Consider the following 57,802-nt stretch of genomic DNA (forward strand, 5'->3'; position numbering starts at 1 on the left):
ACTTAACTTAAACTTTACAGGATTTATTTTTAAATAAATCTGCCTTGTGAGACCTATAAATAAGTGTAGACTTATATTTTCGCTGGACTTATTTTGCAAGCTAGCTTGCAGGTTGGCCAGCTTATTAGTCAACTAGTTGGGTTAGGTTTTCACAGTTCGTTTATTTAGTGGGCTGGCCCTAATCCAACCCATAATAGTATTATCTTGGTTTTTTTAATTAAAATTAATAATAGTCTCAACTTATAATAATAATTTCATTACTTAAAGACAAATTTGTGTACTCATGTTTTTAATTCCAATTAAGGATCATGATCTATTATTGAGATTTCAATAATTTAGAATCCCTATTTATAATTAATGATCTTATGGGATCCTTAATTGTTGGTTTCCCTAAAAATTATATATGATTTCCATGATTATACTAAACATATTTTTAAACCACATCTTCAATTTCATTTTCATCTTTGTTTTGCTCTTCACAAGTATATGGGTCAAAATAAGTAATAAAGTGTGAGTACATTATCATTTCCATAGAAATTTGTGTTAAAAATATGGTCAAATAAAAGACATTGTGAATTCAATTAAGTTGAGCAAATACAAATTGTGATTGGTGTAATGAGTGAAAAAGTATGAAAACAAAGAAAAAAATGATTCAAGTGAAAGTAATTAGGTTTATGATTATTTATCTCCTTTTATACTTCAATAATACTCAATCAATTCCCAATCTATTTTTCTCTTAATGGTAAATTGTACTAGTCATGGATATTAAATTACCCACAAGTGCTCTCTCAAGTCTTCAAGTAGGTGTTTAGTTAAATTAATCCCTTAATCTCTTAATTAACTAATTAAATTTTAATTTTCCTTGCAAATCCTATATGACTATGTGAGGTTAATGAGTGCATCTCTACCTCATTAACAAAATCATCCATTTAACTTACAAACTTTAAGTTCTCACACAATTTAATTCAAGTTCTACACTTAACCAGCTTTCTCTTAAGTATTAATCAAGTGAATCTAACAATCTAACTGATGGCTAATTAACTAGAAGTACTATATATGGAGTAAAATCAAAATAATTATATTATATCATTAATCACAAATACAAAGAGGGAATGAGTATTTAATCCATACAAATAATTCAAAATAATCATAAAAACAATGGTTTAACCATAAATGTTTATAAAACCCATGAAAAAATACAAATATATCAGGAAAAACGTTGAATAAAAGGAAAGGAAGGAGAGTGGAAAAGAAAAACCAAGATATGAAGCAAAGATGTTTTTCAATCTTCAAATTCAAGCTCAATCTCCATCAAAATTTATGTCCTAGTACATCTAAAGCTCTCAAATACTCTCAAGAAGACCATAATGGTGGCCAAAGTCGAGAGAATAAAATCAAAATAAAAGAGAGAGAAGTAGATCAAAACAGCAAATTGGTTGAGTCAAAGTGAAAACATGTGAAGCAATCTAAGGCATTGGAGTATACCCCAATGTTATCAAATAAACAAAATGTATATTACTTAATATTATTGTATTCTACATGATTTACCATGACTCCATTAAAAAATATACTAAAAAGTCTAAATATTTTACACATCCATTTAAACTGTCAAAATGTTTACTAGATGAACTGGGACTTGTAAATTAATTTGTAAAATTTAAATAACCATTAGAAAAATCATGTAAATTCACCCTTAAATCTATCATGTTGACTTTTTTTGACCAACTAACATGTTGACTTTAAAATTGTAATATTGATTGTTAATGTTAAAGTATAAATTTAAGATTAAGATGTTTAATTTGTAAATGTGTAAAGTTTAACTCATAATCCTACAAAGTTAATATGTAAATATTAACATGATAACATTGTAAGATGTTGACTTATAAATATAAGAAGTGTGAGTTGTAAATCTTAAAGATTTACTTGTAATTTTGTTATGTTTGATTTGTAGACATTAAAATGTGAATAATTTAATATTTTTTGCAAAAATCTTTTTGACCGATGGTTAGTCAACAGAAGTCAAATGCGTGTGAGTGTAAGAACATTTGTATCATTTTACATAATAAATTAATTATAAATAAATTTCATGAAATCTTTGAGCATTTTCACAAATTTATAAGATTTACTTGTAAATAAGATTTTTACATTTGAGAATCATTTGTAAGTTACCCTTTTAATAAATATGAATTATCTTTATAATTTTTTTAAAAAACTTTTAATCTACGGGGTCGTCCTCTCCTGCACAGTCGCACTTCCTCGTTGCCTCCCTTTCTCCATCTCGCGCTCTCTCCCTCGTCGACGTCGTGCTTCAGCTCTAGCACTCCGTCGCTGCCGTTGCTTCTCGCAGACTCAATTTCGTTGCCGTCACAGCTTCGGCTCTCACAGACTCACGCTCAGTCTCTCTATCTGCTCTACCTCTCGTCTGGGGAGTAAGAAACATCTTTCCATTTTCTCCTTCTTTACTTTTCCATTTTCTGTTTTCTGTTCTGCTCATTACACAATCAGTATTAAATTTCTGGTTCCATTTTTTCCCTCCCTGTTTTCTTTTTCATTTTTCTTTTGCTGCTCTGCTCTTTACACATCTTCTCTGCTTATTACGTAAGAAATGATTGCTGAAACTGGGTTTCATTAACAAGCCACTGGTTTGGATTTGTGATTTTAGAGTTTATTGTTGAAACTGGGTTTCATTTTCAATTAGTTCCATATCAAATCCATAATTTGTTGAAACTAGGTTCCATTTTCCGTCTTTCGTTCTGATTGTTGATTTTATGCAATCAGATATCTTCTCAGTTCTCAACGTGAAGCTATGGCTACAACCTAAATCAAACTAACGATGATAAGGGGAAAAAAATAAGAAGCAAAACTCCACATTTAGTGGTGGTGTTATGGATTAATGGAGTGGATGTTGTAATGCTGTTGGTTTTTTATTATGGATTTTGTAGTATCATTATGGATGGTTTTGTGATGGATTGTGGAAGTAGAGTTATGGATGCCGTAGTAGTATTTTTGTTTTATATGTTGTTTTGTTTCTGTTTTGCGCAGTAGTACTAGTTTTTATTAGCTTTCTGGTGAATTATGGAATATAATGACTATTTTTGTTTGGGTCTTTAACAGTAGGGAAGGAAAAAAAAATGGACAGAAGAATATGGACACAATCAAGCTCTATTATCCTAAATCAGAGCCCATTAGTTGAATAGACAGACTGAACTGAACTGTTATAATTTATTTTGATCAAGTATTTCGGTTCGATTCATTTCAAATTTTTTGTGTAATTCGATCTATTGATTTTGGAGAAATTTGTCACTGAACTGATGGTCACCCTTAGTCTTGAAATTATCACTAGATTTTTAGTTTTTATTTCATCAGTAACGCATGTAATCTCCAGATGATTTTTATATATATATGTAAAGGTATTATATATATTTTTAATTTCTGATATCTAATAAAAAAAATTCAACCAAATCCAATTCCCTCAAGTGTATGATATTACTTGGACAGTTGGACTCTAGTGAATCTAACATATTTTTTGACATTTGGGTTGCTACTTTGTTAGTATTGTCCAAGGCCAAAGTTTGCCCTTAAGAATTATCTCAACAAAAATCTATCGGGTGAGCAAGGAGCAAAGGATTCATAGAAGGCAGACCAGGAGGAAGAAACAATTGACAAGAGCAGCAGCGTGATGACTGCTCAGCTATCTGTCTCATGGTTGTCCAAGGCTCCGACAGTACCTGAGAGATTTGTGCCAGGTGGACGCCGAATATGCCCATCCACTCTTACACCCTCAGCAACCCTCTCATCTCAATCTCCCACCATACAGGCATGTTTCAATCACCTCACCATTCCTAAAGATCTTGTATTTGTTTTCTTATGGAGTTACTTCTGGTTGTTGTACTGTTCATTGTTCGCCCATCCTTCAGTTTCCAGGAAAACTGAACATGGTGCCTCAAGAAGTATAATGGTTTTTTTTTTTTTTTTGGTTAGTGTAAAACTAGTGTGAAAAGAGTGTTGTTGATCTTTTATGGATGCATATTGAAGAAAAACTTTGACATCTTTTGGTACTCTCATAGTACAGGAGCAAAGCCATAGGATTTGGATTTATTTTACAGTAATGGTTGAGCTGGGGTCTAAACTTAGACAGTAATTGCTTATTTGTCAATATATAAATGAAAATATCACATTTTTTTAGTACTACGAAAGCATTTTGAGTATTTCCTAGTATTGCCATGAAACTCGCACCCAAAATTTATTTGCCATGCAGAAATATGGGGTTTGAACGATTGACTTACTCTAGTTTCCAAATTCAAGCTAGTCATTGAATGTTTATAATGATTTGGAACGTTGTAGATAATTGGTGTGAAAAGTTCTAGCTGGCAAGAAAATGGATTTGCCAATTCCAACACATTCCATGGTGATCAAGGGGAGAGCACTTGGACTGATCTTGACACTGATCTTTATTACTGGACAAAGGCAGTACGGCCAGTGCAGGTATGTATGTGGCTTTGTGCCAACCTGGTGAGATCCTAAATTCCTACTTAATATGCTGATTCTTCTTGGTTATTGGCAGTGGTTTCCCGGTCATATTGCAAAAGCTGAAAAAGAACTTAAGGAGCAGCTCAAATTGATGGATGTTGTGATAGAAGTGCGCGATGCTCGAATTCCCATGTCCACAAGTCATCCACAGGCAAGTATTATTTAGCTTTTTTTTTTTTTTGTAAATTATATGTTCTGCTTGTGTCTCAGTTCAATCGGTAATTGGTTGAGCCTTCTTCTCTTTTCCTGTTGTCTTTGCTTATTTGAAGCCTTAAAAGCTAAATTTTTCATCATGTGGCTTGGTTGAAGATATTCATGCTGCCATTTCAATTCTCCATTCTTGCTCCTGGCTTTTTTATTCTATTGTTTACTGTTGTTAATTATCATTGAGACTTCATTCCCCTAACTCTTGGTCTGATCACTACTTTTGTCTTGGCAGATGGATTTATGGCTTGGTAACAAGAAGAGAATTTTGGTTTTAAATAGAGAAGACATGATATCAACTGCAGACCGCAATGCTTGGGCGACATATTTTGCTAAGCAGGGCATAAAGGTTGTTTTCTCCAACGGACAACTTGGAATGGTATACACCATATATATATATATATATATATTCCATCTTTCCTTGGTTTGAAAGTTTCTGGTGTGGTTTGTTTAGCACAATGTGGAAATTACAGGGCACAATGAAGCTAGGCAGGTTAGCAAAGACATTGGCAGCTGATGTAAATGTCAAACGTAGAGCCAAAGGACTACTCTCTCGACCAGTACGCTGCTCCTACCAATTGAAAAACAATTCCAATTCCTTTTATCTTTTTTATTTTTCTATAGAGATTGATCTAATCACTTTATTTATCATATAATCTGGCAAGAGGAGTATATATTTGACCAAATAAGATGATCCAGTAAATGATTTCATTTCGTGAAATTCATATTTTCTGATTGATTTGAGCAGCTTCATCTCCATGTACATTGTTCCGTTTCTTATTATGTTGCCACTCAGTTTCCCTGGTCTTTGTATGGCTCTTTACAGTTCATGTCATTTTGTGATTCTGTTCATTTTTCTAGCCCAATTTTTATTTTACAAACTATTAGCGCAAATGATATTTTACTATATAATTGTATTTTGCAGTCATGGATGTGTTTTGTTAAAGGAAAATTCATTGTGGTTGACATTCTTACTTCTGAGATTAACAGGTACGAGCTGGAATAGTTGGATATCCTAATGTTGGAAAATCATCTTTAATTAACCGTTTGTTAAAGCGAAAAATGTGTCTAGCAGCTCCCAGACCAGGTGTCACTAGAGAATTGAGGTAACATTCTCCCCCCTTACATTCTCCCAAAAAAAAAAAAAAATTGATTCCATCAATTATTTTTTATCCAGAGGTTGCAAGTGTCAGATATTTTGAAACGATTTAAATGTTTGTGCATTTATTGTTGTTTTCCCATTAAAAATTTAAAAGCCTGAGGTGGCTGCAAAATATATTTGAATCGAAATAATTAGGAGGATAATTTGAATTAGAACTTATTGGGTGCAATTAGGATTCTAATTTGCATTATAGAACTCAGATTTATATTCCAAGGATGAAGGGGGTACAGCTTGTGCGGTTTGCTTTCTTCCCAGTAGAGGAAGGTGCTAGATATACCAAAAACCAAGTCATTTTCCAGCAATCTTATATCCCAAATTTTGAATGTTAACTGTTAGTCTGAAACAAGAAAAATATTGTGGATATTTCATCACACATACTTGGTACTGCATGAGTGCATGGTTTTATCATGCATCTTTCTTAATGAAAAAGGTGGGTACGTTTTGGAAAAGATCTTGAGTTGTTGGACTCTCCTGGGATACTTCCAATGCGAATCAGTGATCAGTCAGCTGCAATAAAACTTGCCATATGTGATGATATTGGGGAGAGATCCTATGATGTTGCTGATGTTGCTGCAATTCTTGTACAGATGCTCACAAGGCTTCCTCCAGTTGGTGCGTGTCATTTAATTTGGCCAAACAATAACCATCCTATCATTTTTCGTTGTCCATAGTAGTTTTACAACATTCATGCTTTAAATTTATAATATAAACTAATCAAGATTTGGGGTCTTCGAACTTGACTAAAATATTTCAACCTCTTTCATGATGACAACATGGAATTCTCAATCCTTTGAACAATCCAGGTGCAGATGCTCTCCGAAAACGGTACAGGATTGATGCAGATGGTCTCTCTGGTAAAATGTATGTCGAAATGGTTCTTGCAGCGTTGGATAGGGTTCTAGTATTTGATCTTTTGAATGCATCTTCGTCCTTGAAATAATTTTTTCTAATTCAGTATCATGTACTTTGCAGGCTTGTAGAAAAGCTTGCACTTAATGTATTTAACGGTGATGTTCATCAGGCAGCATTCCGCATTCTGGCAGATTTTCGTAAAGGCAAGTTTGGTTGGACTGCACTGGAGAGACCGCCAAGGTGACCGATGGATATTGTTTTCCTTTCAACGAAAAACAGAAATTTGTGAACCTCCAATTATAAGGAATGCCAGGAAGCTCAGGCACCAGAACTCAATCATTCATTGAGATACCAGTGAGTATTAAATGACATGGTTGAATGTAAAGCTTGCGACTTTCTGTAGTCATTATGCAATGGTCATTGAATTTGGAGATTGCGGCTCAGAAAACAGAAGATTCAGCTGTTATGGCTTCCTGCTATACGATTAATGTGGTCCAGAATTCACCCTATATCAGTTTTGTAATTATGTTTATAACCTTGCTTGTAACCATAGGAGGCAGGTGAGACCAAATGCCCAATGATGCTAATAGTAATTGTATGAAATCACTATTGTCTTGTGTATATCAAGTGATCCATTTTTGAATCTTAAAAATCTACGATACCGTTTTGATTCTGTCTGGTACAATGGAGGAATTGCAACAGCGTGTTTTTCCACAATTTCATCTTGCAATTGTGGAAGCAGTGGAATTGTCTTTGTTGGACCAGTTCTCTCAGATTGAACAAGCCTGCATTGGCTGCTCAATCTCTAGTGCCTCAGCAGTTTCATCTTCAATTTCACACTATTTTCCGAGAACAGCCCGTGTAGTTGAGGGATCACCATTCATGAGAGACACAAAAATGTCATGCATAACTAGTACATGTTTATGCGTCACTTCTGAATTAGTTTGATTTACGTATCTTTTATAGCTAGATGTAGCACTAAATACTCTATTGATATTTTTTATAAGTTATTTTTATCAACTTTATCAATATCAATGCGAAAAAAGGATAATATCTTAATTTTTAATTTATTTTTGAACAAATTTTTGAAATATGTATTGATGAAATTGTGATAGTAGGAGTGATTTGAGGTTTAAATATTATTTTATTAGGGTATGAGAATTTTAGAAAAGAATTTGGGAAAGTTAAATATGGTATTAATTTTGAATTTGTGTTAATATGAATCTGAGGCCCAAGCTTTCTAGCTCTTTAAATTAGAGTTTCTTTTTATTAATTTCAATGTGAAATTAATATTTAGTATTATGAAATAATTGTGTAGATTGTGTTGATAAAAAAAGTGATAAAAGAGGAGTTGTGAAAGGGAGTTTGTTATTCAAGATATAAGGTAATCATTATTAATATGTGGTAGTGTGTGTGGTTGATTATGTGTTTGATTTATTGTTTAAAAATTATAATTTGTTGAGAAATAATATATTTTTGTTCAAAAATAATTGCCAAGTGGGTTTGACTTGTAGTTGCTAGCTATAAGCATTATTGAAAGCATGGGATAAACTGCCTGGTTATGCTTTTGTCCAGTTGATGTAACGACAAGCATAATGCTTTTGTTTGGTTGCTTTAAAATATACATGACTTGTTGTGATGTTTTGAATTATTATGTTGTTGGACAAGGATTGAGACTGGAGGATCAGTAGGTGCCATGGCTCCCAAACTTTTTAATTTTTCTTAATAAAATATAAGGTTATTTATTTTTAGCTCTTAAATTGATACATTATAGAAGCCTTGAGACACTAGATGAAATTTTCATTTCAATTCTATAGTAATATTTTTTGCATGTATAGTCCAATTGTTATAATAGTTTGAAGATATAGTTGTTATAAGAATTACTTATTTTTAATAAGATAATGTTATAGTTTCTCTTAAAGCATTAATATAATTTGATTTTGCTTTCATTTTATATTTGATGAAAGAAATTATAATAATTATTATTAACAAACTTTATAAAGCATTGTAATACAAATCCCAAGATATATTGAATGAAGAATATATCAATTAAAAGAATTAAATATTAAATTCAATAAGCAAGTAGTAGAGTTTTTTTTATATATATTGAATAGAACTTTATATTCCAAGGATGTATTAAATTAGTCAATGCTTATAAGAAAGATGAAATATTCATCAATTTACTGATAGTTTATATTGAGAAAGAAATTTTTAAAAAATGTATCATAAATATGATAATTAATTATTTTTATATCATGAAAAATTAATAAGCAAAATTGAAAAAAATGAAGATATATATTTATTTTTGTTATATATATATATATATATATATATATATGTAAAATTGAATATAAATATATAGGTTGAAATATTTATGTTATGTTAGTGATATATATATATATATATAGATTTAATTTTTTTATTATATATGTTTTATCATTTCAGCCCCTTGATAAAACTTTCTGGCTTCACCCCAATTGTTGGGATTTTGTCTGGAGTTAACCGTATCACGTGGTAAGCCCTCATTGAACCCAATGAACGGCTATTAGCTTAGCCCAATCCACCTTTGACCGGGTGACTCAATTCCTTACACAAAGTATGGAGGGATATAAGGTGATGTCATGCATAAACTATTTTTGTTTGGCTGATTGAATATCATATGCTTGAAAAATCAATAATTATATGCCCACCTAGCAATCGTATGATTAATTGCCTCACATCCATTATTATATATTAACCTTGGTTACCAAGACTTTTAAGGTTCATATCCCATGGTTACTAATTTTTATAGGAACAAGTTTGGCTAGGGAAGCACCTGAGCCGTAATTTGGTGTATAAGACACTATTTTTTGATACTACTCTTCATTTTGATTATGCAACGTCTAATCTGCCAACCTAGGATAGATATATTTTGTGGAGCATGTAGACTGTAATTTTGAGATTGTTTGGACATGTATAAAGAAAATCATGAGAAGAACTAATGAGAAGAGTGTAATAGATAATTTTGAACCCTATTAAAAGGGATAGAGAAAGGAAAAAAAGAACACTTATGCAAATTATTGACTGAGACATCTTAATTAACAACATTCCTAAAAGCTTGTTAAATGATAATGTATAATGACATCTATGTAGCCGACTTCACCCAGTAGGATAATATTTATTATTGTTGTCATTGCTGCTGCTATTGTAAGCTCTAATTTTGGTGAATTGCATCTATATTGGTTAATTGCTGGTCATAAGACTTCTATTTGCCTCTCATGGCCATAGATTTGATATGATATGTTGACGAAATATTATACATGTTGACCATGAGACTCCTATCTACCTCTCATGGTCTTAGAAGATTATATGAATGTATAATTATGCAATGATGCATGTTTTGGGAATGTATACTTGTTTGTAGTATTTGTGAAGTAATATTGTCATCAAGTATACCCTCATGTGATAGTTTTTTTTTAGGTGATAATCAGTACTTGAAAAAGTGTTGTTTAGGCTTAAGTTGGGTATTGGTAGTAAAAATAAAGTTTGTAAAGTGTTGGTTACTTGATGAAGGACTTGTAATTGTGATAGGGGCGTACATTTAAGGCACTTTGTGGATAAATGCTTTAATGGTATTATGTTGTTTTGAAACTTGTCACCTTGGAAACCATACTTCTTATTTCATTTGTGATTTTAAAATGATTAACAGATTTTAAATGTTAGCTTTGAATTGGGATCTCAATGAATATTCTTTATAAAATGACATTTCTATTAGGTACAATATAAAGTAATTGTTTTCTTAATTACCATGGTAAAGTAAATTTATTATGTTTAATTCTTTTTATTATGATTAATTATTTGTGAAAAGTTTTTATTATAAGGAAAACTCTTTTTCTACCATGGTAATATTTTAAAAGGAACTGCTATTTTTTATTATCATGATAGATCTTTTTCTATATATCATAGTAAGCATTCAATGTTATTAAAATTGTTTATTAAACTATTAATATGTGAAAAATCGGTTTTAAAATTTGGAAAGTTACAAGTGGATTTTTGTAATGAGCACTTTTAAACCAAACTGAGTTTCCTAAAGTGAACCCATTGAAAAATACTTTTTGCTTTTCGATGTTGTATTAAAATGGACCCTATATCACGTGTATGAATAAATGCCTTCTGTCACACTAACTTGTATTTCAAATTTCAATATATAGATCTCTAAGGTGACTAGAATTTTTATTAAATGCAATTAATAGTATGATAGGCTGATCATTAATGAGGTGTCTGGCAGGACTTGTAAATAAGATAGTCTCTTGAGTAATACCATAAAACAACTTTAGGAAAATTCCTTCCAAATTCAGTATGTAAGTCAAGAGGCATAACAGGTTCTCTAGTCAAGACAACAAAAAATCATGTGGTCATAATTTTCTCACATAATTTCATGCTAATTGCAACCACATAGTTTTATATAGTCCACCACATAAGGGATCAAATTTTGAGCAACTATATAACTACCCCAATGTCCAATAAAGCATTTTAAAAATGCATTTTCAAAATCATAATTACATTGAATATACCAAGAGTAAACTGTATCTTTTTCATCTATAAAAGAAACATCGCTATCATCATTGACAAAAATCATGTTTTAAGACTTGTGGGGAGTAGGAAAAAGAAGAGACAAACCTGTAGAATTATTTGTTCGAGTAAGACTAAAATGCTTTGTGGCGCGCTCTTACTTGAATTAAAAGAGAATAGAAGGTACCATCAGAAACAAATGGTTTAATGATAAGAAAGTTATACTAGTACTTAACAAAAGGTCTCAACTCAATCCAAATTAGTATAAACTTCTATTAAATTCTCTCAACTTGACGTGAGACAGGTCCGTCACGTCAAATGCTCCATGCACTACACACACACACACATAAAATTGAAGGAATGTGTGCTAGTCTTACAATGTGTGAACTTGATTATAACCATCCGTTAGCAGAGGAGCTTCCATGTAAGAGATCTATAATGTAATTTAGCTACTGACTTATTGTTTATTCAAATTCCATAAAATTTGTCTTGTACTAGAAATCAAAATGTTTTGGCATTACACTTGATCAAAATTAAACTCAGGTTGGCATTCATTCCACATACTTGGAAGATTTGGAACTTGGCCTAGAAGTAGAGATAGGTCATGAAACCTATAATTCTATACAGCTGGCAAAACTATTGATGCAATTGAATTAATATTAGTGGGTGACATCTAAAACCATATGAGTGAATGAAATATATCTGGTTCTCTTCCTTCATGGCTGCACAAACATATATATATATATCCATGCACAAGCCCTTCCAATCTAACCTTGCTAATGAAAATGGTACTTGTGTGTGTCATGGTAGTATTATCTCTTATTCAACGACTCGTTCTGCTCAAAATCTTATCCTACATGGTCAATCATTAAACAGCCAGAAAGAATAAGACTTTTTAAGGATTTTAACTTGTAGAGATACTTCTTAGAAGAACCCTGAGAAACTTGCAGTCTTTTAAATTTACTAGAAGATTTTTCAGATCTCAAATGCTTTAGTGAACTAACATTAAAGATAGGGCAATCTTTGAGCACTACTAGTTTTTGAAGGTCTAGTAGTTTTGTAAAATCATGTTCTCAACCTCTCAAGCAACCATAAAAGCATAGGAAGTTTCAGGTAAAGGAAAACTCCATATTGTAACATTCAGGCCCTATTTAATTGTTAGAAAGAAGAGAAATGAAATAGAATAAGTTGATAAAAACAAAATAAACTAAAATAAGGTTGTAGATTGATAGAAAGGTGGAGAAAATAGAGAAAGAAGAGCCATTAGAGGATAGAATGAAGATTGACATGAATAAAGTTATCAATCCCTATTTCTACTTATCTATCACTTCATGGCTTTCGTCTTTCTATGATTCTTACCTCTCTATCAATCAATGTCCTTATTTTAGTTTATTTTATTTTCAATTAATGCATTTCATTTCATTGCATTCATTTCTAATATTGGCCTTAATATTGTCAATGGTATCGATTGTTTATCAATGGTGTTTTATTTCCTTGAATGCCTTAGAATCTCAGAGATATTTTCAATTAATGCATTTCATTTCATTAGCCCTTCAAAGCATGCAAATTGTTACCACATAGAAAGAGTGACTTGTGATGAACAAGGTTTTTTGGTTGCAGAGATGTTTCGAACCATAATATAATGCTTGAAAAATTGAGTTGAAGTATATTCTTGGATTTAATTCTCAATTCTTTTTTTAGTCATACATATTTTCATATCAAAATAAATGTATGAAATAACAATAACCGAGAAATTTAATGTATATTATTCTAAATGCAAGGTCTTTTGTTTATAGTTTTAATTCTTTTTTCATTAGATGTACTGTATCTTGATATTTCTTATCTAAACAAATTTCCTAACTAATTAATATTCTCCTCTTTGTCTAAAAAAAAAACCTCATCTAATTATAATGACCTTCATTAACAAAAATTTTAAAATTTTATTACCTTTACTTTTAATTTAACCCCTTAATCTCACAGTTTTAAAAACAGGATCAGACTAGTGGCCAGTTCAACTAGTTGGACTGAGAACAGATCACTAGTCTGGTTTGGATAACTCCAAAAAATGGCCCTTTTGAATTAGTCAAAAATTGACCAAATCGATCAAAAAAAAATGAAAAATAGCCAAATTGGTTCAAATGGTAGAACCAATAAAAAAAAGGGAGAATTACAATGAGGTCCCACACTTCAAACTTAAATACTCCTAAGTCCCATGAATAAGCCAAATTACTATGAAGTCTTATGGTCCTTAAGGGTAAATAATATTAAAACTAAAAAGACCCATTTGTCCTTGGCTAATTTAAAGGGGAAAAAACAAAGGAAGGAGGAAATAGAAACCTATTTTCGTGCGTGATAGGGGCCCTTATTTTGAATTTTGAGGCATGATTGAAACTTCTCACTTTGCCTAAAATCAATTACCGAAGTCCTTTTGATCAGGAAGCATCATCTTCTCCTCCATTTTCATCTTTCGTTTGCACCTTGGCTGAAATTGAAACCTTCCACGATTATTCCTGCACACATTTCACCATTCAAGGTCCTCGTTTCTTCTTCGATTGTGAATGCTAGTGTTGATTGCATGGATGAATCAGGTTTTCCTCTCCTGCTTTGTGATCTGTGTGTCGTAGAAGAGTGTAGGGGTGATTCGTTGCTGCTGGAAGTTTGATTCATGAGTTCTCTTCTCCCCTATTCCGTCGGCTTCTTTGTTTTCCTTCCCTTGTTTGTGAACGTTGATTAAGGTGAGAAGCATAAGCATTAAACTTTTCTTCTTGTTGATCTTGTATGTGTGGGTGTATGATTTAATTATCTATATTGCAAATTTTACCTCTTGTGCTCTTGTACGTGTTTGATTGGGATTTTGAGCTATGAAAATCTTGAAGTGTGAATGGTTGCAAGTTTTCTTTTCAACTGCACCTTTGGTTAAAAAAGATAAACTTGAAACTTTGAAAGTAGGATAGTACTTGTGAAAAATGTTGGAAGTCTTCCTGATGAAATATCTGAAGTAAATGCTATTGAACAATTTGAAATATCCAATGTGGATTCTCTTATTGTGGCTTGTAGTGACTTGTTATGAGATATTCTTTCCAGCACTTAATTTTGTTCAAAGTTTGATATTTTTGTTATTTTTTGATGACAAGTAGAGTTAGGACATTAACAAGTTCACTTAGGAAATTGATAACTAGTGTACAGGGCATTAACAAGTGAGTGGTTATTGGGTGATGACAAGTAAGGTTAGGACATTAAAAAGTTTAGTTAGAAAATTGATAAGTAGTGTACCGAGCATTGACAAGTGTGTGGTTATTTGCTGATGACAAGTAGGTTTAGGACATTAAGAAATTTACTTAAGAAATTGACAACTCATACATGCTGACCTGAAGCATGGAGTAGGACATTGGTCTGGACACATGAATGGCAACATGATAAATGTCAAAGCTTATAAAACATCACACAAACACATTACACACCAGTTGAACCACTATAACCATAATCATAGAACTGAATCATGAAATTGTTCATTCTCCATAAAGTAGCCTTGTTCAAGTTTGAAATGCTAAGAAAAACCAAAAAGGAGAAAGAAGCATGTTGATGAATTTACTTGGCTTCTTGCTGCAGAGCAGTTATTTTCTTTCAATCGTCTTCCAAAAACTTTTTGTGCAGAAGAGGTAATAGGATATTATAAGAAATGAAAGTTTGAAAGTATAATCCATATTACCTTAATAGTCATGTAGCTATATATCTTAATTGTACTCAGCATCCTTGTAAATGATTTTACATTATTCAAAGATTTTATCATCTGATAAGAAAACAAGAATTCATATCTTAAAGCTAATGTAGAGCCCCTTAAAATTACTTGTGTAATTAAGGGCACTATAGTTCTCCAGTAAAACCATCTCTCTATGAAAATATACTATTTCCCTCCCTATTATCACTAGTTCTTCATTAGAATCCTTAGCCCTGGAAACTTTATCTCGTAACTCCTGCATTATTTACAAGCACAAAGTATAGGTTAAATAGTGACTGAACCTTAGAAATTTTTTACTTGCCCTATATACAAAATGACACATGAGTTTTACACAAACAAACCCAGGGAATCGACAAGTAGCATTCAGAAAAGACTCATCCATTTTACCTGATGCACATCTGCAGTAGGGTGAAGACAATAATAACTTGACTGAAGAAATTGACAAGTAGTGTATAGGACATTGACAACTGAATGGTTATTTGTTAATGACAAGTAAGGTTAGGACATTAACAACTTGTCTTAGGAAATTGACAAGCATGCATATATAGTTGTATATGTAGGTGGTTAATGTGTGTCACACATGTGATTTTATTTTTCACTAATATTAAACTGTGTGAATTTTCAATTGATTGTAGATGAAGGGAGAAAGGAAGGCTAATATTTTTGGTTATGCAAAGTTTGTAGAAGAATTCTACAAGAAGAATAAGGGGAAATATAAATCAATTGGCAAAGGACAAGGAGATTTGACAAAAGCATGGGACAAGTGTCACCAGCAAGAAGGAGGAATACTCAAAGAAAGTAAAGGAAAAGAGAGGAGAGACAGCTGCAAAATATATTGTACCTTTTCACACTCGTTACTCTCCCAATCAGTTTTCAGAGGTTGCAAAATATGTTAGGGGAAAGGACAAATTAAGGAAAAGGTGTGAGAAGATTGGCTTTGACAAACTGCTGAGCATATGATGTAAGAAAATACACAGAGATATCTGTGGAGAGTTTATGCAAGCACTTGACCCTCCAACCCAAAAAATATGCATTAGAAGGAAAGTAAGAAAAATAAATGCAAAGGATGTACAAAATTTATTGGGTATAAAGAGTAAAGGCAAGGAGATAACTGAAGAAGTAGATATCAATGACAAATCATTCAATAAATTGAAGGAAACTTACTTCAGAATTCCCTACAAGAATATTTTAAAAATGATAACATCCGGAAAAGAGGATGTGTAGTTCGAGTTGTTGTTTCTAATGTATACTTTAGGAACTTTGCTATGTCCAACAGCAAGTGTAAGGGTTAGTAATCGTGTTTTGAAGATTATACAAGAAACATGTAAAGGAATTGGTAAATACGATTGGGCAACGTATATGTTGACTGAACTATGCAATGAAGTGGACATGTAGAAGTAACAACTCAATAAATGGAAGACAACTGGAAGGAAAAATGTTGGAGGATGCATCTATTTTCTCATGGTAAGTGTGTGGTTGTAATTTACAACTTGATAAAATATGGATCATTATATTTTTAAAGTAATGTGTAAAAGTTTATGTAGGTTTATTGCTTCCAGTATTTTTCTCTTGGCCAAGAATAAGCACCTAAGCTTGATAATGTCCTTGCATATTGGGATAAGGAGAAGGTTGTCAAAAGGATAAAGGTAGAGAAGAAGAGCATCCGGGGTATATTGCATGATCCCATGAGTACAGATGGTAGTTCTTCCACCAAGTTTTATCCAACATGTGCTTTTAGTCACCTAGTATGTATAACAAGGCATCTTGCATTCATTTACCAATTTTTCCATACTGACACATCATTTGTTTTGTAGGAAATAAGGAAGATGTATGTAAGAGTAGTCTTTACACTTAGTGAGGAGCCGGTAAACCTACAAATGAAGCTTATACAAGATTCAAAAAATGTTGACAAGACAGAAGGAGAGGGTGATGGAATAGAAGAAAAAGCACATAAGGATTCTGAAGAGGATGACGAAGAAGAGGAATAGAAAGTTGATGAGGATAATTCAGAAGAGGCTAATGAGGATGAAGAAGGTGAAGGAAAGGACAAAGAGGCTAATAAGAAAAGCTCCAAAGAAGGTAAAGAAGGAGATGAGCAAGGAGTTGAGGAGAATGTTGAACTGGGTAAAGAGAAAGATGATGAAAAATTTGAACGGGATGGGGATGAAGGAGAAGAGAAAGAAGCAGAAGAAGAAAGAGAGTAAACAACTTGTGTACATGAGAGCATGGATGAAGGAGGGGAAGAAGCGAAGTGGGAAGTGGGAGAGTTAAGTACACATGAAGATGAAGTAAAAAAAAGAAACTGCAGAAGGGATTAGACAGCTACAGATTGTAGAAGTAAGAGAATATAGGAGATCATAAAGGTACAAAAGACCTATCGTGAAGTCTCCTTGGGTCAGACCTAGTCAGAGGAGGAAAATAGATGAGAAGGAGCGTTTATTTCAGATGTGCACAACATCGTGTGATGAAGACGAGGAAAGGAGGTAAGTCATCACACTTGATCAAAAAACACACCACCTAAACTTTTTTGTTAATCAAATGGTTTTTCTTTTCTTCAACAGGACCTTTGTATAGATGTATGGATATTTCCTAAATCATACTGAGATTCAATGTCTTAGTGGAACCAGATAGATCAGCGATAGGGTATGAAATTTGTAGTCAATGAAATAATTTTGCCACTGTATGAATATTAACTTACTACTCTTGTGATTCTATTTTGCCAATTTCAGTTTATGACAATGGTTGTCAGGACATTGGTTGGAGATCAAAAAGAGAATAGAGGCAAAGTTAGGAGGCACATTTTTGGTTCAAAGTTTATGGAAAAAATGGTAAACAACCCTTGGCCTTGGACTATTGTTGACAACAGCAGAGAGATACTACCTGAGTATTTGGGATATAATATTGGAGATTGTGACTTCATCTTTGATCCTGCCCTATTTGTTGGCTATTGGTGGTGTTATGTGTTTGAGACCAAAACAAAGAACTTTTATGTCTTGGATTCATTGGTGAGTATTTCTTAGTATGAGCAAAGAAAGAAAGAGGATGAGAATATTAAAAAGGGCAAGAAGCCTACTGGGAAGAAGAGGAAAAAAACAGGACAAGCGGATGTGAACGAAAAGCTAGCACAAGCTTATGTATGTCTATACTTGTCAGTCACTTCATATTGACTTGTCATTTCCTTATGCATAGTTGTTCATAGACATTGTTAAATTTTATGTAGAGGGACTGCTTTCACCAAATGATCCTGGCTGTTAAACCAGATTTATTTAGCTATGACACGAAGCTAGATGTAATTTGGCCTAAAGTTTGAGTGCAGAAGGATACGTGAGTGTTATTTAGTTGATGGGTTTAGCTTATGTTTGAATGTGCTGTGGATTTTATTGAGTTGTCTGATTTAGTACTTTTATCATAAATTTTGATTGTAGTCATTTGTATGGTGTACACATCATTACATGGTTACAGTCGTGGGACAACACTTACTTGGATGACGATAATTATGTGATGCTAGAATACTTAGACGTACGAATGTCTTATGAACTACTTGGTTAAAACTTGCGAAACTGTAAACCCATGACTCTTTTATTCTTGCAGGATGACTTTCGACAAATAAAGGTCGAATTATTATGGTGGCTTGTCAATCATTGCAACAATGAGAAGGAACCTACTGTGATGTCTATGTTATCAAGACCCCACAAGGACAAGAAGAGAAGATAAAAGGGCTACTCAAGCTATGCATATCATTTAGGATAAAATCAGAGTAGAGCTAATTGTGAAATTGCACTTTGTAAATGTTCTTGCTCTGAAAATATACCGTGGCTGTACTTACCTAATTATACAGTGTCATCACCTTTGTAAAAGCTATAATTTTGGATATTACACTTTGTAAATGCTAATTTCAATGGTCATTTCCTTTTTTAATGCTTCTATCATGGTGTTCAGTGGTTGAAAATTTTAATTGGGACAATAATTGTTAACAACTGGGTAAGGGAGAATGACAACAAGGAAAGGGGGAATGACAAGTTAGGTAGGGAGAATGACAATTAGGTGAGGTGCATTCACAACTCACTATGTTCCAGGTATAACAATGCCTTTTTAATTGGGACAATAATCGTTAACAACTAGGCAAGGGGGACTGACAACAGGGAAAGAGGGAATGACAAGTTGGGTAAGGAGAATGACAATTAGGTGAGGTGCATTCACAACTCACTATGTTTCAGGTATAACAAGGCCTTTTTAATTGGGACAATAATTGTTAACAACTGGGCAAGGGGGAATGACAACAGGGAAAGGGGGAATGACAAGTTGGGTAGGGAGAATGACTACTAGGTGAGGTACATTCACAACTCACTATGTTCTAAGTATAACAAGGCCTTTTTAATTGGGATAATAATCGTTAACAACTGGGCAAAGGGGAATGATAACTGGGAAAGGGGGAATGACAAGTTGGGTAGGGAGAATGACAACAAGGTGAGGTGCATTCACAACTCACTATATTCCAGGTATAACAAGTTCTTTTTAATTGAGACAATTATCGTTAACAACTAGGTAAGGGGGAATGACAACTGGAAAAAGGGGAATGACAAGTTGGGTAGGGGGAATGACAACTGTCCATTCATTCATTATTAACAAGGCTTATACCAGTATTTACAACTTGAACATGTAGAGCAGCTATACAAGCATCATCATCCATGCATTTACATAATATTGACTACCCATTCCAAAAATACGCACATGGGCTACATGAATATAGTACACTTTCAGATGCATTTACAAAAAAATATCATATGCATTTACAAAAAAAATACCATATGTAGTTACAATAAAATATCAGTTGCATAATCAAAAAAATTGTATCTTCCCAACATTAATCAGCATGGATTAAGGTTCTTGCAGGTTCTAGAAGTATGACCAGCCTTACGACATCTTCCACAATGATAAAGTTTTTTTTTTTGAAATTGAGATTCACGTCTTTTCGTCTTAAGTCTTCGTGGAGGCCTTCTAGTCGTCGGTGGTTGTAAGAATGTTTGGGTTAACATATTTGTTACTATCAGTGCATCTGGTTGTGGAATATCATGTGTGGACATAAGCCTCATGCTGCGAGCATAAATTTTCTACTGTGATATCAACTTATAACATTTATTCACAGATGTGTACACATTTCCATGAACCAGCTTTATTGCTGTACATGCATGTGCACAAGGTATTCCACTTATTTGCCATGCCAAACAATTGCACTCATGTTTTGCAATATCTATAGTCAAATGAATTATTCCATTAGGAGAAAAGGTTTGTACTGAGATCTAATTTTCTCCATAAATTGTGCATGTAAATTTTCAACCCTTGCAACTTGCTCTATCATTTTTGCTTCCATATTAGGTCTTACCCCATCTTTCCAATTAATCATGGCCATTTTGGATGCTAGCATCTTGTTTGTCAATTTCTCTCGATGTTCGTGTATTAAAACATCAATATTGTGCTTTTGCTCCTTCATAATCCAAGCATTAAATGATTCAACAAGATTTGTTGTAATGTTATCCCATCGTTTATAAGGAAACTTACATTGTGCCTATCGATCTACATCCCCTTGAGCTTCAACCTATTGTGCCAATTGTGGATTGAACAATCTAAGGTTCCTCATAGCAATATTAAATTCTTCCTCATGCCTAGGATAAGCAACTGCATCAAGCAATTTTAGTGCAGCCTCCTTACTATTCCCTGATGTCCTCCTTTGACCTCTATTGATTTTTACATACTTAGCACTAAAATTTTCCTTCACATGACGGTAGCAATATGCATGTCTCTCGCCACCAAAAATAGCTTGCACAGCCCCAATAATGGCATTATGCCTATCAAAACCTAATGTTATTTCAATTGATCTTGTGATATCTTTGAAATTTCTAAGAAACCAAGACCAATCTTCAACTATTTCCCCACTCACAATAGCATATGCTAGCAGAAATAGGTCATTGTCCACGTCATAAGTAGAAGTTGCTAACAATGTTTCCTTGTATAGACCGTTTAGAAAGCATCCATCTATATAAAGTATGTGTCGACAACCTTTTAGAAAATTCAAAATACAGCATCCATATGCAATGAATAACCTCTCAAATTTGTTGCTATCGGAGGCTTCCTATTTTGCAACTATCGTTGCATCAGTTTCCCTTAATCTATCATAAATCCAAGGGATTATCATATAAGAATCTTATGGAAGACCATGTATATCTTGCAATGCTTTTCCTCTTTCCCTATATGCTTGACCGTATGTCAATCGCACATCATACTCTCTATACAAGTCTCTTCTAATTTCATTCATACTCTTGTCTATAGTAGACCTCAAAGTATCAGCAATGATCGGTGAAGTTGAATTTGCTCTTGTCCAGTATGAAACAATAAGCTTGTCCTGTGCATTGTGGATGTGCTCGCCATTGAATCTTGTTACCCTCAAAAAGTCACTATGCTTTCCTATTAAATATGCTGTAATATTCCATGGACATCCCTCAACCTTGCACTTAGCAATGACCTTTTTCGTATTGTTCTTCTTAAACTTGTATGAAAACTTGTGCCTAATACTATATTTGTACAAAGTTTGTCTAAAGGTCACTGTATTGGTAAACATTTGGCCTTTACTTACAAACAAGTCCTTCTATTTTGTTGAACTCATTTCGGGTATTGGTGTAGGCACTATTTGTACAGCACATTCTAATGGTAAGTCTTCAATCTTAGGACACAAACTACATGGAGATAAAGACCCTCTCTTTGAACCTCCCAATAAATTATCAATCCTATAAAAAATTACAATCCGAGTGCATTAGTAATACTACATTTTAATATTATATATGTTAACAAAAATAATTAACACAACTTACACATGCTGGCACTCAATTGGGTCATCCATTGAAGCTTGTTTAGTGTCATTTTCATTTTCAACTATATATACATGTCTACTTTCTTCATTGTACTTAATTAAATGTTCTACTCCATCATCATCAACAAGATCTATAAGTGTGCTTCTGTCAATGCTGAGTATGAAATTCATCACACTTCGAATGCTTTCACACCCCATAATTGTTGATAACATTTTTCTCAACTCTTCATAACTTGTCCCTTCCTTTATACTTCTTGTTCTTACACTCTCACCCACATATTGCATACTACCTTAGTTATCATATGCAATTTTTCCTCCAATATAAAAAAATATAATAGATGTTTCCCAAAAGTACTAGCCATCTTTCATGTCAACTTACACCATACACAACATATTGACAACTACCTATAGCATTTTGATTTCAGCAATTAATAACACACAAAAGATATTGTCAACCGATGCTGCACATAACATGTTGACAATTGCCCATGACATATTAACAACTTAAGCTTCATATATTAACAATATATTCAAGGTATTCTCAACCTGCACGTCACATAACATATTGACAATTACTTATAGCATATTGACAACAGATGCTTTAGCTATTAACAATATATCTTACTATCTCATGACAGACTCATCAGCTCAACTAGGTAGTACTAGATTCTAGAATAAACTATTACTAATGCAACCCCAATGACCACCCATGATAAATATATTGACTAAGAGAGAGAGAGAGAGACTACCCATGATTTATATACCCATAAGAAGAGAAAGAGAAAACCCTATTCTACCAATAAACCATAAAATACTAGATTAAATGATTAACAAGGAGTATATGCAAACTAATCTTATCATTTACTTATTTTTGTGAGGTTACAATATCAAATGCTTTGAAGCTCGAACCTGGGTGCAAGAATGTTTGAACGTAGGCCCTCTTCCTTCACAGACTCCTACATACCTCAAACTAAAGATCATTGCAAGAATGGGTTCATCTTTTAGCTATAAGTTGATCCTTACATATGCCATTCTGAAGACACTTGTGAGATGCATCTCAGCTGCTGTTGCCTCTATCATGCGTGAAAACCAAACTTCTTTCCTCTTTCCTTCTTTTCTTCCCTTTTAAATTAGCCAAGGGCAAATGGATCTTTTTAGTTTTAATATTATTTACCCCTAAGGACTATGGGACTTCATACTAACTTGGCTTATTCATGGGACCTAGCAGTATTTAAGTTTGATGTGTGGGACCTTATTGTAATTTTTCCTAAAAAAATAAAAAAACAAGATTAAAAAAACAAAATTCAAGTTCAAGATGAAAAATTAAAATTACTTTTTACTACACAACTAGGCCTAGAGTTGTAAATTTTTCTAACATACAACTCAGCTCACATGTTTTTGGTTAGCACCCCATGACTCTTATGTAACAATGCTACCTCCAACTTTTTCTTTCATTCTTCGATGTAGGACATAGGTAGAGCTGGGAATACGGGCGAGCCTGGCTCTTATGGGCTTAGCCCTTAAGGGCCTGAGCCCTAAAACCCGATTCCCTATTTTGAACCTCATTTCTCAAACCCGGCCCTTATGTGAAGGGCTCAGGGCCGAGCCCATAAACCCTTTTTCAAAAAAATAAAAATAATAAAAATAAAATTAAACATTATAAATTAATTAAAATATTTTGAAATTAAAAAAAATAAAATTCTCATAATTTTTTAAAAATTAAACAACATACATTTAGAAGTCTAGTAATAAAATTTAAATCTTGGTTAAAAAATAATTCATTTTTTATAAATACACAAATATAATAATTATAGAAAAATAAAAAATATCAGGAATTTTATACTATACACTGATATTTATTAAATTATATTAAATCAATTTTAGAATAAATTAAAATTAATAATAATATAATGTTTGTAGGATCAGGTGAGCAGGTCATTGACTTCAAATACATGTTCCACCAAAGAAAATAGTAATAATAATATAATAGGGCTTGAAGGGCTACCCGAGCTCGAGCCCTTTTTTACAGGGCTTATCAGGGTCAAACCCTCAAGCCCGATTATTTTAAACAAAATTATTTTTAAAGCCCGAACCATTATTTAAACAGGGCCTCCAAGCCCTGCCCTCCAGGCTCAGCCCTTATTCCCGACTTTAGATAGGAGTAATAACCAATTGTGTAAAGCATAAACAACGGCGGCTTTTTGCCCCTCTTTATTCTCGTCAATATTTATTAATTCATTTTAATCCTTAAACTATTTTATAATATAAACACAAATCTTTAATTTTTATACTTTTAATTATTTATCTATTTTTTATATGATATTTTAAATGTATTTTTAATAAGTCTCCTAAAAACACCTTATAGTTTATCATTTTTTATGTAATTGATATTTTTCAATGAACATTGAATAATTAAAAATACATTATAGTTTGCCCACTTAACTTTCAATTTCATTTATCTTACAATAATTTTTTAATTATTATCAATAAATAGTAGTTTTTTTTAAATATTAGATATTATTTATAATATAATATTTAATATATAAAATATTAAATATAATAATATTTATAAATGGTCTGATCACGGTTTGATCATTGAACCATGAACTATTACTTTAACTAGTTCGATCACTAGTCTAGATTTTAAAACTTTTTTCAATCTTCATAAACTAACTAATAGATCCTTGTAATTAAAAGTTACTGGAGGAAGTAAAACCCCCCCCCCCAAAAAAAAAAAAGAAACCAAACAATCCAATAAGTAAAATCATTCTCCAATCTCTTTCAACCAATTTCATAGATACTAAAGAAAAGTGAATGTTATAAAGCACAACGAAAGTGAAGGGAGAAAATTGCGATTGTTGTGGGTAATATAAGAACACAAGGATAGTGAATCTTGAATAAATTATGGCACAAAAAAGGCCACACTTATCGGATCATGAATAATTGAATATATTGGAACTTGGAATAGTTTAAAGTTTGCTTTTTCCTCAAGATCAGAATGAAGCGACATTAAATATATCTCATTTTCCTACGAAACATTTTTCTGCTTTTGCTTGCTGGTACAAGCAGTTTTTGTTGGGACCAATATAATAAAATAAAATTTTGACTTACTAAATATATTATAGACGAAACTAAACGACCTTTTCCTTACTGATATGCGTTTTTGCCGAAGGGATTGCGTGTATGTGAAGGAACAAGAAGTCTTGGCGATGGGAAATACAGCTGCACATGCAACCGACTTTTGGCAGTTCCACGTTACAGAGTTAGATGAGTAACGTAAACTCGGTTTCTTCTACTTGTTCTCTACTTAAGCCTCTTTTCTGAGTGTTGATCTTCAACTTCCTTAGAACGTAAAGGATACAAAAAGATCAACATATATGGCTTTTCATTGATGCAATTAATATTCTCACATGACTACTCTTTTTTGCTGTAATTCCAGAAGCTAGGATGATGAAGACCTGCAACAGTACGGTATGTTTCTCTTACTTTTCTTGCTTCAAATCCATTGCAGGATCGGTATCAAAATCATGATGACCTACCCCTTTCTTCTTTGTAGTATCTAAATTTCTGTAGTGATTAATTTGAACAACCTGCTTGATGTATGTAGGATGATAAAAGTATGTTATTTAATAGATTTGTTGATCAGGTGTTTTTAGTTAGTAGTGGTAGAAATTAGAAAATCTCACAGCCAAGAGCATCGCGTACTATACGTTAACGTTGAAGCAAGACTCGCGACTTGAACAACCATTTATCCCAACAACGAACCACGATGGGGTAAAAAAAGCCATCGATTGATAGATTCCTCTTCTTTAGCATTGCGAGATTCCACTCTTATAAGATCATGTTTTATTCGGCGAGGGTCAATATATCACAACTGTAGAGCAAAATATTCCACAATTAGCAGAAAAAAGAACCAGGGAGTCCCACATTGCATGGTCTCAATGACAAATTATCACATATAAGTGCTTCTCCCGATACACGAAGCAACTCGCCGAGCTGAGTTGTGTGAGCTTGTAACCCGAGCGGGGGGCTTTAAAGCAGTGGGACACTGCGATGGTAGGTCTACTGAGCTAGACAAGTAAAGAGTTCCCGTGAGGCTGCTCTTTACAGAGCAGCAGACGACACATCCGGCTGTTATCAGTGATTCTCTAATGGGATTACAGGCCGAGGCTCTTCAAGTCGTCAATGCCCGGTTAACCTAGCTGCATGAACCACTGTTTCTCCGCCGGGGATGGCCAAAAATGGACCTATTTCTCTTCAATAATTTTGTAAAATATTAAATTTTTCTATTTGTTTTATGATTTTCTTTGATCTATAATTTAGATCTTTTTTTTTTGCTGTCAAGGAACAAGCTGTTCAATTAATAGATTGTATTGGAATGGTGATTCATTAATCATTTGAATACTCTTACTTTTTATTGAATTTTATTCAACTCATTTATTTTTCTCAATCCAAATATAAATAAAAGATTTGATAATGATATTTTTTTTCTTTTTAAAAATAGAATCCTTTTAAGAATACTTTGGATTATTCATTGTGCTGTTTTCTTTTTGAGATATTTAGAAAAAAATAATATTTAAGGATATATATTACCTCCCCATTTCTCCTTTCAAACAAAGAAAAATGATTGAAGTTTTTTTATTTAAAATCATGTTAGGTCTAATTCCTATTACTTTGATTGGATTATTTGTAACTGCATAGTTGCAATACCGACGTGGTGATCAGTTGGACCTTTGATTAATAATTAACATTTTTTTATTGAGCTCTTCTTTCTTTATTTTAATCCTAATTCATAAGAGGTAAATAAGATTTTAGAATGTTGTTTCATTATTTCAGTATCATTCTCAATCTCATAAGAATGGAATCACGTCCTATAACATTTGAACCTACAACATTAGGTTTTGGATATCAAACTAAACTAGGAGCCCTTTTACAAAATTATTAGTGAAATGTGAAATTATAAAAAAATAAAATAAAATTAAGATGTAAAAAGTTTGATCTAGTGCAATTCACTGCAAGGTGAGCTGGGGAAAGAAAAATTATGTGTGTGTGTGTATATATATATATATATATATTTCATTTACTTTTTTATTTTTATATGAAAAGCTATTTTCATCGTTTTGATTCAAGTTCTATTAAGTATTCCTACCTCTCTTACATTTTGTAAAATTTTTATATTAAATATGCTTTAAGATAGTCCTTCAAGTTTGTTGACCTTTATTATTAAAAAAAATAACATTATTATCTATTATGGGGTGGTAAGTAGCTTTCATCACTTAAATAAATGGTTGGGAGTTTCAAACCTCATCTCTTGTACATGTAGTAAGTTAGTTGGAAAATGCCGACACTTTAGCTTCGAGGGAGATAATCTCTATTGTTGGGGGGGGGGGGGGAGAACCGATTTTAGTACTAATGATAAGCATTGAGAGTTTATCACCTTTTGTCCATATTTACAACTTTTTACCTTCATTTATTTTAAAAGATTATTTTAATGGATACAAAATCTAAGTAGTGACAATTTCTTAACTATTAGTTTTTCAAAAAAAAAAATATTTAAAAAACATTAGTTGAAAAATTGTAAATCCACACCTTGAAAATTATATTTAAAGGATCCACAAGTAATGAGCTCTCCGTGTTCATTAATATGATAAGCACTAAATTTGGTTCCATTGTTGGAGAGTCTACTCCATGTACTAATGAAAAAAAAGGTTTAATTATTTAAATAAAAAAATTAGTAGAAATTTTCAACTTACTTGCTGCAGCTAGCGGATGAGGCTTGTATTACATCAAGTCATGAACTCATTTTCAATCAGCCATTATGAATAGCCAAATGGACTTAATTTCATATTTGTAAAACTTCCAAAATCCAAACAAGTAAGCAGCGAACGTGTCGCCAGGCAAATCTGCGTCGTGTTCATGCAGCCCCTGCATGACAACCATGTCACCACGTGCCCTTCTCACTCTCCATCTTCCGCCACCACACCTTCTTCTTCCTCTTCTTATTTAAACCCCTTCGCCTCCTTCTCCCACACGCCACTTCTCATCTTTCGTTTCGTATCAGTTTCCCTCTCCGATCTCTATCGTTTCAATGGCCGAAATCCGCCATCATGATTCCCCTTATTACTTCGGCACTCAGTCCCCTTACTACGGCTCGCAGAGGCCCTACACCGCCGACTCTGGGACCTACCAGGCCGCCAAGGTCGCCACTGCTGTCACAGCCGGTGGCTCCCTTTTGATCCTCTCTGCTTTGATCCTTGCCGGAACGGTCATCGGCTTGACTATTGTGACTCCACTGTTCGTGATATTCAGTCCGGTGCTGGTGCCTGCTTTGATCTCTGTGATCCTCTTGGGCTTGGGCTTCACGGCCTCTGGTGGGTTCGGTGTGGCGGCCGTCACTGCGATAGCGTGGATCTACAAGTATGTCACCGGCCAGAATCCCGCAGGAAGTGACCAGCTGCAAACGGCGCGTAACAAGCTCATGAATAAAGCGCGTGACATTAAGGACTACGCGCAGCAGAGTGTCGCCGGAGGACAGACGTCGTAAAACCTGCACACGCGTGCACTGGATTTCTGCCACGTGCCTGAAGTAGAGAATTGGAAGTCATTACATCACATTTTGTGTGTTCTACATGTTTCTTTTTCTTCTTCCACTTCTCTTTGTTTAGTTTCTTTTCTTTTGTCTGTTTTCTGTGGGTCATGATCTTCTCATGTCTTTGGAGCTGAATCAAGGGGACCGAGGACTTTTTACTTTTTATAATCCAAGTTCTGATTTAATTCAATTTCCTCTTCATAATGCAGAAGCTTACATAAAGTACATGATCTTAGAGAAGCAGATATAATATTCCTAATGATATTATGGAAGAAGGAAAGTATAGGGAAGTATAAGTCCAAGAATGCCCAATAATAACGTATATATACGTGTGTCTATATCCATGTATGTATAGACATATGAGCTTGATGCTTTTACGAAGCTTGAAGTAGCATGACCTAGCCTCTTCTGCTGAGTGATATACTATAATGAATATAATCCTTCGTTCAGACCGATATTTGATGGAAAATGGAAGAATTATGGGAGAATAACCGAAACATTAGCTACATGTTTGTGTGAAATTTGGGCCGGGATCAAATAATTCTTGTTGTTGAGAATCATCTTAAAAAGATTAGCTTAAGTTAAAAAAGAATCATAAATTTATTGGGTGGGAGATTACTTTGAACTAAAACACTTAACTCAGTTTCCTGGTGGTCAAAACCTTTGCTCAGAACCTTCCCGAGCAGCTCCTTTTGTGAGATAAAGGGGTAGAGTTCTTGCACTTATAAACTTGCTAGTCTCCTGATGTGAGGCTCAAAACTCACAACGGAGTGCTAATATTGAGATTATATATTTTCAAATTAAAGAACATGAGATGTCCGTTGGTACTTAAAGTTGCATCTGACTGACACTGTGAAGTAATAAAATGCTGATAAAATTGATTCTAAAGTCTAATGCCACTTGAAAAACGGATAGGGTTGACTGGGACTCGAGAGAATTTAGTATGTAGCTAATAAAAATGAATGTGGCGGATTTACACTGAAGGACTGGTAGGGCACGTCTAAGTTCTGAGGACCTAATATTTGTAAGAGAACTAAATTGATTTTTATATAATTAATGAATAACATAATTATTTGGTTCACTTTACAGGTATCTCTTTTGGTGGAACCTAAAAGGAAAAGAACACTTCATCGCCAATTACTGTCTAAAATTTTCTTGATTTCCGCAGCTTTCTTGATAGGAAGTGCATTTGTAGTGACGGATTATAAAGAGGTACCCAAATGGTCCCTTCAAGAACAGATACTATATATATGTATATAGTTTCATACATATGAATTGCATTGCGTTTTGTATTTATTGGTCTCTTTTATGCAGAGGTTCGCAGGATGGCAATTTGTGGATATTTTGCTCGATGCAAAATGTGCAGATTGTAAGGTAAGATGATGATCAAATTTTGCCTTCTCTAGCAGTTATTAGATAAATATATAAACACAGTTAATTTATGTGCATCAGTTTGTTAATGTGGGGAAACAAGGATCAACTTGTATTTTCAGATATATGTTTGGGATATTGGTTTAATAGCAAATAAAATTTATCTTTTGTGTGGATTTTCAGGGTAATTGCAGACCCCGTGGAGCTGAGGCACTACCAAAAGGAATAACTGCCATCACTTCTGACTTGGAAATGAGACCATTGTGGGGTCCTCGCAATAAGCATAAGGTACTGAAACTTGGACTTTATTGAACTTGTCAAGCCAGTGCTTCAAGGGTCACTCGGACTTCATCGAACTTGTTGAGGTAGTGGTTCAAGGGTCAATAGTTAGTCATGATTATTTTTTTTTAACTCAAAATGATTTTGTTTTAGGCTCGGAAAAGCCAGAAAAATAAAATCTAACCCGTTGATCCGTCCAAAACTCTTGATCAGATCGGTCAGGAAACTGGTTCGCTAATTTATTAGTTTGACTTGCTAACTTGGGTTGGATTCTAATACCATGAATAAGTCGTGTCATGTCATTTTCAAAATCAATAAGAATTAATTAATAAGCTATGCTTGAATAGAAGTGAATTTTTCATAAGAACAGAACAACTCAATTTACTTAGTCTAAGTCTATTCTGTTTCCGTATGGATATAGTTCTGAATTATTTCAAGTAATTTTTGAAACTGTTGGATGCTTTCAGAGTTCAGAGTCAGTGACAAATTTACTGGCCATGGCAGTTGGTATAAAGCAGAAAGAAAACGTTAATAATGTCGTAAACAAGGTGAGAAAATGAAAATTCAGTTTGTCATACTTTTGATGACTCTCTCTCTCTCTCTCTCTCTCTCTCACACACACACACACTCTTTCTTGAAATTTCTTGCTTTTTCATTGCAGTTTACAACAAGTAATGATTTTGTGGTGATGCTTTTCCACTATGATGGCATTGTTGATCAATGGAGGGATCTGGAATGGTGTGATCATGCCATTCATGTTTCTGCTGTCAATCAAACTAAATGGTGAACTTGCTTCTCTTGTCCTTTATAACATTCATCAACTTTCTTCAGAAATAAAGAATATGGGACTTATATAGATACATCTGACTTCACGAAGTTAAAACCTCTAGTTAAGCTAGATCAATCCTCTTAACAATTGATCCAATCCCTCGGTTGTTTATTTTCTTTTTTTAATTGAAAAACTCCACCAAAATCTATCATTCTCAGCTAGAGGATTCAAATCAACAATTTCTGTCTCAAGTTTGTCTACAATTCAAAATTGAAATTTTGTTTATCAATTAACACAATTTTCATCAAGAGAAAAACAAATGTAGCTGTCAATGTGGATAATTAGTTACTTCTGAATAATAAGTTTATACTTTTGCTATAAATGAGTTAGGTGGTTCGCCAAGCGATTCTTGCACCCAGATATCATTTACGAGTATTCATACATCTTCTTGTGGGATGAAGACCTTGGAGTGGAACATTTTGATGTCCAAAAGTAGGCGTGTTTGTATTTTCTTTCACACTTTTCTTTTAGATAAATTTTCCTATACATCATGCAAAGTTTGATGAACGAATCACACTGTTCATGACTTATGGATAATATTTGCTATAAATTTTATTATATAAATTATCTGTTGGCATAATTTTTTGTGCATGCAGATATTTATCCATAGTCAATGAAGAAGGGCTTGAGATATCACAACCAGCACTGGATCCTGATGTATCAGAGGTTCACCATGATCTCACAGCAAGGAACAACAAGTTAAATGTTCACAGGTTTGTCAGAACATCTTTTTATTTGGACACAGTAACAAATGAAAACTCACTCAGTCAATGCCCATGAATGGTTTTGTTGAATATCTAATATGACTCACATGAGAACTTATTGGATTCAGAACTTTTTGACAAATGACAAACCTATCAGAACCTGTGAAATTTAATTCTGGTTAAAAGGATGGGGAGATTAATTGGTCATAGAAGCTCAGAAAAGCAAGTTCAAGAAAAGTTCTATTATGATTCTTACAACTAATAACTTTGAGCTCTGGTGAAATTTTTTAAGTTTGATATATAAGTGGAGATACATGTGTAATGTGGAACTATTAATTAAGGCTTTATTGAATTCAGCTTTCAGTCAAATTTTTGCATAGTAATCTATTCTTTTGACATTGAGTTATATTAACAGGAAAATCCACAAGACGCTAAGAGGTGGCAGAAAATGTGATCAAAACAGCACAGGGCCCCCATGCACAGGGTAAAAATTCTGCATTAATTCAAATGCTGTGTACTTCGCTGCTTCAAAACTTGTTTTTCTCTGCCGGTGCACATGATGCAGACGAATTTCATGTCTCGTGTAGATATACTCTTCTTCTTTTTCTTCTTTTCTCCCCTTTTATATACAGATTGAAGAAGAAATTTTATTAAGAAAGAACAATAATATAAATGGGATTAAACATGAAGCAAAGCTGCTCAATGCCTTGGCATATCTAAACAAGCTCTGAATTTTACTACAGCTTCAAACAAAATCTTTACCCATAGGGTTGAAAATTCCTCGCTAATTAAATATTTTCAAGTGGCATCATTAACTGGATATTGTCATTAAGTTTCATCCTCCACTCTGCATTTTTTTCCCGTTTCTTCAGTATTTTATTTGTATGAAGTAAGACTAAATTATATGAATTCTCATTCCAGGTTTGTGGAGATGATGGCTCCTGTGTTCTCAAAGGCATCTTGGCGTTGTGTATGGCATATGATTCAGGTTTGTCATATAAAATTTAGTTGAATTGAGTATAACTCAACCAAACATTTGAAGCTGATAGCTTCTTAAAATTTTTCCCAGCTTGATTTAAAACCAAGTAAATCACTTTCTAACAGAATATGCCATTGTAGACCTTACACTCAGAATTGAATTTCATTGTCAACCAAGGGCATGAAAAGTTGAAGTCTTTCCTCTATCAGGGTGGCTCATGTTACTGCTATAGCATTAATGTATTATCCCAAAATGAACTTGTTAAATGAATGAAGTTCCTTATCTCATGACTAATTCCAAATTAAACTTAAAAATATGATCAATAATGAATTCAGGCTCCATGATGTTTTGCCTTTATGCTAAGTAACAGGCATTCTTCCCTGCACCTTTTGACAGAACGATTTAGTTCACGCATGGGGTTTGGACTTTCAGCTAGGTTATTGTTCACAGGTAATTTTCATCTGGCCAGATAAGTTTCTTTTATATATTTTTATTTACTTTATTTTTATTGGGAAGCATTCCTTTCGCAGGGTGATAGGACTACAAACATTGGTATAGTTGATTCTCAGTATTTAGTACACTATGGCATACCAACACTTGGTGGCTTGACAGCAAACAAGGTTAGAAACTTGACCATCCAGGCATTTTGTTTTTGCTGGGGAAAATATAATTTTTAGTCCATGAACTTGTTTTCATTTATTAATTATCAATTCAGTTCTTTAACTTTGGCTCGAAATAACTTCGTCTTTATACTTTCTTGACTCAAAACAACTCAATTTCTATAATTTGTTGGCTCGGTATAATTTAGAAACTTAAAATTATATTATCCCTTCTTGTTAATACATTTAGGGATCATAAGAACTAACTAGTAACCTCCTCTTTTATCACCACCAAATTTATATTATCTTACCTTAACTCTCTCTCTCTCTCTCTCTCTTCCTCCTATGATGTTTCTACTGTTATCCTGTTTAATATAATCAACAGTTGGTTTAACTAATTATTGCAGACATCTACAACACATAGTCAAGGTGATCAAAATGCAAAAGTGTTGAATAAGGAAATGGTATTTAATAGAAGCGCAAGTTCTCTTTATTCAATTATTTAGTCTTTCAAACGGTAAATAATTGCCTGTGGGTTTGCAGGAGAAAATGCTGTCAAATCAAACTGATGCTAGGTCTGAGGTGAGCCTTCAATTCTATTCTCCAAGCAATGAATGACAAATTAAAATTTGGTCTTCCAGGGGTTTTGTTGCCAAATATCTAGATATGATCAGTCATTAGAATAAAATAACCCATGAGTAAACATCTGTTTTGGCAATCTCTGTAATTTGACATGATATAAGCTAAAACTAGAGATCACTGATCCATCTATGATCATGCCCTCTAGGGAAATAAATGGCTGTAGTATTATGCAGCGTTTCATTTATTGGTTATTTTGACAGGTAAGAAAGCAATCCTATGTTGAACTTGAGACGTTCAAGAATAGATGGAAAAAGGCAGTCCTGGAAGATTCTTGCTGGACTGATCCTTTTCGATCACCAACACAACAGAACTAACTACAGTAATATTTTCTGTCCTTTTTTCCAAAAAAATTACCATCAATATTATTTACTCTTCAGACTATAAGAGAGAATGCAAATTCTGCAGTTTGAGTTTTTTTTCTACTGGGCATGCAATGCATATCCTACCTTATCTTGTGTATTGTCAAAAGCTGTAAAGTGTACTATTCTTTTTTCTTACAACCAATAAATAATCACAAGGTCCCATCAATGCAAAACATAAATGAAATTCCCTCCCAGTTGTCAATGCTCTAAAATTTTTCCCCATTGGTAAATTACAATGCTTTAACCAGAAATGCTCAGAGAAGTCACCAAGACAGGCGAACAAGGAAGATCCCCGTGGATGAATATGTAATTTGTGACGCAGATGAAGATTTAAATCAACTTAATACTGCAACGGAAGGATGACAAGTAGAGTCCTAAAAGAGAAAATTAAAATTAATGATAATTAGAGAAATACAAATATTGGTTCAAATAGTTGCAGATATTGATTCCCTTTTTTGGACTTAATTGCCGTTCTCCCCACTTAAATCACTTTATGCTTAGCTTCAGAAGCTTTAAGCTAATGTAAAATACAGACAGTGAATCTATTTGTTTACAGGAAAAATATAATAAAATTTCTTTAAATTATATAAATGATAATTTAATTTTTTTTTTTTTAAAATATCATAATATTTTAAAATATCATAATATTCATAAAGTCTCTAGAGACTTTTTTTTTATTTTTTATTATTAAGGAATGAATGTAAATAACTAAATTACCCTTAATTTAAAATTTCAAATGCCTTTGAGTCCGATTAAGAGAGGTAGAGGAAGGCCTAAGAGAACACTTTGGAAGTTGTTGAACGTGATCTCTTAATTAATAATATTTCTAAAAGCTTAATAATGATAGAGCACAATGGCGTCTTGCAATCCATGTAACCGACCCCACCTAGTGGGATAAAGGCTTGTTGTTGTTGTTGTTTGTTAAAATTTCAAATGCAAACTTGTGAATTCTTTTTTCATTCTTGCAATTTTAAGAAAAAAATTATAAATTTTAAAATAAAACTTGTAAATAATAATTAATATTTGCAATACTTAACAAATATCAGGATATTAAATTCAAACTTGTAAAGTGTTAATGAATTTTTGCAATTTAAAAAAAATGTCATAAATCTTAAAATAAAACTTGTAAATGATAATTAATATTTAAACAAAGAGTAATCTAATCATTTATATTAATTTTTTAATGACAAAAAATCTTTAAAAACTTTATTAATATTATAATATTTTGAGATATTAAATTGTCAGGATATATTATCATTTTGCCTTAGTTTACATCATTCCACACACGTATCGACAGCAAACTTATAAATTCTCTACAAGCTGCAGCTTTTTCTTCTTTCCCCAGTTCTTCATTGACAAATGAAGCAAATAATATATGCTTTATTTAAATCTAAATGCAATAAAAGATAAAATCCTAATTTAAAACAAACAAAATCCCATATTCCCATATCCTTTTCTTTGCCAATTTAGCCGACCCTAATTCCTATTCCTTGTTCGAGACATCAAGCACCCGCAACACAAAGCTTGTTTATCTCGTTAGCCAGCTTTACAGCAACTCAATTTGAATAGAAGAATCCTTTTCATCAGTAAGAGTAATTAGCAACCAAAGTCCATCATCTCCAAAGGAATTTTAAGGCCAACGACTTGCCCAATGACGGAGAACCATGAAGCCAGATAATGTTCAATCTTCAGACCATTTGTGGTCAAAGACTTGTCACTAGAAAAAAGCAGCTTCATCCACTCACTTGTCCCACATGGATGTAATTTGCACCATGGCCTGTTCAGATATGGATGCTCCTACAGGATATATAACATTAAAACCATTAGGGGTATATTCCAAGGCTTATAAGCAAAACATGCAATTAAGCGTTAAGATAAACTATTCTCCTATTATAATATTGTTCTGAGCTTAACGGGAAACGTTTTTACTAACTTGCACCTCTCTAGAGTGATTCCTTGTGCGTTACTTTTATGAGCAGCAGGTCGGCTTGCAAAAGTATGATTTTGTGCCATTGATATTCATTTTAGTTATTTGTAATATAAACACATAAATAGGGAAAGATTTCTATGTGACTATAAACAAAAGGAAAAAACCCATTAAAATAAGTTCACTTTAATATACAAGGTACTGTTGGACATCCCACAAGTTTAGTTCATTAACTACATTCTCCTTTCACTTCTACTCATAAAATTCCTTTCATTAATAAATCAAAGGCAAAGAATGCAAGGACTCGAAATTCATATATAACTTGGCAGTCTCAATAAAAATAAATAAATAAGCAAGAACCAAAGCATAGATGCTTAACCAAAAAAGGAACTTACAAAAAGATAATGAAAACAATTCTTTTACTGCAAAAAGAGAGATAAGAGGCATATGGTTACTTACCTCTTGAGTTATGAACGTCCATTTTGATTCAGATAGCAACTTCACAGAGTGGCCAGGAAGGCCCTTTTCAATTTCACTCAACAGCAAAGGTTGTCCATCTATGTAATCCGAATATCAAAAAGTATCACACATTGTGAACATCATTTTCCCAGTTAAAAGAAAATTTAAATTACATTTTTATCTATAAATTTATAAAATTGTCCCTTTACGCAAAGTCGAGGAAATTCTACCTGAAGCTAGTTCAGAAGGTTCGGTGGGTAAAGATTCAGATAATAGGTTCCAAGTTCAGCACTCTTCTTGAACAAAATATAATTAATTCTGTGTGTTTCTAATGATATACTAGACTACATAAGTTTTTATATATTACTGCTTACAACTTCACAGAGGGACCAGGAATGCCCCTTTCAATGGATAGAAAGGTTGTTCATCTACATAATCAAACAGCATTGCATCTCCCTCGCTGTTAACATTATTTTCTTGATTAAAAAATTTGAATTATATAGAAACAAAAAATGTAGACATAAATTTAGGTGATAACGCAACTCTGATCTTAGAAATACAGTTATGTTTTTATACTATCAGGCAATAGAAACGTTGGCAGAGACCTAACTGAACTTATTCATGTTCCACAAAATTAAAAGTTTTAACCCAAGTATTCAAAGGCTTAGGTACCAAAATCCAACTGTGGCTTCAATTAGATTGAAAATAGTGCCAGTGTCCTAAATGTCCACCCCCACCCCACAACACCTAAGGACAGCAATACGATCTTTTATTTAACCCGCCTCTTTAAGCATTCATATCTAATGACAAACCAATTGCAAAAGAAAATCATTCACTCAGGTTTACAGCTAAATAGCCATAAGGTGGTATTTTGTTTCAAGTGGTTCCAATTTTGAAGTTCCAATAAAAAATGCAGTCATATATCCAATAGGATATTTATCACAAGCAACATACTTTGTAAGACGATAGGATGGTGAATATACCACTATGATAAGCACGGAAATACAGCACTGGAACCCTGTATGAAGCACTGTAGACTATATGAAAATCATAGTGGTTTATTTCAAGATAATCACTCTCTGCACCCTGCAAAAAGGAATAGAACAATAACAATGAAGAGTACAAAAACTGCCAACAAAAATAATAGTCACCAAATTGATGTAGCATGAAAATTAGTAAGCTACACAATGAAAACCAATTAGGCCATACATACTAATGTGGCACTATCAAATGGTTCTTCATTCTCCAAGACATTGCTTTCTTCTTTCCATGTCAGACTAACAGTATCCTGTTTTTCCTGCACATGACACTTACAATCCAATAACTAACATCGCCTCTAGTTTTAAGGAGTGTAAAAACTGTGTCAAACAGTTCAGCAAAAGTTTTTTAAGGGGAGTATACCTTATGGATTTACAAAAGGATTGGAAAGCTCTTTCAAGCTTATATTAGCTTATTGGCTTTGTTGTTTTTATTAATTCATTATGAGGATTATACCCGCCAATAATTGCCGTCTCTTCTCATCAATAACAACGACGACGACGACAACAATAAAACTTATCTAAAAGAGAAAACAACAGACCTGACTTGATTTTAAAAGGCACATGTTTTCCAGTGACAAATATCCTTCCCCCTGAGATTGAGAGACATACATAGACAAAAAAAACAGAGTAGTTTTGAAGCATCGAGTAATAAAGTTGCAGAACTAAAGAAAAAAAAAAACTATTGCAGAGGCCCACCTCATTAGAAGAAACCAAATAACGTTTTGGACATTTAACCCACAACCATGGAGGGACTGAAGTATTGAATTTTCTCCAATTGTCAGAAAACATATGAGCAGCAAGAAAGAAATCACTTGAAGTGAGAGTCCCATCCCAAGGAAATATGTCTCCCGCAGCCTCTCTTTTGCCATTACAACCTACATTCAAAATGAGAAGCATTTCAAATATTGAATGACATGATAGAAGATAGGGAACAGAAACTTGCTGAATCATTCGCCGTATATTCTCATTAGAGTCCTAATCATAATCTTGTTACATAGGTAATCTTATTGATAGACTCTTAATTCTACCTACTCCTCTAACGGCTACTAACAGCCACTAACTAAGCTTTCCCTCCCAACAGCTACTTAACTAATTATAAACTAACTTGTCACAATTACACTTATGTAACAGAAACATAATGGCTTCTTCAAAAGTACAAGGTTGAACATGCAGACAGGTAAAGTACATCATAACATCCTCCATTTCTCACACAAAAGCCTAGCAACTGAGGATGACCCGATAACTTATTAAGTGGGTTAGTTATGATAATTCCACCAATGAATGGAAACCTTAGTACAGGTTATAGGCTTAAGAACAATAATTTTTAGGAATTCCTTAAAGATTAACTATTGGCCTTATAATCCTATCTAGTTTTATTTTCCAGTATAGTTCTAATATCCTATCCATAATTTTAAGAATATCTTTCAGCCTTGGTTATATTTCGACCTCCATACAATAGAAGCGAGGACTTCAGTCTTAATCATTGAATGAATTATTGCATTTTCTCCCATCTACTTACACCTGTATCCTACTTTCTCTCCTAATCCTGCACCAAGTGGTGTCAGAGCCAAGACTGAACTACGCATGCTTTGTTCCTCATAGGCTCTTCTCAAGGGTACCAGAACACACAAACCCAATGATGCGGAAGAACAGACAAGCGTGCCAACATCAAACTTTAGCCACATGATCACTCTTGCTCATAAGAATGTACATGCCCAAGAACATCCAGAAGAAAGAGATGCTAGTCTATAGCCCAGGGAAGTGTTCCACTTAACAAACACCACAACATGCAGGAAGCTAATTACTGTGAGGATTGATCCTAGATCGAGTGTACCCATGCCTCAAAGTAGCCATCATGCAATTGTCCTTCCCCCAAGGTCAGCCAATGCCTGGAGCTACAAGGCCTTGCCCCTTTAAATTAAAATTTAATTTTCACACGACAAAAAAAAAACAAAGAAAGAAAGAAAGAAGCTTCAGAATTTTTGTTCGCAACAAATTATGAATTCCTTGAGAACAAACCTAAACTGAGATGCTTCAATGGCTTTATTTCTCCTTAACTCAGATAGCTTTGAGATCAGGCTCGATTGCAGAGCCCGCATACCATAAAGCATAAGTATGAATTCCTTGAGAGCAAACCTAAACTGAGATGCTTACCATAAAGCATCTGTATTTGATCATTTCTAATCAAGTTTGAACTCTGGAAAATATGAGTTCCTCTTGTTTCTAGCAATTAATATAATTGAAGATAAACTCTCCCGACCCCCACAAGATGCCCAAATCCCAGAGGCATATATATATATATATATATATATCCCAGATGCGGATATAATGGAGAAGAAGGTTGCTGATCGGAACCCTTACCTTCAACCCTTACTTGTCTTGCTAATCTCCAAATGGGAAGCCTATGATTCAAGCCAGAGTATAGCTGCCTTATACATACAGCAATCAGCTCTGCCCCAAAAGAAGATGCAATTTGCAAGACAAGTAGAAACGCCCGCAATTTATCGAAATTATCTTGTGGTAACATAAAATCATCACGGATAGCGATTAAACATGACCAAGAATTGAAATTACAACAGCATTTCACATTTACGGGAAAAATACGGGCCAAAATAGGGGTAACACTGATCAAAAAACGTAAGGCAGGGAAAGAGGGAAGACCTTCGGCGGGGGGTCAGAGTTGGGATCTCTGCCGCCGTTTGGGGTGGTTGCGGAGGAGCCTCGCACCCTCTTCTTCTCTACTCCTCCTGATTTCTACACACGCAAATTAATTTCTACACACCCTCTTCTTCTCTTATTCTCAACTTGAATATCGCATTAAAAGTAATGCCCTTCCGTCGGAATGACTGAACTAAGGAGAAAGCGGTGGCGAGATCTTGCAATTTGGAGGGGAGATGATTAAAATTTTCTCTCCCCTCCCCTCCATTGTAATTTTGCCAAACAAGCGGAGGGGCAAACAATTAAAATTTTCCCTCCCCTCCTTTCAAACAAGGCATTAGTCACGTAAAAATTCATAATTTAGTGTGTCATCATCACTTATGTAGTAGCATTAGCACTCTCAATGTGCTCTTGCAAATGAGTGAGATGTATATCACACAACTAATGTGAATAATTTTATTAGGAAGTGCCATAATTATTGTCCTTGTGCAATCATTAATTAATGAATTTTTTGATTGGTTCTTGTACAGGGGACACCTTACAAGGGATGAGATTACTAACAATCTTGCTTTACAAGATCCTTGCCATGTCTAGTCCTTTGCCTTTAGGAAGAGATTAATGGGTGGATCAAAGGACTGACAGTATGCAACTTATAGGAAGAGATTATCATAAGAAATGTCGTCTTATATATACAAGCAAGTAAAATTATTCTACAATATAATTTTATAGGACCTTTCTTAATCTTTTTGGGCTTTTGTATAGTTTTGGTCATTTAATCTCTCTCATATTGACCTTTTTTTTTCCCTCTGTGTTTCAGTAATTGATAATTTCTTCTTCTTTTGAATCGTAATTCATTAAATTTAATGTTTTTCAAGATCAATTTAGTTTTTTCCTTTTGACATAAGAAATTCCTTCAACTTATTTTAATCTTTTATTTTTTCCACATTTCATATTCATTGGTCATTTGTATGATGTATAATACGTGCAAAAGGCACGGGGGATTCAATGAATTGGTAAATTAGACTTCATCGCATTCACTCAAATTACTATAACAAAAAATAATTTGATATGGGAGAAAAAGAAATTTACCTGATGGAGAAGATGCCTCGTGGTTTTTTTTTTTTTTTAATCTTTTAAATCTACATTTTGTTGGTTACAATGGTCATCGAAATAAAGGTATGTTTGTCTTCAAGTTCACGGTCAAGTTGGAAGAAATTGCACATGGAACTCAATCATCTGTGAAGAAAGATGTTTGACTAGAATATAAATGACTGATGGATTTTCTAATAGATTTTTATTAAGATTTTCCGAGACAAGAAGAGAAAAGATAATTATGCTTTACAAACCTATCCTACTATAAAAATCAGTTGAAACGAGTTTAATTTCTTATGCATCCATCATATGGTATTGTCGTATTGGTTTGATATATAAGAATAATTGACATATAATTTATTCTTGGATATCACATGTTTATTGACTCTTTTTTCTATGCTGAAAATTTGTTACTTAAAAATAACAAATTACTCCTTTCCAACTCTATTATAGGTATATCTAATTATCTCATCAAAATTAAGTGGAGATAGATAAATTAATAATTTTGTCTGAAAATAAAATAAAATTTTAATTTTACCCAAATTAAATAAAAAGTTAAATCATTCAATGGAATATACATTTCCCAACATGTTTATGAAATGCATTTAGCCTAACAGAGCAATTAATAATTATGAACTCTTTCATTTCTAATTTCATTCTTCTCATTACTCTGCAATTCTCTTGATTGTTAAAATTTCAATCCAATGTAATTTTTGTTTAAACTTTTTATATACAAAACTAAATTTTTACTTTTTACAATTAGTTTTCATTCTCTTAATTTAGAATTTCATTTTTTTTCTTCTTTAAATTAAAAACGAAAAAAAAATCTTCGACATGTTTAATAAGACAACTTCATTATGGATGATCTAGCCAATATTTAAGTCACATACTCCCTCCTTTTTTAATTATTAGAAAAACTATCATTTTTTAGTTGCATTTTTTTCCTAAGTACAATCACCCATTTTAATAAGCATTTATTATATATTTTTTAAATCATCCCTTATAATTTACATCAATAAAAAATAATTAATGCATGTTTATGTTAATTAATATAAAGTATTTTAGTTTAATTTTTTATTTTTAAACATAATTATTATAATTAACTGATTTTTTTAAACTCTGTGATATAATTTATATATATATATATATATATAAATAGAAGAAGTATTTTTTTGTCCACGCTTAAACGCGTACAAGAGTGATTTTCATAAATGTCTTTTTATTGTCATAAATATTATTATCTATATTACTTTATATAATTTTCTTAAATAAAAATCGGTGCTTAATCCGTGTTGCACGAATCCAAACTAGTCACAACATATATGATGTGCGAATTGTGTGGAATTAATGAAGGGGGAATATGAGAAATCAGAAAAGAGATGGTTGGCAGGAATTTCAACTCCTCATTGACTTGAGTCCATCCTTTGAATGTTAGACCTAACAGTGGATAGCTATCCACGTTAGCGTCCCGATCCTCTTCCTCTTGCAAAAGAAAGCTCGTTTGAAGTGTTTCATTTCCTCTTACCTCATCCTTTCCATGGCTTCTTCGTCTTCTACGTCTTCCTCCAAACGGCCAAAACGGATTTACGACGTCGTCTTGAGTTTCAGAGGCGAAGACATTCGTAACAGTTTCGCTTCGCATCTTTATGCCGCTCTAAGACAGGCCGGGATCCATGCTTTCATGGACGATAAGGAGCTTGAAAGAGGAGAAGAGATCTCTCGCTCATTACTGCAAGCAATCGAAGGATCACAAATTGCGCTCGTGATTTTATCTCCGAATTACGCATCTTCTAGATGGTGTCTGAATGAGTTGGTGAAAATAATGGAATGTCAAAAAACCCAAGGTCAGCGGGTTATGCCCGTATTCCATGGCGTCGATCCGTCAGACGTTCGTCATCAGAGAGGCTCATATGGTGAGGCGATAGAAAAACACGAGCATAAGTTGGGAAGGGGAGCGATCGGGTGTCGCAGTGGCGGAAGGCACTCGAAGCGGTTGCGAATACTTCCGGCTTCGATTCAGCTTTTCGGTAATATATTACCAAGCCTCCTCTCATTTTTCTTTGAAATAGAATTGGTAACATAAAAAATAAAATTTACTTTACTTTAACACTTTGTCACTAGAGAAGTATTGCTGTTGTGTTGGTTGATTGCCCTTTCTCATCCTGCTTTATTTTCAACAAACATAATGAAGCAATATTAAAAGAAATAACTACGCTTAAAGAATTAATTTTCTACTAGACTGGATTTAGTGGAAATGGTCAATCTCTCGTAATGTACGCGATTATGACTCAAATAAAATTACTCAAATAAGATTACCTGAACATACATATGAATAATAAAAACAATAAAAAAAAGGAAAATAATATTCTAGAAAGGCGCACAAAAAGAGAGAAAAAGACTGGGAATACTTTTATTTAACGCTGTGCGAGAGGCCTGAAATGCCCTGCTCAACCATTTTGGGTGCGCTTGGGGACTGCTCGCCTGATCATATCTTTTTTTTTTTTTAAAATTATAATCAGGTTTTCTTAAATTATATAAATAAAAATATAATTTTTTAAAATATCATAATTTTATTAAAATTTTTAAGGACTTCTGTGTCAATAAATTTTAAATTAAAAAAATAATTTTAGTTATGATTTCTTATTTAATTTTTGTGATTTTTGAATAAAAATTATTATTTTTAAACAGAAGTTGTAATTGGGGGTTCTTATTTGAGAACTTATTTTTTAATAACAAAAACTATATTTAATAAGTTGTGATTTTTTATTTAACTCCTGTGATCTATAGAATAAAAATTGTTATTCCTTGAACAAAATTTGTAATTATGGCCTGTTATTTTGAGACAGAAATTACATTTGAAAAATTGTAATTTATTGTTCAATTCCTGTTATTCACAAAATAAAAATTGTTATTCCTTGAACAAAAGTTATGATTGGGGTATGTTATTTTTAATTAAGGTAAAATAATTTTTTTACTTTAAAATTTACTGACAAAGAAGTTCCTAAAAAAAATATGGCATTTCGATAGCTTAGATTGTCATTTATATAATTCTGAAAAATTTTATTATCATTTTTCCTTTTTTGTTAAAATTAATTATTTTATAATATCATATTTCTTAGCATGTTTTGGAATATACCTTGTTTTTATGATTATCATTGATATTTTATTATTATAATTTTTTAGTCATTTTAAATATTTTTAAATAATTTTTGAACATAGTTATATGTAAAAATATGAATAAATTTTAGGGAAAACTAGTCTTTTAGTTCTTCAATTTTTAACCCATTCATAACTCAATCCCTCAATTATGACTTGCTGCAATTCAGTCTCTCAACTTTTGTCTCGCTTATGACTCAATCCTTTAACCTTTGACTCGTCTATGACTCATTTTCTTAACTTTTGTTAGTTTTTTTTTTCATATTAACTTAGATTTTACATCAAAGGGTAAGAGGGGGTATTTTAAAATAAAATATAAACATTTCTTTTATACCTCTTATTTGATAAAGATAATTTTAAAAAAAATTAAAAAATAAGGAATGAGTTATCAATGAGTTAAAAGTTGAAGGATTGAGTCACAGCGAGTCATAATTGATGGAATGAGTTACAAGTAAATTAAAAGTTGAAGGATTGAGAGATTAATTTTTCCTAATTTTCAAATATATATAATTTTAAAAATTATTACTTTTCATTGTAACATCAATTTTGTAGAAAAAATATGTTAAACAAAAATAATTATATTTTGTTGATAAAAAAGATTTTTATTTTTTTTTTTAAATTTGGGTTGGGCTAAGCCCTACTTGAACAATGTACCAAATTGACCTGAACTATGCTTGGCTGGGGCCTTGTACGTTCCTACTTTTATTTATCCAATACAGGTTTGTATACAAGAAAAACAATATATCCTAACAAATACAAAATAAGGTCGGGGCAAATTGTATGTCCAAATCTTATTTACAATTAACAGCCCTCAAATTCAAAATAAGAGAGAATGAAAACCATCTTGAGTTTTTTCACTAAGATCTCAAATTGGCCTAGGTTAAGTGACTTTATGATTAAGCCCAGCTGCTCAGCTATGAGAATGGGAAATAGTTGGAGAGTGCCGATAACGATACTATTGAGTAAATGATAATCAATCTCAATATATTTAGTTCACTCATAAAACACATCAGTGTAAGCAATTTGTGTGAAACTCTTACTATCATGGACATAATAACCAACAAGGCCAAAGCAAATTGAAGATAAGAGAGAATGAAAAAGATATTGAGTTTCTTATTTCAACATGAGATGAGAGAGTCACCGAAGAATATGCAAAACTAGTAGACCACAATTAGTATGGTCACCTCCCTAATCGACGTAAGAGTAGTCCCATAGAACAAGAGATAAACTTGTAGAGAAATGAAGGCCATGATGAGACCTTTAACAGATGGCTGCATAAAGGGTGGTTAGAGGAGCTAACAAAAATTGACTGACAATATCAACAACATGAAAAATATCTAGGCAAATCATTGTGAGATATATGAGACTCCCAAGTGACAAACAAATGATATAATAGTTTGGATTCGATACTTGATCCTATATTTATAGTTTACAATATTACAATTGTATTTCATGTTACACCTTTATCCTAAGTGACTAACCTCCTTATTTCTCGGCTAGTATCTAGAATATTATACCGATTGTCGCATCCCAGTAGCTATTTGTATCCACTGTACACCTCTAAATAGAATCCTCGAGTTTGCATCCTCTGTCTCTTCATGGTATTAGCAGGTCGATCAACAACAGGGGAATGATTTTGTATTTTATGCAAGTAAGCCAAACATTTCAAATCTTCTAGGCCGACAATAACCGACAATTCTAGTTTTACCCCAGAAAATCACACCAAAGATGTGCCGTTGCCACTTTGAACCCTTCTATTCAATTCCAGCAATGCCTAGTCTCTTATATCTATCCAAGATTTTACCACCATCCAATCAGTGAGCTGATCACCACAAACTCTCACAACCCCCGATGCAAACACGCTTAACTTCCATGGTTATAAATTTGGTGTCGTTTGTGTTGTAGTTTGTAGTTAAATAAATAACTGATGTGCCCTTAAATATTGAAGTTATTATTTTCATCCCACACTCAATACTTCAAAGTTTTCCTATGAATCGATAGCCAAATTAGTCCATTTCATATTCTTAATGGTCCACTGAAATTTTTATTGTTTGGTAAGGGATGATCCACTGAAATTTATTATTATTTTAAATAAATAGTGCTATTCGTCACATTTTATGATACTCTTTCTCTCAAATTATAAGACACTTTTGGGAGAGATTTGACATCCGAAAATATAGAAAACTTGTATAAAAATAAGCTTTCATTAATTATACTTTTTCAATATTACCATTCACATATATTCTCTTTTTTTTTAATATTCTGTCACAAATGGAGTGTTAAATGAAAGTTATTTTTTAAAGTTTATTTTTTTAAAAAAAGTAAAACTGTAAAGTGCATTTAATAAGCTTTATTAGTAGGTGTAATTTTATCTAAAAGTATTTTATAAATTGAGACAGTGGAAATATTCATTTAGATGCTCATTTTCTTTACGGGTACTCAATATTGACAGGGATGAAGCTTATGTAATTAAAGGGATTGTCGATGATGTTCTTGTAGAATTAAACACTGGAGATTTGATTATTGCTGACCATCCAGTAGGAATAGAATCACGGCTTCATGACTTGACTATTGAATGGTCAAAAAAGAGGTCACGAAAAGTTCTTATCATAGGCCTCTGGGGAATGGGAGGTGCTGGCAAAACAACCGTTGCCAAAGCAATCTACAATGAAATTGGTCGCCACTTTAAAAGAAGTTTCCTGAAAAATATTAGAGAAATTTCAAAGCAAGATAATGGCCACGTTATTTTGCAAAAACAACTTATTTATGATATAACTGGGAAAGAAGTTTTCAAGATATGTGACATTGATAGGGGAAAAAAAATAATTCAAGACAGATTTCCCCACATAAAAGCACTTGTTGTATTGGATGATGTGGATAGTATTTGTCAACTGAACGCATTATGTGAGAGTCGTGAATGGTTTTGTCCAAGGAGTGTAATAATCATCACAACTAGAGATATGCATCTGCTTAATGTCCTTAAAGCTGACTACAAATATGAAGTCAGAGAAATGGATGAAAGTGAATCTCTTGAGCTTTTCAGTTGGCATGCCTTCAAGAAAAAAGCTCCCTTTGAAGAATTTATGGAACTCTCTAGAAGTGTAGTTGCTTATTGTGGAGGACTTCCACTTGCTCTTGAAGTCATTGGTTCTTATTTGTGTGAGAAAACAATTCAACAGTGGAAGGCTGCATTGTCCAAACTCGAAAGGATTCCTCATAAAGATATTCAAGCAAAGTTAAAAATAAGCTTTGATGGTTTAGATGATTATACAGAGAAGGAAATTTTCCTTGACATATGTTGCTTCTTTATCAATAGGGACAGAAACTATGTAACGCAGATATTAGATGGTTGTGGACTTCATGCAGAAAATGGACTACAAATTCTCATAGATCGGAGCCTCATAAAAGTTAGTAGGAATAATAAGCTTGAAATGCATGATTTATTACGGGATATGGGAAGAGAAATCATCCGTGATAGCCCACCTAAGGATCCAGAGGAATATAGCAGATTATGGATTCATGAAGATGTACTTGAAGTGTTAAGAGAACATACGGTAAGAATTTTCTCGGCGTGCTCTTTTCTGTTTTGCAAGTTTTGATGTCAAGGGATGCATTACTTTCTTTATATGTTATGTATTGGTTTTCTCTCAGCATACACACTCATAGATCAAATTATGCTTGCATTTATAGGGAACGAAAGCTATTGAGGGTATATCTCTGAAGTTTCCAAGAACATATAAAGAGTGTTTGATTGATTCCGAGGCATTTAAGGCAATGAACAAACTTAGATTACTCCAACTAGATTATGTAAATCTTAAAGGAGATTATAAGCATCTTTCCAAAAAGTTGAGGTGGCTTTGTTGGCGTGGATTTCCTTTAAAATACATTCCAAACAACTTTCACCAAAAAAATTTAGTTGCTATTGACTTCAAATGCAGTAGGCTCGTAAGAGTTTGGAAAGAGCCCCAGGTACGTGTATGTGTGTGTGTGTGTATTTGTTATTTACTATTTATTAAGATGATCAAGATCATTGAAGATATAATTTTTCCAGTATGGAATTTTTAATATTTTTATTCGAAACTTTAATGTTTTTACAGTTGCTAGAAAGGTTGAAGACAATCAATCTCAGCCATTCCTCTTATTTGACACAGACTCCTGAATTTACAAAACTGCCAAACCTTGAAAAGTTGATACTAAAAGATTGTCCGAGCTTGATGTTAGTTCACAATAGTATTGGAGATCTGGAAAATCTTCTTGTGGTAAATCTAAAAGGCTGCAAGTGCCTTAGGCTTCTTCCTAGAAGCATCTACAAGTTGAAATCTTTAAAAACTCTTATTCTTTCTGGTTGTTCATTGATTGACCATTTAGAAGAAGATTTTGAGCAAATGGAATCCTTGACTGTTTTAATGGCAGATAATACTGCCATAACACAAGCACCCAGGTCATTAGCAAGATTGCAGGCGCTTGTACATGGATATGTATCTTTGTGTGGGTATGAAGGAAGAGCACAAGATGTATTTCCTTCTCTCATACAGTCTTGGATGTCACCCACAAATATTTTCCAATCCCATAGTGAAGCATTTTTGCAGGGCATATCATCTCTATTTTTCTCAGCTGTACAGATTGGTAGCTTCCATGGCCTATCTCCATTTCTAGGCAATCTTGCAAAGCTTCGAGGCATGTGGGAAGAATGTCGACCACAGTTTCAATTCAGTGAAAAAATGGCTAGACTTTTGGATGCCTTGTATCAGACAAATTTTATGGAATTGGAATCAACTTCACGTACACCACAGATCTCATATATGGAAGCCTCTGCATCATCATTTGAGGGTCATGTCCAAGTGTTTATTGCAAGTTCAGCAGATTCCTTCAACTCTCTTTTTGTTCAAATGGGATTGTGCACCAAAGTAGACTTATTGAAAGATAAAATTCTGCAGGTTTGTCTCTTTCTTGATTGTTTAAAACCCAAGTTTGAAAGCATTCTCAGCTTTGTGAAATACAAAAAAAATATTAATATGATTTCTTTCGTTTGGTCACTGCGTACTAGCCATTTACACAAATAGACTTTGTTTCAGAATCAAGCTAAAAGGGAAAACCATATGTGTCGTAAGAATAGTTTATTAATTTTCTATTGTTATAATCTATTTTTCCTATATGGATGTTCAGTTGAGTATTAGTTAATGATTATTAAACATCCATGTTTATGGGAATAACAAGAAAATCATCCTCATTAGAATTAATTTCCTAACATGTTTATTTGACATTTACCCACGAAGTCATCATGCTTTACTAGACTCCTATTTAGATGAGTAGCTTCTTCAAATTAATACTACATGCAATATACAATTGTGAAAATATTTATTTTAGTGGCTTTTGTAATATTATTTATTTGAGTGCCATTACCTTGTTGAGATTTTAATTCATCTACCTGCAGGTTAATTTATATATTAGTCTTCAATTATTTTTCATTTTGCTGCTTTTTTTACTCATAAGATTTCAATTTTAGTAACTAATACCATGTTAAATGTCTCATCATAATTTAACTTTCCTTTTACACTTATATTTCATTTAGTACTATAGTTACTGCATCTTGATTAGCATGGTTCATGCATGATGAATATGTGTACCAATTTATGTATTGAGTATGCGACGTTTGATTTGTTTTTCCTTTCTGCCAACAATTTCTTCCTTTTTCTGGCCACATTATTCTCCGTACGAGTATTTAACCTAGCTCTTCATTCCTGTGTTGATGCTATATATAAAGGGATGGAGTTATGGTGGGTGGGATGATTCTCAACTACCTGGCAATCAGTATCCTAATTGGTTCATCTACAAGGGTGAAGGATGCTCAGTAATTTTTAAGGTTCCTCTTGTCAAAGGTTGTCGCTTAAAAGCGATGCTTCTCAATGTTGTGCATTCTTCTTGCATGGATAACACAATGCCTGATCAATTTCTCATAAGTGTTCTGATCATCAACCACACGAAGGCTACTGTTCAACATTATAAAGGAGACTCGATAACTTTCCATGAAGATGAACAATGTCAAAGTATCATTTCAAATATTCAACCTGATGATTTAGTGGAACTTGTTTTTAGTATTGGGCCTCAATTTCCTGTGAAGAAGATTGCAGCATACCTAATTTTTGACGATTCCAAACCTCGTAGATTATTGAAATAACATTTGCAATAGTTTGTTTCTATATGAATCAAAGCCTGGGCACTTGCCCATGTAATTGTGGTTGTTGAAAGTTATGGTATGTTGGACAATATGGTGTGTTTGTGTCTGAAGAGTCAAAGGGGTGAATCAGACTTTTGAAGATCATATTTGTTTTTTAAGATTTCTTCACTTTGCCATCTGAGAATAACAATTTGTTCTATTGGTGAAAGAGAGCCACCAGCGTATATCTTTAAAACCCCAATGTAACAAAATAAGAGATCTTTCTTTGCTAACCAGATCAAAAACAGTAACATGATGCGTCAACTAAAGGCTGAAGAGGTGTATATACATATATGTGTGTGTATATATATATATATATAAACAATTGATGTGAGAATCATAATATGTAAATAAAGTTTGTTAGTAACAAACAAATTGGTGAATTAATAATTATGGTCACTCTTTGCATGTATAGACTATAAAGCCATTTTATCATCATCTAATTTCTTAGCATCCCACACTCTATTGATTAATACTAGCCATACTAGCCGAGCCCCTTGCTCTGCATAACTTAGTTGAAGCTTGAATGGCCATGATGATGCTACACATGGACATGGAAGCCACAATAGCACATAAGTTAAAGCACAAGTTCCAATCGTTGAACAATATTCTTTCCCCTCTTCCTTTTTTTTTTGGTATCTACTTCATCATATGTCTTAGCATTATCCCCATTATTATCCATTTGAGTGCCTCCAGATTTTTGAGATTTAGCTTATATTTATAGAATAAATGGAGTTTAGGTTCAGAAAGAAAGAAAGAGGTGAAGGCATGTATGCATGTGTGTGTGTGTGTAACAAGAACATGAATTCCTAACGAATACAAAATAGGAAAATACAATCTAAATTTAATAACAGATCACAATAAATGTAAATATGATAGGCCAACTTAACCAGAAATAAAAAGTTATACATAAATCACAAATTAATCCTAATCAAGTTGCATTTGATTACTTTGATAATATATATTCTCCTTCTTGACTTTCTTGTGGTTGACATAAAACATGCAAGTGAAGAAACCCTCTTGGATGCTTTAGACGTTAAAACATAATAAAGAGTCTCTATACATTCTTGTTTTGGAGCCTTTTCCTAAAGGACAACCACAATGCATATAGCTCGTCTAGCCGTCTAGGCCTTATCATTAAACCACAATGCATATAGATCTTCCAGGGCACATCCTTAAGATGATTGTGTCAAATAGATACCAAATATTATAAAAAAAATGAACATTTGCTATTGCTCATAACAGGGGACGAGATACTTGGGGGAAGTAAGGAAAAACATGCTTCAATCACACGGATTTTTACTTGTGTAGACAAATGCCAAGCTGAGGGGCTTGAGCTTCAATCCATTGGATTTTCATTACATGGTTAATAAAGCACTGGCCCGCACACAGTTCTCTAATCTCTACAATTGCTCACACAAAGCAGTCAACAATAATAAGTTATAACTCTCATGGAGAAACAATAAATTACTTGCAATTAAAAAGATATATATATATATATATCTATGTAATGCAAAAGTGGAAAAAATTAATACATTTCTATGCTGCAAGTTATTTGAACTCGTTGTTACCTTTTAAATCTTATCTTTTGTAGTTGGATTATTTACCGCTGAGTCAACCACCCCACTGCAAATTTTCAAAGACCAAAGGAATATATTAAAATAATGCATCTCACCATTGACTATATAACGGGTTTGACTAATAACTATGCTAATAACTATGAGCCAGAAAACTCCCCTTCATTCTTCCCTCGCATTTCCATCTCTTCTTCTCCGATTGTATGTCATTTCAAATTTACCCTTGTAATTCCTTCAAATGATGGCTTCATCTTCTAGTTCGTCGCCTATAAAACAAAGATGGTTCTATCATGTGTTCTTGAGTTTCAGAGGCGCAGACACTCATAACACCATAATTTCCCAACTCAATCACGCTCTAACACAGGCTGGAATCCTTACTTTCATGGACGTTACACAGCTTGGAAGGGGAGAAGAGATTGCACGCTCATTGCTACAAGCAATTGAAGAATCGCGGATTGGGATTGTAGTTTTCGCTAAGAATTACACTTCTTCTAGCTAGTGTTTGGAAGAATTGATGAAAATAACGAAATGTCATAGAGCTCTGGGTCAAGTGTGTTAGATATGGCAAAACACTCAAGAAGGGAGTAAATTGAGTGTTTGACAAAATTTCAGTTCTTTTAAATCCTTTTCAGTAAAACTATGTTCAAAAAAAAGAGTTTTGAAAATTTAAGTTTTAAACTATATGTGTAATAATGCCAAAGTTGTTTTCATCAGTTTAATATGTGTATGAATGTTTAGAAACAATTTCTAAGTGCAAGTTTGAGTAAGAGCAAATAGAAATATCAAATTCAATTTCATACACTAAAACATAGTATTAACTAAGGTTGTTGGAAATGTAAAGAGTTAAAGGAAGAGAGATAGCAAACAATGGTTTATCTTAGTTCAACTCTTTCTTTTGAGCCTACATCCAGTCCTCAAGCAACTACTTGAGATTTCTTCACTATAGCACAAGTTTGAGTAGGTGCTTGCCACCTTAGTACATCCACAAGATCAGTTTAGGTACTTGTAAGCCTTTACACCAACTCATTTTACTAGTGAGCTTCTTTTCCTAAGAGAACAATCTCTCTTGATTCCAAGAAAAATCTCTCCCTCACCTTTACAAAGGTTTTATGTATTTGAATTACTCACTTGAAACTCTCTTTAAGAGTAATGATAAGTACAATGAAGCTCTAATACTCAAAAGATAAAGATATAGATGATCTTGGCTCAAGAACAATGATTTTCATAAAATAAGAGTAATATGATCATGAATTTCATAGTTTAATGATTTTTGAGGTTAATATCATGTTAAGATCAGTTTGGAGTGTTAAATTTATAGTTTAAGAAGTGAAATAAGTGTTAGAAACATTAAATGATTATTTGGAGACGTTACACAATAAATATAGCCGTTGATGCATTTTCTTGTAAGTGTCAAGTGCTAATTCACATGTGTTTTGGATGTTTCTCAAGCAAAAATGACATATCACACAATTTTTGAAAGTGCCTCACACATGATTTGGCTTATAGAACTTATTCAGTGAAAATAAGGCTTCTGGAGGTCATTTCTCGCATGTGTATAGATTATTTCATGCGTGATTGAGCATTTAGAAGTTATTCAGTGTGAAAATAAGCTTCTAGTGCATTTTCACACATGGTTGAGAGGTGCTCTCATGCAAGTTTTTGCACTGGTGCTAAATCATGCGTGGTTGACTGCTGCTCTCACACGTGATTCTACAACTTCACTGTGCAAAACTTCATAATATTTTAACTCACTCAATTCAACTTTAAATTTGACAAATTATATACCGTTGGAAATATCTTGAAGTCTAGTTTTCAATGAAATAATTTTCATACTCAAATTTAATGTATATTTTGAGATATGATCAAGAGAGTATATGAAAGTCAAAACTAAAAGCTGTGCAAAATCAATATCTTAACACTCAACTTCTAAAGTTCATATCTTTCTCAGTAGAACTCTATTTGAATAAATAAACTATCATTAAAAATATATTTGAATCTATTTTCAAATAAGATATGTTTTACATTAAAATGATCTTTTTAGTGAGATATGACATAAAACATGACCAAAGGACAAAACTAATTTTTTCCATAATTTCCTTTTCAAGGCTTAGATTTCAAGTGTTTATAAATTTTTCAACTTAACTCCATTTTAAGTGAATAGAGAAACTTTGAAAACTTTATGGAATTAGTAATAAAAATATTTAAAAGCTCGTGAGATATATATGATCAAAGATGCAAATCATGATTATAAAAAATTATATCTCACTCTTTCTCTAAATAACTAAAATGCATGTTTTGATTTAAGATACCTTGAGTCAATACTTCATATTTAAATCAATGAGTTTAACATAAAGACTTCTAACCTAATGATATTATACTTATCAAGTCTAAGGCTTCTAAGGTGCATTTAAACTTGTATGAATGTCTTCATTCTTCTTAAGCTCTTCTTGAATTATCCTTCTTTTTATCTTTATGTTCTCTAATAATGAGTGCAGCATGAAAATGATAATTTTAACTTTGTTCCTCTTCATACTTACTCTTATCTTCAATTTGGACATCCTTAAATAATATATTATAAACAAAATGGTTAATCCAAGTATCAATATGCATATATCCAAGTTATGCAAGATAATACTATGAACACTCTTAGATATAGAATCAAGATAAGGAAAAATATGATAGTATAGAATAACTTTGATGTACACAAATTATTTTTCCAAATCTCAATGAAATATGAAACATCATAAGTAAAAACATTTTAAAATACTTGTTCTCTAATCATAATTAACTACTATATATATATATATATATAACAATTAAATATAGGTATAGTTAACTCATCTATATTTATCATAATTAAAATTTAAGCTTCACAAATCATTACGTGCAACAAAGTGGTTATACCCATATTCTATAAAGTGGACCCGTCTGAGGTTCGTCATCAGAGGGGCTGATATAGTGAAGCGATGAGAGAACATGAGCAATGGATAGGAAGGAGCAACGATTGGGTGATTCATTGGAGGACGACACTCGAAGTAGCTGCAAATATTTCAGGCTTCCATTTTTCAGACGATCGGTAATCTAGACTAGCTTCCATGTTCGCAGGGAATACAAAGCAGGAAAAAAATGAGATGCCAATGCAATGCAAGTATATTTAGGTTAAATAATTAAAATAAATATAAAAAAATAAATCTATAATAAATCGCAGCATTGCTGGTTAAAAAAAATTTCAGTAATTTGAAATATGAAAAATTTATATACTTTTCAATTAAATTAAAACATTATTTAAAGGAGTGTCGGGTGCTATTGAACTAGTAGATTTTTGGCATTTCTTACTTTAATTTCGTTGATTGAAAGTAACGTATAACAAAGATATGAAGAGTTACGTGATAATTAAAACATTGATTCAGTCTTTTTTCCCCCTTTTGGTTTTCTTTCTTCCTGATTTTGTTCGTATTTTTTTAAAATGAAATTCAATCGACATGTTCATATTAAAAGTGCGAAAGCTGCTACTGGAAGTCATTCTACCTTGCATCTTTTGGCAGGTCCAGATTAATGACCATCGTGAACGTTATAAAGTTGCTATTATTATAAAGGGAACAGAGAAAACATTTGAAATTGATTTTGCTTTTTGCCATAACAAACTCAAGTTGATATTAAATCCCATTTTCAATAAACCACTTATTGCTGCGCTGCGTGTTGGTGAACACAAATATGCATTCTCCCAATCTCATCCCCTTTATAGCTTGGGCTTTTGCATGTCTTGGAACATATACAATAATCCACATACCAAAAACAAACATACTCTTGGGAGGGAGGTGGACTAGCCAAGGTGATTGGCTCTCGAGTTTTTAAATTTTTATTATTATTATATAATCTTTATATACTTTCGTGGGTTGGCCTCCTTCAAGATTTATGAAAATTTTGTAATTTGTAATATATATGCTTTTTAATTCCGGTTCTGTCATAATTAAAATACAATTTGCCCATGGTTCTTAGTGAATGTTTAGGGGAGGGTTAGAGAAGCACAAAGACATGGTTGTTATGCGATTATAATTATGAGAGAGCATTACATGTTTTTGTAGAGAGCATAAGATATAATGTCAATGTCAATTTTTAAAAATAGAAATATGATTAAAAAATTTCAATTGAGTGAGAGCTAATCATAATTTCATTGATAATTACTCCCTCCATCTGTAATTCGGTGTAATATCTATTAGTCATTACCAAATATACTTTCACTACATTCATGTAAATGTGGGCAAGGAAAGAAATTCTACATACTATTGCACTTTTTCCAATAAAATTCATGTAAGCACCTATCATTGATGCTTAACTCTTGCATTATGACTTGATTGTCATTGATTTTTTTATTTCAAATCCATATTCAATAGCTAAATTAGTCCATTTCTAAGGCCAAAAGGAAGTCCATTTCCAAGTCCTTAGCAGTCCACTAAAAATTCTTTTGCTTAACTAATGATCAATATTTTAGTCACATTTATTATAGCAAATGATGTTTCTGATAGAAGCTCATTTTTTATGGACATTAATTATTGACTGGGATGAAGGTGAGCTAGTCAAGAAACTGGCTGATCATGTTCTTGGAAGGTTAGATGACAACAACTATTTGATCCCGATCACTTTGTGGGCGTAGAATCACGTGTTCATGAATTGTTGGATAAGATGCGGTCATGTTATTTAAATAATTGTCCAGATTGTTTGAAAATAATTGTTAGACAATTATTTTATTTACTCACTTAACAAAACACATGATTATTATATGTTAATATTTGTTATTGAGACTTTTAAGTTGTATTTTCTATGGTTATTAATTTTTACAAGAGCAAGTTCAGTCGAAAAAAATACTTGAGGCGTAATACGATATATGAGACAACATTTTCTAATTCAACCTTTTTATTTTATTAATATGATGTATATTATGCCCACTTAGGACACACATACACATATTGAGCATGCAAACTTTATTTATGAATTATTTATATTTTATATGCCAAGAGAATTATGTCTATTCCTCACCCTTGAGTATTTGTGAAGTAAACATATTGAGCATGCAAACTTTATTTATGAATTATTATATTTTTATGCCAAGAGAATTATGTCTATTCCTCCCACCCCTTGAGTATTTGTGAAGTAAAATTTTAATTAAATATATCCATATGTGGTAGTTTTGTTTGACTGGTGACCAATATAATTGGACCCAAGTCGGGTATTTATAATAAAAGTATGTTTTGTAAAGTGTTGCTCACATAACTATGGTTTTGAAATTGTAATAGGGGTGTACACTCAAAATATTTAATGACTATTTTTTTTTTAATTATCTTGGTAGAGTAAATTTACTATCTTTCTATCATGATAAATCTTTTTTATTATGGTAGACTATTTGTGAAATATTTTTTTA

General features: G+C 32.9%; 7 protein-coding genes across 8 annotated transcripts; 5 read left to right on the forward strand and 2 right to left on the reverse strand.

The window, feature by feature from the left end:
- Positions 1-2,233: 2,233 nt before the first annotated feature.
- Positions 2,234-7,391, forward strand: LOC129289401 (DAR GTPase 3, chloroplastic). Of its 2 annotated transcripts, none has more exons than XM_054926163.1 (10): positions 2,234-2,429; positions 3,554-3,817; positions 4,345-4,485; positions 4,565-4,681; positions 4,970-5,113; positions 5,208-5,294; positions 5,725-5,840; positions 6,327-6,508; positions 6,700-6,757; positions 6,869-7,391. In XM_054926163.1, the coding sequence occupies exons 2-10, from the start codon at positions 3,680-3,682 to the stop codon at positions 6,990-6,992; spliced, it is 1,107 nt and encodes a 368-aa protein (XP_054782138.1). In that variant the 5' UTR covers positions 2,234-2,429; positions 3,554-3,679; the 3' UTR covers positions 6,993-7,391. The 2 variants fall into 2 exon arrangements, with proteins under 2 accessions (XP_054782138.1, XP_054782137.1); XM_054926162.1 differs by having other exon boundaries at positions 6,918-7,391.
- Positions 7,392-20,634: 13,243 nt separating this feature from the next.
- LOC129288341 (uncharacterized) lies at positions 20,635-21,654 on the reverse strand. The gene is made up of 2 exons (XM_054924859.1): positions 21,252-21,654; positions 20,635-21,095 (listed from the first exon to the last, which is right to left on the reverse strand). Exons 1-2 carry the CDS (start codon positions 21,652-21,654, stop codon positions 20,635-20,637), a joined length of 864 nt encoding a protein of 287 aa, XP_054780834.1.
- Positions 21,655-25,328: 3,674 nt separating this feature from the next.
- LOC129289606 (uncharacterized) lies at positions 25,329-34,420 on the forward strand. Its single transcript, XM_054926399.1, has 15 exons — positions 25,329-25,374; positions 29,582-29,704; positions 29,807-29,866; positions 30,047-30,151; positions 30,610-30,690; positions 30,804-30,925; positions 31,302-31,403; positions 31,568-31,684; positions 32,091-32,159; positions 32,597-32,663; positions 33,051-33,104; positions 33,185-33,274; positions 33,661-33,717; positions 33,797-33,835; positions 34,096-34,420. The coding sequence occupies exons 1-15, from the start codon at positions 25,351-25,353 to the stop codon at positions 34,207-34,209; spliced, it is 1,224 nt and encodes a 407-aa protein (XP_054782374.1). The 5' UTR covers positions 25,329-25,350; the 3' UTR covers positions 34,210-34,420.
- Positions 27,956-28,682, forward strand: LOC129289607 (oleosin Ara h 11.0102-like). The gene has a single exon (XM_054926400.1). It carries the CDS (start codon positions 27,992-27,994, stop codon positions 28,445-28,447), a length of 456 nt encoding a protein of 151 aa, XP_054782375.1. The 5' UTR covers positions 27,956-27,991; the 3' UTR covers positions 28,448-28,682.
- Positions 34,421-35,453: 1,033 nt separating the features above from the next.
- On the reverse strand, positions 35,454-39,368 carry LOC129288342 (ubiquitin-like-conjugating enzyme ATG10). Its single transcript, XM_054924860.1, has 7 exons — positions 39,203-39,368; positions 38,380-38,558; positions 38,223-38,273; positions 37,857-37,940; positions 37,627-37,729; positions 36,644-36,741; positions 35,454-36,054 (listed from the first exon to the last, which is right to left on the reverse strand). Exons 1-7 carry the CDS (start codon positions 39,366-39,368, stop codon positions 35,854-35,856), a joined length of 882 nt encoding a protein of 293 aa, XP_054780835.1. The 3' UTR covers positions 35,454-35,853.
- A 3,411-nt stretch (positions 39,369-42,779) lies between these two features.
- On the forward strand, positions 42,780-47,206 carry LOC129289420 (toll/interleukin-1 receptor-like protein). The gene is made up of 2 exons (XM_054926191.1): positions 42,780-43,460; positions 47,042-47,206. Exons 1-2 carry the CDS (start codon positions 42,971-42,973, stop codon positions 47,056-47,058), a joined length of 507 nt encoding a protein of 168 aa, XP_054782166.1. The 5' UTR covers positions 42,780-42,970; the 3' UTR covers positions 47,059-47,206.
- On the forward strand, positions 47,067-50,925 carry LOC129289419 (disease resistance protein RUN1-like). The gene is made up of 4 exons (XM_054926190.1): positions 47,067-48,143; positions 48,280-48,558; positions 48,687-49,526; positions 50,354-50,925. Exons 1-4 carry the CDS (start codon positions 47,214-47,216, stop codon positions 50,765-50,767), a joined length of 2,463 nt encoding a protein of 820 aa, XP_054782165.1. The 5' UTR covers positions 47,067-47,213; the 3' UTR covers positions 50,768-50,925.
- The last annotated feature ends 6,877 nt before the right edge of the window (positions 50,926-57,802 follow it).

This window comes from Prosopis cineraria, unplaced genomic scaffold, assembly GCF_029017545.1.
Source record: "Prosopis cineraria cultivar Desert tree isolate PC_DT_omini unplaced genomic scaffold, ASM2901754v1 PC12, whole genome shotgun sequence".
Taxonomy (NCBI): domain Eukaryota; kingdom Viridiplantae; phylum Streptophyta; class Magnoliopsida; order Fabales; family Fabaceae; genus Prosopis; species Prosopis cineraria.

Excerpts from the sequence above, each read along its gene's own strand:
- LOC129289607 (XM_054926400.1), top strand. The coding sequence starts at position 27,992 with ATGGCCGAAATCCGCCATCATGATTCCCCTTATTACTTCGGCACTCAG.
- LOC129289606 (XM_054926399.1), top strand. The coding sequence starts at position 25,351 with ATGATGAAGACCTGCAACAGTACG. Across the intron at positions 30,926-31,301 it reads GCTGTCAATCAAACTAAATG|GTGGTTCGCCAAGCGATTCT; the intron begins GTGAACTTGCTT and ends TAAATGAGTTAG. Across the intron at positions 33,718-33,796 it reads AAGTGTTGAATAAGGAAATG|GAGAAAATGCTGTCAAATCA; the intron begins GTATTTAATAGA and ends GTGGGTTTGCAG.
- LOC129288341 (XM_054924859.1), bottom strand. The coding sequence starts at position 21,654 with ATGTTTACCAATACAGTGACCTTTAGACAAACTTTGTACAAATATAGT. Across the intron at positions 21,096-21,251 it reads AGCATTGCAAGATATACATG|GTTGTCGACACATACTTTAT; the intron begins GTCTTCCATAAG and ends ATTTTCTAAAAG.
- LOC129289401 (XM_054926162.1), top strand. The coding sequence starts at position 3,680 with ATGACTGCTCAGCTATCTGTCTCATGGTTGTCCAAGGCTCCGACAGTA. Across the intron at positions 4,486-4,564 it reads AGGCAGTACGGCCAGTGCAG|TGGTTTCCCGGTCATATTGC; the intron begins GTATGTATGTGG and ends GGTTATTGGCAG. Across the intron at positions 5,295-5,724 it reads AAGGACTACTCTCTCGACCA|GTACGAGCTGGAATAGTTGG; the intron begins GTACGCTGCTCC and ends TGAGATTAACAG.
- LOC129288342 (XM_054924860.1), bottom strand. The coding sequence starts at position 39,368 with ATGTGGCTAAAGTTTGATGTTGGCACGCTTGTCTGTTCTTCCGCATCA. Across the intron at positions 38,559-39,202 it reads AGAGAAAGTAGGATACAGGT|GTTGTAATGGCAAAAGAGAG; the intron begins GTAAGTAGATGG and ends TTTTGAATGTAG. Across the intron at positions 36,055-36,643 it reads GGACGTTCATAACTCAAGAG|GAGCATCCATATCTGAACAG; the intron begins GTAAGTAACCAT and ends TATATCCTGTAG.
- LOC129289420 (XM_054926191.1), top strand. The coding sequence starts at position 42,971 with ATGGCTTCTTCGTCTTCTACGTCTTCCTCCAAACGGCCAAAACGGATT.
- LOC129289419 (XM_054926190.1), top strand. The coding sequence starts at position 47,214 with ATGGGAGGTGCTGGCAAAACAACCGTTGCCAAAGCAATCTACAATGAA. Across the intron at positions 48,559-48,686 it reads GAGTTTGGAAAGAGCCCCAG|TTGCTAGAAAGGTTGAAGAC; the intron begins GTACGTGTATGT and ends ATGTTTTTACAG. Across the intron at positions 49,527-50,353 it reads TGAAAGATAAAATTCTGCAG|GGATGGAGTTATGGTGGGTG; the intron begins GTTTGTCTCTTT and ends CTATATATAAAG.